This window comes from Triturus cristatus, chromosome 2_1 (assembly GCF_964204655.1).
Source record: "Triturus cristatus chromosome 2_1, aTriCri1.1, whole genome shotgun sequence".
Lineage (NCBI taxonomy): Eukaryota > Metazoa > Chordata > Amphibia > Caudata > Salamandridae > Triturus > Triturus cristatus.
The window spans coordinates 104,628,383-104,700,471 of NC_140581.1; positions in this window are offsets into that span (position 1 = coordinate 104,628,383).

The window sequence follows — 72,089 nt, forward strand, 5'->3', positions numbered from 1 at the left end:
TCTATTCTCTACAGCGCTCACCACTATTTATTCACCATACCACATAATTCTATTACACAAATACACTGCACAACACACAATTCAGCACCACTATAGCAACAACAATTCTAGTGCTACACACATAATTCATCTACACACCACATACAAGCTCTATAATACAAAACAAACACATAAGTAAATAACATTATCATTACAACGCCAATAACTCTAAATCTAACACGTGAGACCTATTACATTGCAAATGCTTGTTTTGGTTGCTTTGAGGCTAAATTAAGAAAATATTGCATAATTGGAGGCTCTGGCCTTCACATAAAATGATTCCCAACATTTTCAGTATGTGGACTATCCAGAGGGCGCTGCAAAAATGTGAGTCTTGATGGAGAATGCGCTTTAATACCGGACAACCAGCATTCTAACTTTCATCAGTGGCACATACAGAATGAGAGGGGAACCTTGAATCTTGCCAGTGGTGATTGCTTTTTCTTAAGACAGAAATTCCATATAAAGACGTTGCTCTCAACCTTGAATTGTCAATGGTTATGCTTTGCCTCCCAACCATCAATTCACTCAACTATGGCACCTCTCCTCCATACTCTGTCAATTGAATTGCATCAGCGAGGCACACAAGTCCCTTGTCCAGAGCTATGAGTGTTCTGGGTACTCATGCACCTTGGCTGCATTACTTAACTGGGTGGTTGTAGAGAAAACACAAATAGAACACTGGATGACTTTAATTGAAACTTAGTTTGTGGTACCAGTTGTACATTTTACCCCACCCTTATTTCATTGTTTCATATACAGCAGACTTATGACCACAGGAAACCTTTAATACACATGGCCAAAGGTGGGTTGGCCGCAGGGCACAGTCTTCAGCCTGGCCCTGTGCCTAAGCAACAACAAGAAGCCAACTCTCACTATATTGGGAGCAGGTCCTAGCTGAAGGCCAGGCTCAGCATGCTACCTGGCAGAGGTAGGCACACAGGGCCAAAGAGTTAATAGAAGCAAGTTCTTTGATTCTTTGTGTTGGTGTTTCTCAAGTGAACTTTTTTGTTTCTGTTTCTTTGTTGGGAGAAGGTATTTTGTGTTTTTCATTTTTTTGTGTTTTTTATGCTTTTAAACAACTTTCTTGGCAAACGTCCAGTTTTATTTCACATGCTAAATGTAATCCTTTTGACATCACAATATTTTAACCAATAAGTAACAACAGCTAAAAACATAACGAAAAATAAAAACAAAGACATACTAAAAACTTCAAATACAACTACTTTCACAGGCGTCTTTTACATACTAAAAAAAGACAAGGTGGCCGATTCACCAAAGTAATCTGAGACAAAATCCTATCTTTATAACTTTCGGTATTCACAAAAGGCATTTTTGGAGTAGTAAATTTAGGAATCCTAACTTTGCTGTGGCATTTAGGAGTAGCAAAGTTAGGATTCCTAACTTTACTACTTCTAAACTGAGAAAAATCCTAACTTTACGACTTTCGGTATTCACAAAAGGCATTTAGGAGTAGTAAAGTTAGGAATCCTAACTTTGCTATGGCATTTAGGAGTAGTAAAGTTAGGAATCTTTACTTTGCTACTCCTAAATGCCCTTTGTGAATCCCAAAAGTCGTAAAGTTAGGCTTTCTCTCAGTTTAGTAGTAGTAAAGTTAGGAATCCTAACTTTACTACTCCTAAATGCCTTTTGTGAATACCGAAAGTCATAGAGTTAGGATTTTGTCTCAGATTACTTTTGTGAATCAGACCCAGAGTTTGTATTGTTTGCATTGTGTTGAAAAAGGATTTTTAAGCATTGGGTAAAGTTTGGGATTAAATTCCTTCACTTTCTTGCTGCCCCTTCTAAGCCAAGTAGGGATTCTCTAGTAACAGGGTTCCACTCGATAACCTTGAGCATTATGGTTCAGATTTGATCATGAATCGGCCCTCGCAGTATGTGACTCCTAGGGCTCCCATTGGAACTTTGGCTGTCCAACCTTGAGAAAGCAGACACACCTCAAAAGAGGTATATTTTTCAAATGCTACCCCCAGCTTCGGTTTGAAGCAATTTGCAGTATATTTTGAAAAACTATGTAATGATTTTGTTGTTTTAAAAATAAAAATTGGAGTATTTGATACGGAACTGGATCAACTTCCTCTTTTTCTCTCTGCTACATCCATGTAAAGTAGGATTTCCTTGTCAACGAGCCTACACTCAGTAAACCTTTGTGGAAGGGTTTGATCTTACTTTGAGCCTCCTGGTGTGGGAGTCCTAAGGCTTCCTTTGCAACCAGGTCACCTGACTGCATGCTTAGGGATTCATTTGTATCAAGTTATTGGACTGTTAGGCCCTTACAATGTCAGGTGTACTTGAGTCTGCCCAACACCTTTTCGGTGTGGGAGCTGACCGACTGTAGATTGGCGGTTCCGACCACCCTTTTACAATGCGAAGGCACATGGTGCAGTCACAAACTCCCATTTCCCTATGGGAGCTTGTGTAGTGATCAGAAACTGGCTGATGCACACTCTCCTATAGAGAAATAGGAGTTTCTGTACATCCCTGCACCACGTGGCTAGCACCTCACGGTAGGTGCCCCCAGGCGCCCAATCGGAGGACCCGTAGTCATGAGGACCCTGCTAGGAGCCCCCCAAAGTCGCTTCCTGACACCCTTTTCATGTCCGAAAGCCCGACATGAAAGCCTGTCGGAAACCAACATCACAATACCGACAGGAGAAAAGCCGCCTGAAAGGGATTATGTGTAGCCTCAACCTAGTCAACGGGATCCTTGACCCTGTCGGAAGCCAGTTGGTCAACCGGTTGCTTTAAACTCCGACCGCCTACATTGTAATTAGGCAGTCGGACTTTAAACCAAGGATGTCGGTCAAAAAGCCTCCGACCCCAGGTCGGAGGCTTTCTGACCGGCATCCTGATGAGCCTGTGAGTATTTCATTGCGCCTGTGGACTTGATGGTATTGAAAAAGAGTAACATGAAGTTCCAGCCAAATTCCACTAATTGCCACGTGGTGGAATTTATTTCCCACGAGGATCCAGAAATGCGAGTTGACGAGCATGAGCGAGATTTGGCCGTCTCCTTTTGCGATTTTCTAACCCAGGCTGTTGCAGTCAGAGGGCTGTTTCTCAAGTAGATTTGCTTCCTCTCGAGAAGATTTTCTACTGAAGCAGTAGCAAGAGCAATTTGAATGGCCGCACGCTCTTTCGCACTGCATGGTGCCACTCCTGCTGATTCTTCCCGCGCTTCTCACATAGAGGCACTAAATTGCAGTGTAAGCAATGCATCAAGCATATTTTCCGCCCATTGGTGGAAATCCAGGAAATCTCAAAGCGCTTTGATACACCTTGTTGGAATTCTGCAGATTGAAACTTTGCGAGCTCCAACCACCCCTACATACAACCCCCTTACCTTACACAAGCGCATTACCGTTCTTGGCTACAGTACACTAAGTGTTATTACTCCTGGATACACCCCTCGTATACATTAAGGGGGTGAGGGTTTCAGGAGTCTGGCACTCCCAGGTACTGCCCATCTTTCGGGCTCTAAAAGACTATCACTCCTATTGCATAAAACCTGCTGTAAAACTCACCTCCAATTTAACATGGAAAAGGCAGCCACCACTAGGACTATACCTCACTTTTGAGATGCCTGCAGCACCCAGAGTAATCCACTCCCATCGCCACAGGATTTGAATAGTTGCCTCTGGATCTGATAACCACCACCTCGCCTGTACTTGATGACAAATAAAACCATCTGCAGCTAAATCTCACGATTTACCTAAGGACAACCTACTTACCAAAAGAGCTCAACCTAAACATCACACACCCAAATTGATGTTTGCCAGGAGGAGCATAAAGATTAGGGAAACACTCACATGCACGACTGTTAGATTCCCAGAATACACAGAAGGCACCCACATAACATGAAGCCATTCCGCCTGAACACTGCATGAACACAAATCGTATTGGTAACATTGGACGAAAACCTTGTGGCAATGCTTAAGAAGTCTTTCAAAATATCCCACATCAGAGACTTCACCCTTCAGGTATGACGTCACCCCAACTCTTTTTCTTATTCTCTCCTCTTCACCTGTAGGCCACTTCTAGTAATGGGAAGTTTAGGAATGCTTTACTAGACCTAATGAACAAGCCCCTACAAAACCACTCAACCTTTACATCCCTGGAGACCTCAATGCTTATGTTGGCATGTATAATTTAACAACAACCGCAGCCATCAGATGCATTCTGAGTGCTTTCAACTTCCAAAAGATCCTGTCTAGTTCAACTCACTTTTCCATCCACACATTATTTGACATGTTTACCCCCTGGAGGCACTCCTCAGTGACTGACAACTCTCCATTTCTCTTGAATGACCACCACATTATTGTCTTCAGGATCAACATGTAAATCTATAACAGCACCTCAAAGACAACAAGAGCCATCAACAACAACTCAAAATACATACAATGGAACAAATAGACTCTCCAATTTAAATCCCATGTTGAAAGACCCTCAATTAATATGCAACCTCAGGGCATAACCATCTTCTACAAATCAATCGTCACTATATTAGATAACAATACACCACTAAAAACACAGCGAGACCATGTGGCAGATTTACCAATACTTTACACCAAAAAGTGACACAAACTGGTGCAAACATTTGATAAAGTACTTACTCTCCAGTGCAAAACCTTGTGTTGTAAACTAGGGTATAAAGTAAAGAAATGTGGGGCATATTATCAAGGGGCCGCGATAAAATTATCGGCGCTTTAGCGTCCGTTATCGGGCAAAAAGCAGCGATAATTTTATCGCATGATCATCAAGGACACGCTAGCGCGTGATTCCTTGACTTAGCGCCCGTTTTCCACATGTCTCGCATCGATAATGAGATGCAAAGGAGGCGTGGCTGTGAAAACAACATGGGATAATATCGCGAAGGCAGCTTCGCGATATTATCAACGAGGGGTAGCGATATTTGAAATCGCGTTAAGTATGCCTTAATGCAGGTATTTAACATCTGTTAAATTCCTGACTACGGCATACCTAGCATGGGAGGTGGATTGTGTGGCTAAGACACAGGCCCTATCATCAAGGATATCGCAGTTTTCCATGGAACATTGCTGGAAAACCATGGATGTTCCATGGAAAACACCGCTATTGCTGGAATAATTATCGCCATTGTGCTATGTGGTGTCAATACAGCGCTAGCATGGCGATAATTTCCGGCGATAGCCGGCGATAAAAATCCTCACACTAAGAGCGGCCAGCGATAATTATCGCTGCCACTTGATAATATGCCCCTTAGTTCTTTGAGGTACTTTGGCTACTTTAACACTATTTTGCGTTACTTTGCATTGAGGAGCCACTCCAAGGGTGGCGCATAGACAATCCAATGCCATAACCTGTTCTTTTAAACTGAAAGCCCTATTTACTAACAACAGTAGACAGGGCTTTATTGCAAAACAATTCTATCTTGATGTAGGTGTTAAGTTGGAGAAATCTTTTCATTTCTCCTAATTTTTTAAACATGCTACACTGTACAACACACGTCTAATGTGTGAAAAGTTTAAAACTTTTTCTAGGCATAGTATTTTGTACTAAAACCTATATAGGTGTTACAGATGGCAGGAATTGCTGTTAGCATGAGCTAACAGCCATATTGTTCCTGGCAGCCATTTTAGTTAGCCATGTGCTTTCTCCCTCTTCCAGAGCCTTGCACATGCTCAGAGAGACCTGTAGCTGCCAGAATGCACCTGCTCCTAGTATAGAATTGTCAGGCTGTTCTAACTGATGTCAGCAACTCATTACTCCTCCTACTTGTTGACTGTGCATTTTCTGTATGACCATCTATGTGTGTAACTCTTCTCATGTGTACTTGTACCGCCTTCTTTTGAGCCCCTGTGTGGGTATAAAAGGCCCCTGTTCTCTGTACTCCTTAGACTGTCTCCTACAGTGGCCTGAGGGTACTGTATGACGCAGTCTCCCTCATGTGAGATTATTAAATATGTTTTCTTGATATTACAGCTTCCGTGCCAATCTCTTCTTTGTTGGTTTAAAGGACCAGGTGTATCAGTGAACCCCTTAGAAGGTTTTTATTTCTTCATAGGCAGCACACATGCCATTGCAATATTATGCAAAAGTGTGCACCAGTGATAGAAGAGAGATCAGGAGTGCCATATCTTAGTAGATTTGGCTCTGAGATGCTCTCTTCCCAGCGCACAACAGCACAACAACTTTGGTTGCTGTGTAATGGTAAACTAGATAGTAGTAAATGTTCCCCCGCATGTCTTAATGGCAAGATCAGAAAAATGAAAACACAACTCAGTATTTTATAATACAAATGAAGGAATTTAAGGGATGACAATTATAATCTCAAACTACCTTGTCATAACAGAAATTACAAAGCAGGCATCAGAAACACAAAAAGACAGCATTACTACCTGTGCATACCTGATACTGACTACCCATGACCTCCTCCAGAATTCTGCAATCCAGAGTTCCAAAATGCATAGACTCCTCATTCAAAAGCCTCCTGCCTCAAATTCTCTGTAGAACTCATATGAAAAATTAAATGCAAAGAAATCTACCTTAATGACAAAACAAATAAGACTTATCCTGCATATGACACAACCACCATCCAGATGGATAGCACCAATCTTCAATCTCTCACCACCTTCAACACCTTTCTTGATTAGTAATTGTTTGACATTACCAATGCAAACAGATCATCAGGATCAATGTAACTTCAGACCTGGACCCAAAGATCCTTCAAAGATATCCTTCACACATCATGTGTAAGGGAAGTAGCTCAAATCATATTAAACCACTGGAACCATTCCACTAACTCATTGAACTAAGGATTTGTCTCACCCAAGTAGAAAACCTCTTACATTAGACCACTGTCCAAGAGGAAGAACCTAGGACCCTTCAACCCCATAAATACTTGAAAGTACAGTTTTTACTAAGCTCTCCAATTTTACTGAGGAAAAGAATGTGATGTCAGATCAAAAATCTCAAGTCGACACAGTAGAAGCACTTGTATCCATATAGGATGATCGAAAGAGGTTGCACCAGTGCTTCGAGACCTATCAGAGGAATTTGACTGTCTACCACCCCACACTACTACACACACTTTGTCATTTTAGAATATGACAAAATGTTCTAAAATGGATTGCTTCATACTTCAAAGACAGACAGAGCTTGATATTCATACCCCCTTTCATATTCCCAGGGATCCATCATCTCTATTCTCTTATTCAACATCTTTTTAATGCCCTTACTGAACCTGTTTAGCTTGTTATGTTATGTTATATTGATTCGTATAGCGTACTAATCTCCTGAGAGTTTATCCAGACGTATTGCTCCACCATACGTTTTACAGCTAATCCTTCTAAAAATAGTTGACCCAGAAGAGCTCTACAAGCCGAGACTTGTTGATTTCCAGTGTACATTAGATGCATGAATGGTGATAGCGATCAAAACTCAACACCCCCCAAGGCAGAGATCATGACCAGTGGGCAATGTCACAAATACTAGCCTATGGCCATATGTCCCACAGAACATGATGCCCCATAAACTATGTCAGTAGAAGTGAGAAACAAAAGAAAACTAAAGACTCAGAGCTATTCCTGATACCATATGTCAATGAACTTACAAAGAGCATCCCCTCACAGTGAAAACACTGCAACACATCTTTTCATATCTAGTATACCTATAAGAACTACCAGCTATTTTCACATTTGCCCAAACTTCACTATGCTATACTTTGGCAACCAGTTTCATCTTACACAAAGTACAACAAATCAAAAATGCTGCATCAAGACTCCTCGTCCAACAACACCACAGAGAACACATGACACCAGTCCTGCAAACACTCCAATGGCTACCTCTATCTACCTAGATAATCAATGTTAAAGGCACTTTTCATAGTTCCACAGACCCACTATATCAACAAGTTACATTTAAGCAATACAAACAGAAAAGAACACTGTATTCCTGGCTAGCACCACAGATCATCATACTGCTTTATAATAAAAAACTCAATTTCTGACTGAGCTTCCTTGGTAGAAGCCGCCAAGCTTTCAAATTCATTGTTATTCATCCACGAGCATTTAAAGTTCAGGTTGTACCTGAGAAAATAAGTCAACAACTGACCCTTGGACTGAACCCAGAACAGTAATCCCTCCTGTCAGTATAAGTATGGTCCAGAGCTATGGAACAATTCCAACCAGCATAACATGCCAAGAAGGCAGACACAGACACACTACCCAAACTCGGGACCTCCGACAAACATAGCTTCATATTAACCTTGACATTTTGATGGAACATAACTAACCCTTCCCAACCATATGATCTACCTCTCAACTCAATATTCTAATATTGAATTGAGAGGTAGATCATATGGTTGGGCAGGTGTAGTTATTTTCCGTCAACATGTCAAGATGATTCTGAGGCTATAATCGTTGTGTGTGTCTTTAGCACCTGGCACACCTATGTGTGTTGAGTGCATCTGAAGACCACGCCATGCCTAATGAGCTACATGAGTCTAATTATAGCCCGCTACACATGGCATACATAGTAAACAATGTCTGCTCAACTTTCTACCCCTAACTACAAGATGGAGAACAGTAACTTTAGTCCTTCTGATGGTCGTCCAGTCTCAGTCTGATAGAATCCATGGCACCATATAATATCATTGACCAGCTCACTAACCTGATCTTTATTCTTGAACAGGACAGGCATGTAATGCATGAAAGGTCATGTGAAACCTCCCTGACAATATGAGAACTCAAATATAGGATATGCTATATGGCTTAACTAACCACTCAATACTAACCAGGCAGGCCTGCGGCGACCCAAGCGAACTGCCACAAATTCCTGCCCATGGGAGGACTCTAACCTAGGTCCCCTATAGTCATATACTCTGCGCACCAATATCCTATGAAAATAATTAGGCTTTCCTGTTTTCAGTTTCTTTTTTTGGTAAATTCTGGTGGGGTTTTTTCAGTTTTTTCAATACCTTAAAAAACAGTGGTTATCAGTGGTTACACATTTTTGCGCCATGAAAAACAACAGAAACAGTGTTTTTCCGGTGTTTATGGAATTTTAATTTAGTTGTAATTATTGCTTGCTTTCTGCACTGATAGTGCATGTGTATAGGTAGTGTGTGCACAGGGTATATGAGGACCAAATACATTTTTACTGCACCAGAATGGACTACTAAGACAATAGCATTCTTCATTAACTCTGAAGATTGTAAAGATGCTTTCAGCATACATTCTAGCAAGTGACAAGGATCTCTTACAGGGAAGCACTTCAGCTCGGGTATCGATTTTGACAGGCCATCATGCAACTTGTTCAGATACGTAGCTGAATTACTGCAAATACAAACAATATCACTCCAATCTTAATTGAACTTGGTAGGAACTTTTTTCAGCAGCATTCCAAGTGACACTGTGTTCCATGTTTACCAAACGCCTGGTGTCATGTTTTCACCACTATCTCAGATGCTTGGTGACAACATTCGCTTCACACATATCTGTCACTACATCTTGCATTGAATGTTTGAAAACTGGGCTGTTTGGCAATTCACTTACAATCAATACTGACTCACAAGAAAGGGGGACAGATGTATCAAAGGATTTCACCCATTCTCTGTCTGTGGGTAAATGTGATGCTACATATTAGGAAAGATTCTAATTAATCCGGCCATTTCACCTATCAGTGAAGTCAAATGTAGCCAAAATTTCAAATATGATTTTGATATTTCCCAATTCTCGACAGTTTATAAAATAACTAAATAAGACCTAAAAATGCATCTTAACACTGCATCTTTAGACTAAAGACCACAAACCTAAAAGAAGCAGAAGGAAGAAGAGACAATGTTTCAGTGACATCCCTAAACAACAAAATTCAAGCAGAATAATGTATAACAAAGTTACATTGTATTGGCCCCTTAAGGACGAAATAAAAATGACTCTTTCACTCATCTTTTCCTTTCTTTGAATGGCACTTAGTTTGTGGTTGCAAAGGTGTTTTTTCAGTGTTTATATGATTACACCAGTGATGGCTATTCTTGTTTCGGTGGGGTTTTATCAGTTATTATAGGTTTAAACCTAAAACCAAATAGCCTAAAAATAATAAAGAAATTATAATGCACTGCATCTTGCTAAATGTATTTACTTGGTGTCTTATAATGACATCATGTAAAAGAATCCCATAACACAGTCTATCCGGGTAGAAATCTGATTCACCTCACTCTTTCTCTACATTTGTTACCTCTATCAGATCCATAACATCTCAAAGTGGATGCCCTCCTGCAATAGAAAACAAGCAACAACAGAACATAAAAGAAATCCTGCCAGTACAAACATGCACAACTAATTAGCTCTGATTAGCTCTGCAGGACATGCAGAGCTAATCAGAGCTGCCAGCATACCACAAACTAAAAGAAATTAACATCCATCTCTCACATTTCCTCATCCATCAAACCACCGGTTGCTGCGCCCCATAAAATGATAACCGCCCCTCAGTGGTGATCCACACAACTTAGAAACACTTTGCACTTAGGCTCAAAGCAAAGACAACACACTTCCAACCACACCCATATGATGTAGCCTACTGCCCTTGTGGAAAAGCGCTTCAGCATCTTACATAGGTTTAGAAAATGCTTTCAAGCACTATAGCACAATACAATAGTATTATGCGTAAAGTGATATTTAGGGGCTTATTTACAAGCTGCTTGCGCCGCTGGTGCTTCACTTTTAACATGGGGAAAATTGACGCACCGGTGGCACACGAGGCTTGCAAATAAGCCCCTTCATGTCATCAGTAAGAATGTTTACAATGTTTGTAATTGCTTCTATTACAATGGTGACGTCATGAGCACTGCCTTTAGTATACGAATTATGGTTTGCATGGCTGTTGTGTAAGATTTGGATTGCGGAGCTAATCATAACTTGCGAGTTTCAGTGGATTTTACTTTTCATTTTGTAACCATACTGTACGTTAATTTAGTTTTTTTACATTGGTTTCAGAGATTTGTAAACATGTTAAAAGCTGACCTGAGCTTCACTATATGCATGTATTTGTGTGATTATTAAAAGTGTTGTATACTCACAACTCCAGCTGAACATTCACATTTTTATTGTAATTGTGGAAACCCTCTTGTGCTGTGCCATGAACTAAGCCCAGAATTTGTATCTATATGTAACCAGGGAGTAAAGGATGCTTCACATGCCAACTCTCCCCAACAGACCATGTCCCTTCAGTCCTATTCAGTGGGAAACTCCAGCTCTCTCACCCTGGTGGCATTTTGTTGCCCTTACAACTGCTTAGACCTATGGAACAGTGCGACATTGCTAGGTAAGTAGTTAGAAATGTCTCTTGGAAGAAACATTGCTTAACTGATTCATAATTCAGGCTTTCTCCTGGAGCAAAACTGCAGCTGGTGGTTTGTCCGCCTGTCACACCAGAGGAGCTGCATCACATTGCATTATCAGCTTGAGTGAACCTCCATGTTGTTCATTACGTGCCCACAATGAGGCTCTGAAAGTTTGTTTCCCTGACATGTGGTGTGAAGGTGAATAAAGTAATGAAGCATGTTGTTTGCTTCTGGCAGTGCATATGCTGGCACTGATCTCCTTCATGTGGGAAATGTCCGTAAACTCACTTTTGGTTTCTTACTGAGGCGCAGAAGAGCAAAGAGCAGTTATTAATTTGGAACAAACATAAGTGTTGGTGCCCAAAATTGTTCCAAGGAGGCCGCCACCCACTTTTAACCACTGGTGAGGCCACTTTCGAATGGATTTGTTGCAAGACTCAATCAAACCTGACAGCCTCATCAGAGCAGTTTCCTCCACATTTAGGGGCTCATTACGATGGCGTAACGATTGCGGCTGTGCCGATTGTTACGCCATCGTAATGAGAATTACCCACCGCCATATTCAGATGGCGGTGGGTATCGCAGCGGATGCAAAGTCCGTCCGCCAGTAGCAATCATTACGATTGCCTGCCAAGGTGAGTTGGGCCACTAATATGATGGCGGTGCCTAGCAGGCACCGACCGCCATATTAGTATGAGGGTGATGTATATGCCATTCCATGGTGGGGATGCCGCCATGGAAAGGCTAGTGGGATTGGCTTTGGGGGCTCGTTGTGGGCCACCTCTGGGGGAGTGCACTCACTTCCCTGCACCAAGTGGCAGGCACCGCGTGATGCCTGCCACGTGGTGCAGGGAAATGCTGTGCATGCTCTTTTACCATTGCGGACGGTGCTGCAGCCAGCAGCACCGTCTGTAATGGTAAAAGGCCGGGATGCGCCCGTCAGTATGGCAGACGCATCCTAATTGGGCTGGTGGGACCGCCGAACGTCTGGCGGGTGGTCCCATCACCGTTATGATGCAGGGCGGACTGATGTCCGCCCGCCATCATAATGAGCCCCTAAGTGAGCAAATACAGTCCCCTATGTAAATTACACTTGATCAACCACTCTCCAGGCAATAACCATGCATTCATCTAATAAATTATGGAAATCATCTCTTCCAATGTGGGGCAACACTGCTCTCAATTCTTTCTCTGAGAATTCAACCTTCATTGGAATGACCACCATGACCGCACAGTTAATAGCCTAAAAACCTTCCGTTCTGACCTCCACCTGGTCCAAATCAGCAACAGCCCATGCACAACCTGAGTGCTATGCTGGATCTTGTCATTGATAGGACAAACCCATCAAACAAGAAATTGATCGTCCCATCGGTCTGGAGGGACCACCACTGCATCACCTTCCTTATCAACGAACCAACAAAGACACATAAACCCCAACTTAAGAAACCTAAACAATGGAAAAGGAACACTACTGACATTAACCTTAATGACTTGACATCCCTCAGCAACAACGTTCTACCGCCGCCAGCGGACATGACAGATGTCCATGACCTCACGTCCCACTATAAAAACTCGATGACCAGCATTCTTGATGTAGTTGCACCCTTTCTGGTGAAAAGTCTGTCCTTCTAAGACTCCAAACCATGGTACAATGGGAGTGTAAATGAACAAAGAGGCAACGTGAGACTACCTGAATGGGCATAGAGATCCTTAATATCCCTAGATCAGGGAGGAGCACCTACAACAAACCCATCAGAATCTCAAAAGCAAATTTCTTCAAAGCTCAACTGAACAATGCAAGAAATCTGTTCGAAATTTTTAAACAACAATCCTCTCAACAACCCAACATCTCCACACCAGGTCCCAACTCGCAACCAAACTGCAACATATTTGCCTCCTACTTCCTTGAAAAATCTAAAAAGGTAGAAAATTAACTCCAAACAGCAAAGGAACACCTCACAATGATACATCCACTTATCACCCACTTTCCGCAGTCTGTACAAACCCCTAACCAACTCGGACTTACCCTAAAAAATAAAGCATCTTGGAACACTTTCAAAATCTCTCAAGATCTTAACAACACTTAAACCATCAAATCGCTTCAGTGATCCTCTTCCAGCCAATATCTTCAGCGAGATCAAAACTTCTCTAATACCTCTCTGGACAAAGATAGTAAATGCCTCACTACTGCAAGGAACCCCTCCGAAGTGCCTAAAAGCAGGCCAGGTAACCCCCATTGTAAAAACTCACAGCTGACCACACAATCCTAGATAACTACTGTCTAATTTCCACTATTCCTACCTTAGACAAACTACTGGAGCAATGCATCCATTCCTAATAATGCAGCCACATAGCTTAATTCCACCTCATTGATCAGTTCCAATCAGGCTTCCGTAAGGACCATAAGAAAAAGAAAAACAGGAGCTAACCCGTTATCCCAGTTGAGACCGGGTATATATGATAACGAAAAACAATGTCTCAACAGGAAAATTATGTGGGAGGACCGTTAAGCAAAAGAATTAATCATAACGACCAAGGAGGGACAAGGGAGACCAAAGGAAATAAAAAATTGTTATTTGTAATTAAATACACAGCAGGTATGTACAATTTACAGTAACCATAACAATCATATGTGCACTGATAGTGAAGTGAAAAAGTGAACGGCGCAGTGACATAAGTGTTAAAATAACAACGTGGTGCAGCAAAAGGACAATTCAGATCATAAGGGTCAAACGAGAATATTCATACACATTTAGCAATTACAATTTTTTTTTATTTAAATCAAAAATGGCCCTTCAAAGAGCCGCGATTGACGTTGTCAGGTCGACGACGTTTCAACCTCCTTTCGTTGAGGTCATCATCAGGACTATGGTTACGAGGGTTTAAAATATAGCTCTGTGCAAAGAGAAAAAGGACGGAAGAGAGTTTATTATAGAGCCCAAAGATACCAATTAAAGGTAAAGAAAAAGGATAAGGTAAGACATGAAAGAAGAGAAATACCTGTACTAGAAAGTTGCCAGATTTAAATTCTTAAATCACAGTGTCGTGGCAGGATACTAAATGGTATTGGAACCTTTGGGAATCTAAAAGGGAAAGGGACAATTAAAAGAATTAAGAAATACACCCGGTTGGTGCCTCCTTGATTAGGTCAAATGAAAAAACAAGCTTACCAACGGTAAGGACTGAGAAAGGTTGTGGATAGGGCATCAAAGGCATCCAGGAGTATTAGCGATTTCTCTATGGGTGACAATTTCTAAAAAGGATGGAGGACCGAATCAGGCTGATAAAGGGGCCAGATGCTCATTAAGTAACCCACCAGTAATGTGAGCACCGCTTACCGGAGGTATGGGCAAGGTCCTTTAGTCAAGGATTAGCCAAGTCAGTCAACAATAGTAACGTCGTGCAGGGTATCTATCACGCAATCTAAAAATACATTGAAGAATGATAATGAGTGGGGCGATTATAAATTCAAAAGTAAACAAAGTACGCACTGTGGCAAAGTCATATTCAAATTATGGAGCAATTGACTTACTCAGAATGCAGTACGTCTATTTCGTTACGGGATCAGTCCGGGACAAACAACTCCGTCAGAACGAGCAAAGTGTCTGGGGAGCGAGAGTCGGTAAACCCGGAAATAAGGTGGTCGGGTCACATGACTTGCAAAAGAATAACAAAGAAAAAAGACTACGGACAGCCAAGGCACGGGGGGCAAGGAAAGAAAGACACCCGAGGTGAAAAAGAATTAAGCCAACAATAATTATTAATCACCATCCAAATATGGATAGAGGATTTAACAATATTTAGATCTGTAGAAAATTAAAATGAAAAGAAAGGTTAACAGAACAAAATTATTTTTTTGCAGCATTGTCAATAACCAAGGAGGACGCAATAAATATTACAACTTTGCAGTCAACTACATACGATTCAACAAAACCGAAGAATCTTGTCAAATAATAGTAAACAAGGATGTGTGGAGAATTGAACGCTCAAAAGGGACTAATTGCTTCATGCAAGCTCCATAAATAAACACTGTTAATAAATCATGCCCAGGCAATTACAATGTACAATGATATTGTGCGACTATAAACAATGTATCAATGAAAAACGTGTCATGTAGGCCATGTGAACAAGCAAAATGTCAGGGCAAAAATGCAATATACAGTCAGATTTGAAACAAGATACCTGCATAAAGCATTTAATAAACAGCACGGTAGAGTACAGCAACTAAGAAAAACAATTCATTGGTGAAATATTAAACGCTAGTAATAACTGTATTCCATTCATCAAAGGAATTTAAACCGTGTATCACCGTGTTACAACGTGCAATCCAACGGCATTCGCATTTGTTCAGTAAAGATTGGAGATTGGACACCACCATCGCTGACGCTAAAGGCCTCCTTGAGAGAGTGAACAATACCATTGCCACTTTCCATACCTTTGAACAAAATAAGAAAATAAACAAGATCCAGAGAGATATCAAGAATTATAACAAAAATCACACATATCCTTATTTACTGGATACTTTTTACAACACCACTTACCAGCCCCCTAAGACCAAGAATTGGGGTCGTTTTCGTAATAATCAGGCTATTACTTTCTCAGATTCGTCTAACACTTCCATTGAAGATTCAGATAGTGGAGAAGGAACTAGTTCTGGTCCTCTAAGACGTCCTCTCCCTCTTCCACTTTTACCAACTGGTTTTTTAGGGCAGGATCGCGGCCGCGGACGTGGCCACATGCGTTAGGGCTACCAATACCAATACGCAGGCATGAGACAGACTCGACACGAGGTCCTCCTCAATAACACGTTTGTCATGTGATGCTCAACCAGTCACTTCCACAGGGTTCCTGACTTGTTCACCTAGCAACTCTACTGCTGGCTCATCTCTTATCTCCTTGGGATCGGGTCCCATAATTACTAGTCATATGATCACTCAGCAAACCTCTGCCTTATCCATACTACAGTTACCAGTTATTGACATTACCTTGTCCAACACCTTCGAATCCAATGGTATAGTTGTTTGGCATGACACTACCCTGTCAACTTTATCTTTACCCTCTCAGCATCAATCGACCATTGACACGACTACTCCCATTTTTAATCTTTCTCATCATTCTCTATCTTCAGATGAGATTTCCTTATTGAGTAAAGGTTTGTCATTTGTCCCTACGGCACGGAGTGATTTCTTTAAGCTTCAAGAAGACTTGCTTTTGTTTTTTAGACAAATTCGTCTAAAACTATTTTTCTCTGATAAACCCGATACTAATATACCATATGAGCCCCAATTTAGACCTGTATCAACTTTTTTACCACCAGCTTCAATGATGCCACATGAGATTTTAACATTTGAAAAAATGGTGTTGATGGAGGTAAGTGAGATACAACGATATCCTGAATTTGTACTTTACAACTTGCCCCTCACAGAAAAATTGGCCATTGACAGCCTTAGTAGCAACCAAAATTTGGTCATAAAACCGGCCGACAAGGGCGGTAGTATTGTGGTCATGGACCGTGAGGACTATGACTTAGAGATCCTCCGCCAACTTGGTAATACTATACACTATCGCAAACTGAGTTCAGGCCCCCTGTGTACCATCCAAAATAAGATTACCACTGTTACATCTCAGGCACTCTTGGACGGTATCATTAGTAAAAAAGAATATGATTTTCTAAATAATCCACACCCTAGAACACCGGTAATTTGCACCTTGCCGAAAGTTCACAAGAACCCATCTACTCCACCTGGCCGCTCCATAGTATCTGGGTGCGGTTCCATTTTGGAACCCCTAGGTAAATATATTGATTCCATCCTCAAGGTATTTGTTCCATTAACGGATACCTTTGTTAAGGATAGTACACATCTTATCAATATTGTAGATGATCTCCCTTTTAACCCTGATTTGGATCTCATGGCCGGTCTGGACATCGAGTCCTTGTACACAAATATCCCCCAGGCAGATGGACTCATGGTCATGGAACATCTATTGAATACACGACCTCGACCTACACGTATCCCTACCGATTTTGTAATCCAACTTTTACATATTGCTTTGACTAACAATTACTTTTTGTATAAAGATACATATTATCTTCAAGTCAAAGGTGTCTCGATGGGCACTTGTTTTGCGCCAAATTTTGCGGTTCTTTACGTTCATCATTTGGATTCTACCCTTTTTTTGAATGTTAATAACCCCTTTTTGACCAACATCACCCTGTGGCGCAGGTACATAGACGATATTCTTTTGTTGTGGCACGGCACTCATGAGAATCTCCTGTCCTTTATCAACTGGCTGAACTCCATTCAACATCACCTTAAGTTTACCTCAGATCTCCGCCAAAACGACCTCCCCTTTTTGGACCTTACATTACATGCAGAAGATGGTCTTATTGGGACATCCCTATACTGCAAGCCAACGGAGCGTAACACATTATTATCTTATTCAAGTTACCATCCTTGTGGCCTTAGGGATGGCTTGCCATATGGACAGTTCCTCCGTATTCGGCGGAACTGTAAATGGCGAAAGGATTATTTTCGAGAGACAGCTATCCTTTCGGCTAAATTGGTAGACAGAGGTTATCCAAAGCATTTGGTTAGAAGAGCCCAGAAAAGAGCTTGGTATAACCATAGAGAAATCATTTTGGCGCCCTCTGCCAAACGTGTTAATACACGTATTCCTTTTGTTTCGACCTACAGCCCATGCAGCAATAAGGTTACTAAAATAATCAAAAATAACTGGAAATTGCTACGTAGCTTCCCACACTTTGTGGACCCTCCCCTGCTATCATATAAAAGGGGTAACAACTTATCTGACAAACTTGTCCAGGCAATCACATGGCCTACCAAAGAAAAACACGATCACTCCGTGACTACCTTGTGGGGTCTTCCTCCTGTAACAGGACACCTCAAGTGTCAAAACTGCAATGTTTGTGAACTCACTACTAATACTAAAGTCTTTGTAACACTTTCCCACACCTATCAACTGAAACAATTTTCTAATTGTCGCACCACTAATGTTATTTATGCGATACGCTGCCCGTGTAATTTACTTTACATAGGCCAGACCACGCAGATGATTAAACAACGCATCTCACAGCACAAAAGTCGCATTAGATGCAATATTACCACTGCACCATTGGTGCTGCATTACAAAGAGCACAACCATTTGGAAACAGATATGACCTGGCAGGTCATAGATCGCCCACAATTGTCTATTCGTGGTGGCAATCTCCAATCTTTACTGAACAAATGCGAATGCCGTTGGATTGCACGTTGTAACACGGTGACACATGGTTTAAATTCCTTTGATGAATGGAATACAGTTATTACTAGCGTTTAATATTTCACCAATGAATTGTTTTTCTTAGTTGCTGTACTCTACCGTGCTGTTTATTAAATGCTTTATGCAGGTATCTTGTTTCAAATCTGACTGTATATTGCATTTTTGCCCTGACATTTTGCTTGTTCACATGGCCTACATGACACGTTTTTCATTGATACATTGTTTATAGTCGCACAATATCATTGTACATTGTAATTGCCTGGCTATGATTTATTAACAGTGTTTATTTATGGAGCTTGCATGAAGCAATTAGTCCCTTTTGAGCGTTCAATTCTCCACACATCCTTGTTTACTATTATTTGACAAGATTCTTCGGTTTTGTTGAATCATATGTAGTTCACTGCAAAGTTGTAATATTTATTGCGTCCTCCTTGGTTATTGACAATGCTGCAAAAAAATAATTTTGTTCTGTTAACCTTTCTCTTCATTTTAATTTTCTACAGATCTAAATATTGTTAAATCCTCTATCCATATTTGGATGGTGATTAATAATTATTGTTGGCTTAATTCTTTTTCACCTCGGGTGTCTTTCTTTCCTTGCCCCCCGTGCCTTGGCTGTCCGTAGACTTTTTTCTTTGTTATTCTTTTGCAAGTCATGTGACCCGACCACCTTATTTCCGGGTTTACCGACTCTCGCTCCCCAGACGCTTTGCTCATTCTGACGGAGTTGTTTGTCCCGGACTGATCCCGTAACGAAATAGACGTACTGCATTCTGAGTAAGTCAATTGCTCCATAATTTGAATATGACTTGGCCACAGTGCGTACTTTGTTTACTTTTGAATTTATAATCGCCCCACTCATTATCATTCTTCAATGTATTTTTAGATTGCGTGATAGATACCCTGCACGACGTTACTATTGTTGACTGACTTGGCTAATCCTTGACCAAAGGACCTTGCCCATACCTCCGGTAAGCGGTGCTCACATTACTGGTGGGTTACTTAATGAGCATCTGGCCCCTTTATCAGCCTGATTCGGTTCTCCATCCTTTTTAGAAATTGTCACCCATAGAGAAATCGCTAATACTCCTGGATGCCTTTGATGCCCTATCCACAACCTTTCTCAGTCCTTACCGTTGGTAAGCTCGTTTTTTCATTTGACCTAATCAAGGAGGCACCAACCGGGTGTATTTCTTAATTCTTTTAATTGTCCCTTTCCCTTTTAGATTCCCAAAGGTTCCAATACCATTTAGTATCCTGCCACGACACTGTGATTTAAGAATTTAAATCTGGCAACTTTCTAGTACAGGTATTTCTCTTCTTTCATGTCTTACCTTATCCTTTTTCTTTACCTTTAATTGGTATCTTTGGGCTCTATAATAAACTCTCTTCCGTCCTTTTTCTCTTTGCACAGAGGTATATTTTAAACTCTCGTAACCATAGTCCTGATGATGACCTCAACGAAAGGAGGTTGAAACGTCGTCGACCTGACAACGTCAATCGCGGCTCTTTGAAGGGCCATTTTTGATTTAAATAAAAAAAAATTGTAATTGCTAAATGTGTATGAATATTCTCGTTTGACCCTTATGATCTGAATAGTCCTTTTGCCGCACCACGTTGTTATTTTAACACTTATGTCACTGCGCCGTTCACTTTTTCACTTCACTATCAGTGCACATATGATTGTTATGGTTACTGTAAATTGTACATACCTGCTCTGTATTTAATTACAAATAAAAATGTTTTATTTCCTTTGGTCTCCCTTGTCCCTCTTTGGTCGTTTTGATTAATTCTTTTGCTTAACGGTCCTCCCACATAATTTTCCTGTTGAGACATTGTTATCCGTAAGGACCATAGCACTGCAACAGCCCTGACACACATTGTCGATGACGCGCTCAGAATTACTAGATCGAAACGAATCCTGCCTTTGGATCCTCCTAGACCTATCCTCAGTCTTTTATATGGTCAAACTCAACAGTCTCCTGGACTTACTTGTAAACAGAATGGGTTTATCCAGGGCTGTCCTAAAATGGTTCGCCTCTTTCTTAGACAGCTGAACTCAAAGAATCAAGATTAACCAATCGCTGTCCACTACCACAGCAGGCATCCTGGGAGTCCCTCAGGTTACTCCTTATCAACGGAAAATCTGAAACTCTCCAATGCTCATTACCACATATATCCGAATGATAGCCAACTATACCTAAATATATCATCCCCAGATGATATCTGTTTGCTCAATACAACTCTGCAAGAAACCTACAACTGGCTGACCAGAAACCACCTCAACCTTAATGCGCTCAAATCCGAATTCCTCCTAATTATCCCACCACGAGGACACAGCGACATTGAAGACTGGATGGAACACTTTACAGCGTTCAACTGCACACCACACATCATAAATTCCACAAGTTCACTGGGAATAACACTCAATAAGAACCTCACAATGCAGGAACACTTCAGCACAGCCACCAGAGGAGCAAACTTTCATATGAATATTATTAGAAAACTAAAACCGCCAACCTCAATTCAGCCATGCAAGCTCTGGTGATATCCAGAATAGACTATGGGAATACAACCTTATGTGATCTGCCAAGATCTAGACTGGCTCCACTAAGCCTTCCTCAACGTGGCTGCAAGACTTGTCACCAGCTCCAAAAAGAATGACCACCTCACCCCTGATCTAAAGGCACTGAACTGGCTCCCTCATGAGGGAAGAACTCAGCAAAACATTGCCTGCACTTCAACACACCAAGGTATCTAGCCGATAAACTGGAATTATTGGTGGTGGTAGGACGTCAAGAAGCACCAGCACCTTGCTATTGAATCCTCATTTTTGGAAAAAGAAAACATACAACCGTACTTTCTCCAGACTAGCGCCTAGGATCTGGAACGCCCTACCCCCGGAAATCAGAATGAACCCTTCAAGTACTTGAGGTCAAACTGCTTTTAATGAACAAAACCTTACCCTGATTCCAACACTTGATTTAGCTCACCAACCAGGATCTGTACTTGATTCTATGGACAAATGGCTAACACACTCTTGAGCAACTTCTGGATCCACTATTACTATTGACATAATTTATGCTTTCTCTGCTATCTACTCATATTTGATTCCTAGTTTATTGCACTATCTATTTGATATAACATTTGTAAAGTGGGCTGATACCCTTCCATAGTCTAGTTCGCGCTATATGAAACATTTTAAATAAATAAAAATGACCACTTAATCCACAAAGGCATATGGTCATCCATCAAGACATGAAATAAATCAGAAGCAAACCTGACACCTGGAAAGCTGTCTCCGCAGAACAAAAAAATGATGGAATATCAGACCATACATCGAAGTTATGTCAATAAGATTATAAGAAATATTTCTGCTGCTACCTTTCTGATTGATTTCTTGTTGAGTTATCGACCTGAGGAGCACAGGGGTTTCTCAGGGGTTGCACCTCCACTCTGTGAGTGGTACAGAGTCCCGAGAAGACTGTGAGCAGCATTTGCAGCATCCCCAAAGTTCAGAGTTACTCCCCACTGAAGAAGAATATCTTGAAACGTGTGTAGAGATACACAGCAGTAGCTACGCCAACAGTGATAAATACTGCAAAAACCTTCAACTGAAGTTATTGTTAGAATTCAATGCATTTACCACAGTACCTTTGAGTGAAGTGTGTGCTGGTGTGCCAGACAGTGTGCTCCATTACATCCCTTTTTCTTCTCACAGAATGACTCTGTGCTGCTTTAAGTCTTGTTGCACTTGTTGTTTGGGTACAATGTAAGGGTTTCACTCTTACACGACCATGTTTGCCAACAGTAAGGATGGGTGATGTGTACAGTCCATACATGCGGTGCCCCTAGAGCAGACTACCTTTTCTTGAGATTATTGCCTGATTACCTCATCAAAATACAGGAGCATCGAAACCAACCCTCCTTCTTATTGGTGTGCATTTTCTCAGGCCGGTGTGTTTCAACATAACATGTTATGTTACTTTTATTCATAAAGTGAAGTATCACCCAAAAGGGCTTCCTGGTGCAGAACAGGTGTGTGTGCCTAGCCCTGCCTATAGTAGGTCAGTTAATTGAAAAGCCAGGACTTAAGTGTCTTGCAGAATTTGAGAAGAGAAGTGGCGGCTCTGATGTGGAGTGGAAGTCTGTTTCATGCTTTTGGAGTCATGTAAATGAATGCCCATCCTCATGAACTGGTTCTGTGTGCCTGGAATGGGTGCAAGTAGGAGTCTTGCAGTGTAGAAGTGCCTGGGTGTTTGGAGGGTGGAGATGTGACTGGTCTGGTAGATAGAGTCTAAGTTGTTTAGTGTCTTCAATTTTGTGTGAGAAGATTGGCATGTGTGTGCCCCAGGAGCTAGTGGAGCTCCCTTCTGAGATGTGGTGTGATATGTATTTATATATTACCCAGCGGCGGCCGTTACTGGGTAGTTATTATAGTTAGGTCAGTGTTTCCTTGGGAAATGAGCTTTTTTGTGTTGCCTATTATGTTGGCACCTTTTGACTAATCTTCACAATACTTTCCAAAACAGTGCTAATTTTAGCATAGTTTGTGCATGGAACATCTTGGAGTGATCTGTCAAGCAGGGACCGAGATAATGGGGGGGGTTCCAAAAAGCAAAATCCCATGCATTTTCCATATACTTTTTTAAGAAGCACTACCACAATAACTGTTGTATTGAAAGTGACAGGCTTTGCAAGAGTAACCAAGAATTCCCAAAGTACAAAAAGGAGACTACGAGGTGCAAATGGATTTGCGTCTTGTAATATCTATATTGTGACTGTGTGAGATGTGTAAGTAAAATGGATGTCAAATGACACCTTCTTATCAGCAGCTCACAGGGATAAGTATGAGGGTCTGCATCCTTTGGACGGATACTAAAGTCCGAAAGGGGGTGGTATCCATTCTCAAAGCGAAAACTGGCTGTGACGTACCGCTCCCACTAGGTAAATATGGACTGCAGGCATTAGTGCAGCAGACAATGGACCAGGGAGGTGCTGAATGCTCCACCTAATGTCCATCGCACCTTACTAGGGGGCTTATTTACAATACCTTGCGCCACCGGTGCGTAACTTTTTGTAACGCATCGGCGGCGCATTTTGCTTCCCCGTATTTACAAGGAGATGAAAAGCCAGCCTGCGTGGCTTTTCCTGTCCTTGTAAATACAGCCCCTTTACATGCAGCACTTTGCATGAAAGGGGCATTACATGGGTGTTGCTGTTTGTGTTCCCACGCAACATCCCTGGAAACTGATATATTTCCAGATTTACAAGAAATCGCAAACCTGAAAATGGGTCTGAATGCTACGCCTCCCCAGGGGAGGCGTAGGGAGGTGCAACGAGGTGAAAGGTATTAATTTCTCCTCGTTTTCCCCCTGTTTCTATGTGTGCTGCTTTCTGCAGCACACATAGAACAAGGAAATCACCTCTTATGAGTGTTTATGTGCAGGAAGGTGTGCCTTCCTGCACATTAACAATCATTAAAAAAATGACGTTTAACAAGTAGTATATGTGCTAATGTAGCCCACATAGAAGTTGGAAAACGCCATTTCAGATTGTTTATGTGCAGGAAGGGACACCTTGCTGCAAATAAACAATCATCCTCGAGACATAGGCATCCTTGGGGAAAGGGGGCCTGCGTCGGCGCATGGCAGCTAATTGTGCACCAGCGCAGGAGAGAGCAAAGGGATCCGTCATATCCTTGTAAATGTGACAAATCCCTGCGCTTTGAAAGTGCCGCAGCGTGGAGCAGTCAAATGGCTTGCGGTGCCACACTGCAGAACCTTCTTGTAACTAAGGCCCTAGATTTATTTTAATCATTTTAGGTCCTGTCTTTTTAAGGGAGAGTGGCTGCACTGCAGGCAGTAATGGAGGTGTGTTGTGGCTTGCATTCCCAGCGTTGATAGAGAAATCAGACGTCATTCTTTTACACGAGGCAGGGTTTCTGCAGTTCATTCTGAGAATGTTTGACCTGTATAGAATTACTACATCTACCACACTATAAAAATGTGATACAGTCAAAATGCAGAGCTGCAAAAAGCAGCATCTGCTTTACAACCCTTTCTTAGGGAGATTGGTCCAAAAAATACCCCAGTAGAAAGTTGGTTTGTGATTTTATTTTCAAAAGGATGTTTAAATTAGTTTCTAATTGGTAGTTTGATGATTTTTATACACTGCAAAAACCATTTTTTACAGATCTCGTTTTATTCAAAATATTTGCAAACACGTGGTCTGCAAACTCATTTAATTTCTCCAAAGTGCATGTTGTTGTAGATCTGCACTTGTCACACAGCGTTTAAATGCCAGTTGAATGCCAGCTTGAAAAGGCTATCAGCCCATGTCCCCCTTTCGGCCATGTAGTGTCCCCCCAAAAATCCATGCACCATGTGCCAGACACCATGAGTGCCTGGCACACAGAGCATGAATGTTTGAAAAATGCCCTTTTCTACTGCTGTCCTTTTTTTTCGGCCGCAGAAAAGCTGAAGTAGAAAAAGGTATTTTCCACGCATCTGCACAAGGTCTGATCAAAATATGGTCAGTTGGACAGACGGCTCCTGTCGGCTGGTCTCAATGCCGCTTCGATGGCGGTCGAATACTCATCCGACCACCATCGTAATGAGCCCTTACAACTGCTGATGGGTAATGCAACCACAAGGCACAGTAGGGAAAGCCAGGTAGCAGCTTAAAGGCTCAAGTACAGCTTCCCTTTTTCAGAGAAAGTAGGCATAAAATCAACAACATTTAATTTTGTCTTTGGCACTATAAACCCTTGCACTGTGCCTTTAGGAAGAGCAGAGTGAAGGAGGGGATTGAACAAATAAGATAAAAGAGACAAACGGATGTGCATGGGCCTGCTAGGCCTTCCCTTTGTCATTTTTTTTGCAAGTATAAGACCTGCACAGAAGGAGGAGTGGCTATCTGCAGCTATAGCAATTAAAATTGCACAGGGAGCTATCACAGAAGCTTCCCCCGTCTGTTCTGTTGTGCAATTACAATAAAGGGAGAAGTAAATTCATAACTGCATGACAAACACAACCCTGAATTAAATCGAAGCATATGCTGCGGATCCTGTTAAGTAAACATCTGTTATGTTTTCCTAATGTTTCAGACATCTTACCATTTAGACACCGCGCATGCAGGATAGGGATATCATTTCATTGTATAAATCATAAAGATTGTGACATCTCAAGTATTCAACCAGGTCTCACAAATGCTCAAGTCTTCTGCAAACAGCACATCCCACTAGAGATTAGACGCAACAAAATTTACATTTAGGAGTTTTCAAAGATTCAGATGAAGACTTCAAAATATTCTCCTGAGTTCTTCAGGGACAGCTACATTCTGCAGGAAATCAATTTATAAACAACTGAAAAGAGGAAGAACACACTTTTAAAGCCGTCTGGGAGGAAGCTGGTCTTGCTCATATATTTAGAGACTGAGGGCCTCATTTATGAAAGGTGACGCATCGCTGCGTGAAAACAGCGATAACTCACTTTTCATTGCGCCCTCCTTGCGACATTATGGATGCGTCATATTTACTGTATGACGCATCATGTCGCAAGGAATGACAGATACGTCAGTTTTACTGACATATCTGTCGATGCAAAAATGACGCATTGCTGGAGTTGTGTCGGAAGCTTGACGCAACTCCAGCAATGCAGGGGGGAGCGCTATAGATATAGCACTGCGTCTCCCTTACACCTGCCATGAGGCAGGCGCAAGGTTTTAACGCACTGGCGTCCTAGAATTGGCGCAGTGAAATCTCATGGATTTCACTGCGTCACTTCTACGAGGCTTACTTGTGTGGGAACGCCCCCCTGCATACGTTATACCTGACGCAGGTATAATGTAGTGCAGGGGTTTACAAAGTGATGCATCCAAGGGAACAACAGGGGGCATGTTTTATGGCAGCACAAAACTGTCGCAAGGTCTCATAAATAAGGCCCTGAATTTTATGGTATATGGCGCCTGACTTCAAAATGGGTGCTGGGTCCATTCCGCAACAAATCAGCATCACTATCTGATGGCATTGGTAGGAGCTCCCCTTTTCCTGGTCTCCCTTTGAACTTTGGACCATTTTTTAAAACTCTTGCATCACAGACTAAAGTAGTCAAAATGATCATATTTCAATGCTTTTTAGTTACTGTGGTTTGTTGCACCTTTACTACATGGAATTTATTACCGCAATGAACATTTGTTTTAGTAGTAAAATGTTTGTTTATGTAAACCGCAAGGTTTGCCAAACTGTACAGGGAGTACAAAACAACCTATCAAATCCCTCTCCCCTATTTATAGGCAACAAAAACCTTCTCACTGCACAAGTTAAATCAAAACATGAAAAGCTATATACAAGTTGCATCACATCCGCCCTAGACTCAATTGCATAGTTCTTAAAAACTGGTTAAAAAAGCATTAAAAAGATTAAAAGTATAAACAGTCCAGTAATACATGTACTTGAGAGCAACGCATGCCTAAGCCCCAGATACAGTTCTCTTTAGCATCTTGAATATTTAACTAACTCCCTGCCAGGGCAAAAGCCAATTTTGGTCCCGCAATATTGCCAGCCACATTGCTGGGATCAATATACTGGACAGAAAAGGAAATGAAGTGGCATCTTTCCAGGGTGCTCTCAGAAGGGAGGAAGAGTACTTAGCAGTCAAATAGTCTGGAAATCTCCTTCTTGACTCCAAGACACCTTTTTCCTTGAATTCCCTTTTTGATATTAATAGAGCGACATCACATCTAAAACCATGTATGTTAAAATATTTGCAAAAATTTTCAAATGTTCCCTGAGTCCTCCTGCCCATACTCTCTGTCACTACGTCAGATTTATTTTGCACTCTACGATGGCACTTTTTATTTTACTAGATATTATCTGTTTCTGGCAAAAATGTAGGTTTAGATAAGATGCGATGAAGTTCCAGGAGTTCAACAAGGGGCCTTAATATGAGTACAAAAAGAACTATTGATGGACAGAATGCAGAAAAATTTCACACATTCACCCCAGTACAGAGATCTGGGTCTAAATCCATCGTTTATTTGCTCTTTATGCCATTCCAGTTTGGACTCAGCCTTATGCAAATCAGTCTTGACCCTGCACCCAATGGGAACAATCCAGCCCAAACTGCCAGGCCAGGTCCTCCCTGGACTGGAAACCAGCATCCTAGGACCGGTTTCGGGGTTTCACCTCTCTTCAGCCAGGATAGCTTGATTCCAGTGGCATGGAGAGCACGGGACCCACGTCTGAGCATACCAGTCCCACTCGGGGTGACAAATGCAAAAAGAACTATTGATGGACAGAATGCAGAACAATGTCATACATTCACCCCAGTACAGAGATCTGGGCCTAAATCGATCGTTTTTTTGATCTCTACTGGACTGTTCCCATGAGGCACAGGGTCAAGACTGTTTTGCATATGGCTGGGTTCAAACTGGAACGGCATGGTGAGCAACAAAACGATGGATTTAGGCCCAGATCTCTGTACTGGGGTGAATGTGTGACATTGTTCTGCATTCTGTCCATCAACTGTTGTTTTTGCATTTGTCACCCCAAGTGGGAAGGGTATGCCCAGACGTGGGTCCCGTGCTCTCCATGCCACTGGAATATGCTAACCTGGCTGAAGAGGGGTGAAACCCTGAAACCGGTCCTAGGATGCTTGTTTCCAGTCCAGGGAGGACGTGGCTTGGCAGTTTGGGCTGGACTGTTCCCATGAGGCACAGGGTCAGGACTGATTTGCATATGGCTGGGTTCAAACTGGAACGGCATGGTGAGCAAAAAAACGATGGATTTACGCCCAGATCTCTGTACTGGGGTGAATGTATGACATTGTTCTGCATTCTGTCCTTCAACTGTTGCTTTTGCATTAATATGAGTAAGGCAGTTTTAGGACCGCCATACCCGTGGTGGCGGCCCAACCGCCGCGACCTAGGTGATCCGACCACCCGATTACAAGTGTGGTGGTTGGACCACCACCAGCCCGCGACAACACCGCCAACACCACCAGGATCTTGGATCCCGATTGTTACGCGGAGGAAAAGGTGGGTGGGAATGGCGGCGGTGCAGAGGCAGGCTGAGATCGGAATCGGGCACATAGTATCAGCAAATTAAAAGTTTACTGGGTACCCAAGTTTGAATTAGAATTTACTGTTCGCGATCACTACGATTATCACAATCACTGTGTTATTCGTAAGGCTACTCTTAAACAGTATTCGGACAAAATATAAAATTTAAAATATTGTGTAACATAAATATCATGTTAATAATATCGTGACACATAAGTATAGTTATTTTTAATTTCGTGAAAAATATCGTTTGAGGTGTTGTACTGTATTTCAATGTGTTGAACATCGATGTAGTTGATATCATTGTTAATATCATTTTTTGTGGTAAATAGTGTGCAATTGTATTTATGTTTTTCTAGGTTTTCTTTTATTTATAGTAATTGTTTCAACTTTTTTAGTTTTTTATAATAATGTTTTATATCATTAATTTAATTTGTTTATTTGTTATTCACTATAATTACATTTTTAGAGTGGGATTATAGTTACATAGGGTATAAAGGTGGAAAGTATTTTTAAAATATTGTATTAGTGTATATATTTTTTATATTTATTTTAAAATGTTTATTTAAAAAAGAAAAGAAACAGGAGTGGGTTTGCTAATTTAAAACAAAATTAGAAATAAAAGGGGAACATGATATTTGGTTTATAGGGGGTGAGGGTTGGGAGTATTTAAAATAAATATATAGTAGTGTTTATTTTTGGATGTGTAATTTGTAAATTTCATAAATTGCATTTTGGCATTTTTTTGGAGAGGGGTGTTGAATTAATATTGAATAAGGGTGTGGATATATATTTGTTTATAATTGAAGTACTTTAAAATAATTTATTTTAGAATTTACATTTTTCTAATTTATTTTAGATTATTTCTAAATACATTTTTCAAAGCTTTTAACAGATTTTGGAAAATTAATAAATTAGTGTTAATTATACAAAGTAATTTAAAAAAAATAGTGTTATGTGACATTTGATTAAAACAACTTAATATTAGTTTGAAGAAAATTATTATTAATTTGTTTTTTTAAATCTCAAAAAATTATAATAAAATTGTTTTTGAATGTTGTAAAATTGGAAAGAAATAATTGAAAATATTATATCATGCCAATTTTGAAAATAGTTTATTTGGGTAAATGAAAAAGCACACAAATATATAGAAAAATTATTTTATAAATAGAACATTTAAAAAAAAATACATTCCTACATATTTATTACTTATTTTAAAAATAATGTAAGTTGTATGTTATATATTTTAAAAATACATTTTAAACTATATTGTTCATAATTAATAATATATTTTTAATTAAATTTAGATTTTGGGTCTGATTACGATGTCGGACAGACTGCAACCAACTGACTGTTGGATGCGGTCCACCCGACATCTACCACTGCTTTCTTCCAGCCGTATTACGATGCAGAAGGCAGAGGGACCGTCCGCTGCACTTCCGACGGGCTCAAAGAGCCCATCAGAGCCGCCAAAACACACATAATCCCATAATGATGGTGGAACCAGCCTCGGCTCCGCCATCAGGATTATGATGTCACTTTCTGTCAACACCTTCCCTGCTGTTGCGCTAACTGGAGTAGGAATAGTAATTTATACTATTCCTAAATCCAGCGCGCCACCTAGCGCAAGTCGTTGAAACGTGCTTTATTCCACTATGCCAGCTCCGCCCAGGGTTACTTTGGGGTCCCATAGCAGGGCCCCTTTTACGCCTGGCGCTCCGCTATGGAACCTGGGGGCACCAATGGTGCTCCACTAAACATCCCAGCACTGTGTGTCAGGCACCACATGTGCCTGCCACATGCTGCAGGGATGTTTAAAAACATACATTTTTTAATGGCAGCTTGTGTTGCGGGCCATTTCCGCCCTCCACACAAGCGGCCATTGAAAAATGTATGTTTCTGACCGCCCATAGGCCAGTCGCATCTAAATTGTGCGGTCGGAACCGCTGACCTATGGTCTGGCAGTTCCAATCTGTAATAGCAGTCTAGACTATTGTAACGCTCTGCTGATCTCAGCCAATGAAAGCTCCATAAACAAACTTCAGGTGGTCCAGAACACTGCGGCCCGCCTGGTGACCAATGCCTCCCCAAGAAACACATCACTCCCTCTTCTTCAAAAACTACACTGGTTACCAGTACGGAAGAGTATCAAATTTAAGATCTGTTGTATTGCATATAAAGCATTAAACAACCTAGGCCCCAGCTACCTAAATGAAAAATGTGTTAGCTATGTTCCTTCCAGACCTCTTCGCTCTGGAGCCAAAGCACTGCTCCAAGTTCCGCGCTTTAAAAAAACCCGCGTAGATGGCAAAGGCTTCTACCAACCGGCCCCACACTACTGGAATGAACTCCCCATTCACCTGCGTCAATGGCATTCAGAAAGCTGTTGAAAACCTCACTGTTCTGATTGTCCCTCCTTGGTTTATTATGGCGGTCCTAGCGCGGAGATACCCTAATGGGGTGATTCGGGCACTCTATAAGTAAATAAATAGAAATACAAATAGAAATAGTAATGCATCAACCCAACTTCGTAATGCTCCCCAGTGTTTTCAAAAATTGTACTGTGTTAAATATATTCATATATAAATACTGTGTCCAATTTAGTATGAAATATATTTTAAAAGTTATATGGATAATAAACACTTAAAATTATGATTATTTATTTAATTTAGAATAAATATGTTTTTTATTAGATGTTTGTTCACTTTGTTAATAATGTGGTGATAATAGTAAATATTAACTTAGTAGTGGGGGTATTGTAATTTTTGTCTATTTAGGGGCCGATTACGATCTTGTCCGGAAGGCATTCCGACGTAATCAATTTCCAAACAACTTGGATCGGGGGAGTCTGACCGATTTCTATGCATCTGGATACGATTCAGTTGGACTCCAATTGACTTCAATGGGGGCCTATGTTCTGAAAGAGAACACAGGCACCCATTCAAGAAAGGGGTGGCTGGGGAAAATCGTGCAACCTGTAGCAGGCACTCCTTGGTGCCTGCTGCACTGTGCATGGTTGGGAAGAGGAAACCCATGGGTACCCCCACGGCCCGATTCAGAGGGCACAGGGTGAAAGGGGCCTGCTACGCTCCCCCAAATAAAGATTCTGACAGCTGTTTAATTTCAGGCAAACCGAATTGGAACAGCTGTCCGAATCTGTCATCGTAATCGCTCACTTGGAAACCGTGTCCATAGAGCTGTACGATTCAGCTCCGAAAGGTTCGACCTGCCTTAATGCCTTTCGGAACCAATTCGGAGAGCCCTAACCATTTACAGACATCGTCATCGGTCGTTCGGAACTGGATACGATATGGTCAGAAACAGGATTCCAAATCGGACTCGGCAAACCTGAATCCGATTCGGAGCCCTTCCGAACGGGATCGTAATCGACCCCAAAATGTCAAGCACCTTCATTGCTATGTTATATTTAAATTTGATTGGTAAATGCTGCCTCTTTAGTGTCCAGCAGCTTCCCTGAGTTAAGTTGCATTGGAGTGGGAAAAGTAAATGTAACTCCTTTAGTGTCCAACACCTTCCCTGACTTAATTTATCTTAGAGTGGGGATAGTATATTTAACCCTTTTAGTGTCCAAAACCTTCCCTCAGATAAGTTTAATTGCAGTGTGAATAGAAAATGTTGCCTGTTTAGCACCTTCCCTGTGTTAAGTTAGATTGGAGTGTGAATAGTCAATGTTGCCCCTTCCGTGTCAAATACCTTCCCTGACCTATTTCATTTTGGAGTGGGAATAGCATACGTAACCCTTTTACTGTCCAAAACCTTCCCTGAGATAAATTGTATTGCAGTGGGAAATGCCACTGTTGCCTCTTTAGTGTCAAGCACCTTTCCTTCCCTGAGTTAACCCCTTCGCTGCTGCGGACATTCCGCTGCAGCGCTGGGGGGGGCAGGGGGGCAGCGCGGTGGGCCTGTGCTCATGACGGAGCCGCTCCGTCATGAGCCACAGTTGAGCTGTGCTCATGACGGAACGGTCCGTCATGACTCCGCCCATTTGCGTTGTCGCCCCGCACAGGCGGGGAAACAGCGCCGCGCAGGCGGAGCGGCCGCCAACAGGATTGTCATGATGGAACCGTTCCGTCATGAGCACACGCCAACCGTGGCTCATGACGGAACGGTTCCGTCATGAGCGGGGAAGGGGTTAAGTTACATTGGGGTGGGAATAGTAAATGTTGGTCCTTTAGTGTTCAACATCTTCCCTGATTTATTTAATTCTCTAGTGGGAATAGTATATTTAACACTTTTAGTGTCCAAACGTTACCTTAGATACGTTTTATCGTTGTGGGAATGGTCAATGTTGTCTCTTAAGTGTCCAGCACCTTTCCCCAGTTAAGTTCCATTGGAGTGGAAATAGTAAGGTGCCGATTCCGATCCGGGTCGGAAAGCACTCCGACCGAGTCGGATCCGGAGTGTTTTCCGACCGAGCCGGACCCCTACAGTCCGACCGAGCGAGTACGATGCGCACATATGCTGTCGGACTCGGTTCAGTTGGACTCCCATAGAAGTCAATGGGAGCCAGTTGTATGACGCGTACATGCGCTCCCATTGACAGAATGGGTACATCTCGAAAAAGTGCGCCCCCGACAGTGGGTTCGCGTTGGTGCCATCCGCACCGTACATGCCTGTGTGGGGGTGACCCATGGGTCTCCCCCTGTGTGCGAGTCGTACGGCTGCGGGTGTCGGGGGGTCTGACACGGGCCCCCGAAGTCCGACTCCAGGAGCATTTGCGAGCCGGACGCTCCGACTCGATCGAGCTGTTCGATTTGAGCATCGTACTCGTTTGGTCGAGAATCGTCTCCATTGTACGCGTCGGTTTGCGTGCGACCGAGTCAGACGGATAGGGTCAGAGCCGGGAACGAGTCGGTCGGAGAATACGCGCATCTTCACATCGTACTTCGTCGTCCGGACACGTGTACGGATTGGTCGGAAAAGAAGCATCGGAATCGGATCCGCTATGGCCGAACCCGATTCGGTGCCCTTCCGCCCGATATCGGAATTGGCCCCTTAATGTTGATCCTTTAGTGTCCAGCACCTTCTTGACTTAGTTTACCTTGGAGTGTGTATACTAGTATATTTAACTGTTTTAGCTTCCAAAACATTCCATAAGCTAAGTTTTTTAATTTTTTGTAATTGATTTTTATAAAGCATTGTGTCACATTTTTAAGACAGGTTTATAAAACACATCAAAATACAGATTACATAATCAATAATGAATTACTTAAATTTAAAATATTCAAAAGTTAAAGTGCTTGTGTATCATTCCTGTTAATAGTGATCCATGCAGCAGGTATAAAATCCATATACAAAAAACACAAATTAGGTTCCTGGGTCTAAATATTATGTGTGCTGGAGTAGTCCTTTTACTGGAGGGTTTCCCTAACCCAGCCGTAGGTGGCATGCTTCATCATAGGGTAACCTTGTCACATTGCGAAACTAGTCACAATGCGGGCTACAACCCCCTCTCTGAGAGGAAGGAGCTAAGGGATGTTTTCAGTGTTAGAAAGAGGTATCCTAAAACATGTTGATGAGCAGGATGTGGGAAGAAGTAGAAAAAAAAGAAAATGTATGGGAAATAAAACTAACTTCAAGGTACCCCTGTAACTTTATTGGGGCGTCTGAAGGTCAGGATTAAAAACAAACCTAAGACTGGAGGGTATTCAATGTGTGATAGAAAAGTGAAGCTCGACATGTTTCAGCATCATACCCTCTGTAGAAGTGTGGTGGCTTTCTTAGGACCGGACCAAAGTGAAAGATGGGTAGTGTGGCTCATGATGTAAACATACAAAACTATAGAAAATAAATTATATTCAAAACCAGTGGTTGGAGTAGACTGCCACTCAGCCAAGGATCCACTTGTGGGTGTATTACCTGAAAGAGACAATTTGTCAAAATATCATGCACAATTAAACCATTTCACTCACCTCTAATATTCAACATGGTGTCCAAACAAGGGATGTTGTGGACACAATTTGGGATACAGAATTTTCATCCATCACTTCGACAGTATGTGAAACCATAATGTGTATGTATATAGTTCAAGCTTACCCACAATGTCAGGTAATCCATGTCACCTTAACCTCGGTGCAATCTCAAGGGGTAATCTAAGTCCTATAAACAAAAGAACAAGTGGGACCTCAGTTGTGATACAACCTCAGTGTAAAGCAGCGTAGTGTAAACAGTTGACTCTAGTGTAAGAGAATGTGGAACATTGCATTGGTGATACCCATAGTAATACCTTGAAAAGCTGTGGGTCAATCCCAGGGTATAAATATTAAAATGTATGTTTTTTGTTTACTATAAAGGGGAGTCATCTACTGCTGGTCTACAAATCTCCTCAGGCCATCTTTTGTGCGCTGGAAATAAAATCCATATATGCAATACAAACAGTAGCCCATTAAAAAATCCCCAGTCCTTGATCCGCTGACCATCCAAAATCAAGTTATATCCACAATATAGCAACTGTTTGACCAGCCAAAACCTGAAACTTGAACCCTCCACCCATTGTGTTAACAGGGATCAGATCATTTCCCCCTGTTGATGTTTCCTAAGCCCCTTAATTTTATATAAGGGTATTTCCATGCTCACCACAGGCTTGACGGTCTTCCGGGGACCGATGAGGTGGCGGTCCCATTGGAAGACTGCCAAACTCGTAATAAGGCCCTTAGACTTGTCCTAAAGTGTTAGCATATTGGACCAAAGTTGTTGACTTGCTAAGTATTGGAAGCAACTATTGACATACCCTAAGAAATACAACGGTTTACCTTGATGGTGCTCCTCCCGAGTAAGAGGAGAGCTGATTTGCTCTGGATGCCCGATATGATAAATGGTACATGATACAAGATATGATAAAATGTAGAGATCATGCGGAAACATATGCTATGAAACTGCATCCTAGGTCTCCCCGTAAGGATTTTTTGGGACCAACTTCGAATGTATCTCTTGCATTAGGGAGACACAGATGCCTCTTCCACGGACTGCAAGACTATGCACGGTCTACCGGAAGACATAGCACTGTATATCTAATGAGGTACTAATATAACAAAGATGTAGCTGTTTGCAGATTATTGTATTTCAGTAGTTGAACAATGATAATGGCCTATGTCCAAAAACTGGATCCTAACAATTTGAGAATAATGCTTGATATTATGTAGCCATTATAAAGAACGGGGTAACCCAAAAGGAACCGGTCAAGGACCTGGGTACTGTTTGATACAAAAGACAATGGCCCCGGACCAATATTTCAATTCAATCAATGATTACAAATTAATAAGTTTGTAAATTAAATACACAGCATGGAATTAAAAAAGTGCAAAGACAGGCCACATTCTGGATCACCATATATTTATTAGAATCAATTGGTGAGACCCAAAATAAAAAGTATTCAATACAAATGGCAATTTAGGAAAGGTTGCTCCAGGGGGAGAGGTGCAGAAGACAGGGTGCTCAGAAGTGAGGTGAAAGAAGTGGATATTTCCACAGAAATGCGTAAAAGGTTTAATATGTCAAAGCATAACACAAGAGGACTGGTTGTAAATCACCATCCTAACAATGCCTGGCCAAAATAACACAATAATATATTTGATTTAATTTCAAAAATGGAAATTAATTCCAAGATGGCACGTGAAATCAGGGCTCAAGGTCCAAGCAAAACAAGGAGGGAGGGGGAGGGGGGGGGCGTCGACGTTTCGATCCGACTTGTAGCCAAAAGGGGGGGGTTTATTCCTCGGCCTTGCGGATCTTCATCAGGACTGTGCAGGGCAACCTAAAATGGGTAAGGGACCAGATGTCAGGTCGATGCACTTGGGATAAAAAACATACCTAAATTATTCGTATGTATGAATTCTCACCCAGATTATTTGTTTAAAAGGCAGTACTGGGGTCCGTGGTTCATATTGCAGAATCCAACAGAAGAAGGTACATTTATCGTGCGTTATCTTAAAAGGAGGGAAAATACTCAGGTGAGTATGTTGAACAATTCAATAAAGGGTTATCCATTACATAAGGAGTTATTTACCTTGAAAAAAGGTTAAATGAATCTACCCCCGTAGCGTCAGATTACTTGCTGAATTTTTCTATATGGAGAAAAGGAGGTATTATGTGTAGGTCAAAAAACAACTAATAAAAGATAGTAATTACTATATTGGATAAAAGCTCACTCTCCGCTAAACATGAAGTAAAGTCAAGGGATTGGAGGCATAAGGCAACCAAAAGAAATTATAAAGGAATTGTTTCCCCGTAAAAATTGAATTACAAGCCTGAGGCAGACAAGATGTTAATTCCCCCGTAGTACACACTTGTAGGCGGTAGAATAAGCATTGGAAAAAGGGGGCATTCACGGGCTATGAGATGAAGGCGTCAAAAGATCGCCGCACAATTGACCTAGTCTCATCATATGAACAAATAAGCACCAACATGAGTAACCATTAACGGAGAATACGGGCATTGGAGCGTGTCAGTTGCCGAGGGCAGTGTACTTACAGACTAGAGGATTAATTAGAGAGATTCGGGGGTGCGCGCGCTCCGTCAGTGCGACCATCTCCGTCTACGTGGGACTGCCTAATGGAAAAAACGGTCAACGCGCAGACGCGTTAAATCGGTAAAGGCTTCAGAAACGTGAAAGCTACTTTGCCGGTGGAAGAGGGAAAAGGGAGGACAGACTCTCCCAAAGTAAACATGCAGCATGTAATTAATGTGAACAGAAAAACTTATACATTCTAAACATCGCTATATTTATACAGATCTCTTACAATTACAGATCTAGTTAAAAAAGGGGGGGGAGAGGGGGGGAGGAGAGGACATATCGATGCAAAACATTGATGAAATTTACAAAAGTGAAGTTTACAAAATTAACAGACCAATTTATGAAGGGAACAATTTATAAAGGGAAACAAACAAAAATACTCTATGTAGAGAAGCACGTTCATTTTGAAAACATCATCATTTAAAAAAACCTGGGCAACATAGCCCATGTTGACAAACAAAACAAACAAAGTTGGCAAACAGGTAATCACTTAAATGAAAACAAGTATATACACAGAATTAGATGGTTACATTCCTAACACTAGAGCCCTAGCGTAGTATGTACAGTACCACTAACTATAATGTAAAGGCCAGACACCTGATGTTTGTAAAGGCTCTCTACCTTACTAGTGAGGCCAAATCATGTATTAGTAAGTACAGATACTTGCCTACTAATTTCCTCAAATTCATTTAAGCCCCGGGCAACCGTGTCCAAAGTATGTATCCATTTGCACTCTCGTTTATTCAAAACGATGCTAAAGTCGCCCCCTCTTGGGTTCGGTTTGACCTTTTCAATGACCCACCATCTGAGGCTGTCAGGTGCATGATTTAATCTAATAAAATGCTCCACAAGTGGGGCACCTTGCACTTTACATCGTATCCGACTGACATGTTGTAAGATCCGACATTTAACTCTCTGAATGGTTTGTCCAATATATATGAAACCACAGGGGCAGGCGATTGCATAAATAACGCCGCTGCTGTTACAATTACTGTGTTCATGTAATATATATGTTCGGCCATTGTGAGTGAAATCGGTCAGATCTTTAGACATGGTACACGCTTTGCACGAGCCACATTTGTGATGACCCTTGATTGCTGGGATCCCCCAGAGAGTGGTCTGTCCAGGGGTCCTGGGTGTGTGTAGTAGGGATTGGACCACAGAGTCCCTGATGTTCTTGCCTTTCTTAAAAGCATGTAAAGGGGTAGATATATTCCCTAATTCGTCAGAAACCAAATGCCAATGTTGATTAATAATCCTTTTAATGGCATTGCTCTTGGTGTTAAACGTGGTTACACACACTAGGCGTTCCTCCTTGGTAGTCTTTTTATCATTCGGGACTAATAAAAAATCCCTATGGTTATGCCAAGCACGTTTACGTGCTTTCTTTAGTAGGCCGATGGGGTAGCCCCGTTCACTTAATCTAGCCAGCAGGCCTGCTGATTCCTCAAAAAAGTCCTCTTTTCTGGAACAATTCCTCCGTATCCTCAAAAATTGGCCGAAAGGCAAATTGTCCCTTAGATTCCGAGGATGGTGGCTTGTGTATCTCAAAAGGGTATTACGTTCACTGCTTTTCCTGTAAAGACTGGTATATAGTTTACCAGACTGGGCATTTATTTTGATATCCAGGAAATTGATAGTATCTCTACTGGAATCAATCGTAAATTGAATGTCAGTGGAACAGTTATTAAGCCACTGGTGGAAAAGTGTTAGTTGTTCCTCATTACCCTTCCAAATCATTAAGACATCATCAATATAACGTCGCCACAGCACAATGCCGTCACCATATGGATTATATTAATTTAGGACAAAACGTAGTTCATATTCATGCATGAATATGATTGCTAGATTCGGGCCAAAGCTCGCCCCCATAGCCACGCCTTTCGTTTGTACATAGTAATCGCCTAAGAAAGTGAAAAAGTTTCTGGCCATTGCAATCCCTAGGAGTTCGATGATAAATTCTGTGGGGACCCTATGTGGTGTGGGCCGCTCATCTAATACTGACTTAATGCAAGTGAGGGCAGCTGCTTGCGGGATATTAGTGTATAAAGACGTTATATCCATAGTAACCAACATGTCAGTGCCAGGGTCATAAGGGCGCTCATCCACTAATTGGATCGTCTGCATGGTGTCTTTTAGATAGGTAGATGTACTCTCGGCAATGGGTTTCAAAAATACGTCAATGTACTTACAAAGTGGTTCCAAAATGGAGCCACATCCTGATATTATGGGTCTATCCGGTGGATCCTCCATGCGTTTGTGTATTTTAGGGAGAGTATAGATCGTGGGCATCCTAGGATGTTTATTATTGAGGTACTCATATTCGGTTCTACTCAGAAAGCCTGATTCCAAAGCCTCATGAGTGACACGCCTTATGATGTTACCGATTTCCTGGGTCGGGTCCTTCCTCAGTTTTTCATAATTCCCTCTAACAGACAGCTGTGCTAGAATTTCTTTCTTGTAGTCTGCAACACTTTGTACCACAATCGCACCACCCTTATCAGCTGGCTTTATCACTATGCTGATATTGGCTTTTAAAGATTGCAGCCCTTCCCGTTCTGACTTGCTTATATTGTATTTCACATACTGTCGACTAGCCAGTATCTTATCCACATCCCTCAGTACCACCTGTTCAAAAGCCTAGGTATGTTTTTTATCCCAAGTGCATCGACCTGACCTTACCCATTTTAGGTTGCCCTGCACAGTCCTGATGAAGATCCGCAAGGCCGAGGAATAAACCCCCCCCTTTTGGCTACAAGTCGGATCGAAACGTCGACGCCCCCCCACCTCCCCCCCTGTTTTGCTTGGACCTTGAGCCCTGATTTCACGTGCCATCTTGGAATTAATTTCCATTTTTGAAATTAAATCAAATATATTATTGTGTTATTTTGGCCAGGCATTGTTAGGATGGTGATTTACAACCAGTCCTCTTGTGTTATGCTTTGACATATTAAACCTTTTACGCATTTCTGTGGAAATATTCACTTCTTTCACCTCACTTCTGAGCACCCTGTCTTCTGCACGTCTCCCCCTGGAGCAACCTTTCCTAAATTGCCATTTGTATTGAATACTATTTGTTTTGGGTCTCACCAATTGATTCTAATAAATATATGGTGATCCAGAATGTGGCCTGTCTTTGCACTTTAATTCCATGCTGTGTATTTAATTTACAAACTTATTGATATTATGTACACTCGGTATATCTCACTGCAATTGTTCAATAGAGCTCTTTTAAAAACAAAATCATATATTGTTTTTCTTTTTCTAAATTGGTTTGGGATCATGTGTTGTGTTTGCACTTTATTACTGTTTGAATACTGCATACATTCTTCACACATTGCTTCTAAGTTAAGGCTGACTGCTTTGTGCCAGGCCACCGGATGGTTAAGCACAGGTTAGTTTACTGACTTTTTATAGTTCACCCTGACAAGGAAAGTGATCATTATATGAGGTAGTTTCTCTCCCTCACAACAAATACCCTAATCTCTTACATATATATATTCTATTGTGCAGACCTCGCCAAAAGACAGCAGAGAGAAACATAAGATCTACTAGTAATCGGAGAGTAAGCTGGCTTGTGAAGGGTTAATACATCGTGATTTAGTGTTCTTTAAAGAAGGGAGACTTCAACACTTTTCTAAGTTAGAGTAGTGTTCAGGAGGTCTTGATGGATACTGAGATATTGTTCCAGATCCTTTTTTACACTTCTTATTCTGCAGTCAGATGGCATACTGGCTGTGGGTGTGTCGAGAACTTCCAGGTATGGTAAGCTTCCCTGCAAGATACGCAGTACTATTTGTAATGGCTTTGTAAATTATATAGTTGGGTTGAAGATAGTGAAAGACAGTCAATCATACTAAAACACACTCCCATAGACAATGATGTTGCCAGGGTTTGGGTGAAAACATTAAAACATCACAGAGAAATGGTGAGAGTGAATAATTTAGAAACTTTAACCAAGAGCAGCACCAGGCCAATGGAAACACATGCATTTACAAAGTCAATTGTTTGGACTTTTATTTTAGAAGTGAAACATGCACATAATTAATTGGTGAGTTTGTGTGTGATATTGTTTGGTTGGGTTAGTGAGTGAAAGTGAGTATGGGTGAATGGCCTGATGAGTGGAGTACATGAATGGATGAGTCTTGATGTGGTGGCATGAATGAACAGTTGGGTGTGCACGTGCGTTGTTGGATAATGCATCAATGACTGTGCATGGAAGGATGAATGCATGAATGACTTCACAGATGGATGTTGGATGGATAGGTTATAAATGTTTGATGCATGAGCCATTGCATGGATTGATGAATTAGAAATTTGATTAGTAAATGCATAGATGGATGGTTGAATAGACTTTCACTCTGACCTTTGCATTGATTTCCCAGTCTTTCGCGCCACCTCCCCACTTCCATATAATCATCCTGTCATGCACCTGCACACTGATCTAACTATCTTTTCTTTCAAGGGGGGAGTGTCAGTCTAGGTGTGTTCCTTTCAAGCATAAGAGAGTATACCAAGATCAAAGCGCATGGAAGAGACTGCAGAGCCTCATTCAGGCCCTTCATATATTTGAAATCCCCTTCTTTTTAATGTACACCTACTGCAATCTTTTCAGATTTTTTTTCTTCCCTGTATGAGATAAGTAGCAAAGCTACATTTACATTAGGCAAATGGATTTCAATCATGGACATGTCTTTGCACTGGGCCTAGCAAGCTCTTGAAGGTTCTACAGGAAGAGAGTGTATGAATGCTACCCTCTTTATTTGCACTAGGTGGCTGTTCTATTGAGTTGTGTGGAAAGAGGTGCCGCCTGTACACAAGTCATGTGTCTGCAGCTACTGATTCTTGGGTGAATACACCTGGCAAGGCTATGGCATCAGGACCTCCTAGAAAAGCACAGAGCCATGGGTTTGGAAAGGACAGTTGATTTAAAATTTTTGGTGGACACGAATGGAACCTATCATCCTTTCAAGTCCATTTGATAAAGACCTAAGTACAGGGTGATGTGGTGTGTTAGGTGTGTGTGTAAGTGTTAACATGCACCTAACTCACACTTCTTCATCCATCGCACTGCTAATCACGATAACCGTGCCTCAGTGCTCCTCATACACAACATGGAAACACTTCCTACATAGGATGAAAACCAACAAAGGCAACATCTTTCCAACCACGCATCCTACACAGAGTAGTATTCTACCCATGTAGGTAAGTGCTTCAGTGCCTAACATTAGGGGTAGTAAGCGCTGTTGAAATACCAGACAACAATTTGCGACCACAAACATGGAATCACAAGTGGGGGGTACACTACTTTTCATTCTCCATGCTAACTGTCCTGGTGTAGAATATAAAAATAAGGTGGAGATGCTATACCTATGCAATATCTAGGCTGGATGTCTCACTAACTGGCATTTGCTTATGTTCTCTGTTGCCAGTTGGTTCTGTCTGCACATGATTCAACAGGTTCCATGATTTGTTTGGTCTTTGAAGTGGGAATTTCACCAGCATCATAGCTTGCGGTTAAGGTTGACTCAGAGAGTCTTTCTTGGCTTCGGAATCATCCTTCCATCAATGGAGCTGAGGGACCACCCTCTGCAGGGAAGAATGACAGTGAATCCTTAATTAGTTTCACTTGTAACGGCAAAGATAGTTCTTTGGCATGAGCCATGCAACTATGTACCCAGCCTGTCTACTGTACCCTTCTTATGAATGTATGTGGAGGAGATGTGAGGGTAGCTGCTCCTTTGAAAAGATGCTAGTAATATGCACAGCAGAGAGCCATTTAGCACAGGGTATGGCTTGAGCTCTGAAAAGAGCCAGGCATGAGCTTTAAATAGCCTGTCAGATTAATAGACAAAGATTTCAGAATTCTTCAGCTGAGTTTAAATCCAAAGTTAATGCAACATTAAATAAACAGTAAAGTTAAAAATATTGAAACTTATTTTTAAACAAGTACTGTTAAAAATATCTTTTAATATGTTCTTATTGGACTGAATGTTGTCTCATGATTTTAGATTTTAAACCAATTTCTTTTAACTTACTCCCAACTACTGTTATGTAAGAGGCTTCATTGTCGAGGCACACTTAAGCATCAGGTTTAATTCACTGTGCTAGTTTGAAATGGGGCACTGATCTATTTTATTGCAAGGCCTGCACTGACATTAGGGCCCAAATTGATCAACATTTTGTGTTATGTTTGTGACCTGTTTTTGGCACAGCCATGAAACAAAATGCTAGACAAGATTTACAAAGCCACACAAGGGCTGATTTGCATCGCCTTGAGTGGCATTGTAAAAAAAAAAAAGTAGGCATTATATTGGTGGAGCATGGGCACTCTCATACATCCGCTCATGTATTTTGATGCAAACGTATATTTACTGAGGCAGTAAACCTAGCTTTGTGCCAAAATGTAGTGTCTACCCAAGTAACAAGGAGAAATATCTTCATTTCTCCTTGTTACTTCTCCTTTCTATGTGTGCAGCATTCTAGAGCACACATTGAAAGAGGAATATGCCTCTGAGGATATTTTTGTGAAGGAAAGGATGCCTTCCTGCACAAAAACAATACTGACCACAACGCAAGCTTCATGGGGATAGCATTAAAGGGTGCCTGCGTTGGCAGCCACCTGCAGCGGTCCATGCAGGTGGGGCAGTGGGGCCAGGTGGGGGGGGATTGTGACAGAAGACGATGAGGGAAATTTAATTAATTATTTAATTTCCCCTCGTGGTCGTCTATCAAAATCTCCCCCCACCCGGCCCCACCACCTCACCACTCTTACCTGCACGGGCTGCTGCTGGCAGCCACAAGTGCACCCGCACAGGAAGAGAGCTCAAAAGGGCTATATGTTTTTTAAATATGATGCTGTCAAACTCTCTCTCATTCATGCAATGCTGCACAGCAACTTGCCGTGCTGCATTACATTGCATGAACGTTTAGTAAATCTGTCCCTAGAAGGGCAGCAATGCAATGTGGCTAAAAAATGTACCATAACACAAACCAGTGATGTAATTGGAAAAATGTACTCCAGGAACCCTTAAATTGAGTTTCAATGTGTGGTAGACGAATGGGGTGGAGTCGTGAGGGGCAGAGCTTACAAAGTATAGTCTAACAATCAACTTATACATTGATTTAAAAATAAATATGCCACAAAGTTTAGCTTAATTAATTGGGCACAAAGAAGCTGTATTTTAAACATCTTACAAGGTTAGGCACCTGCTGCAGAGGTCTTTTGGTGTCCAGCGATTTTGAGAGCATTATAATAGCTGTAAGATAACTCTGGTGGTTAAAAGTTCTGGAGAGTTATGTGTTTTATCCACTCAATTTTTTCACTCAAAGAAGAAAGGGGGTTAATATGCCTGCTTAACGTATAAGGAGTAACATGCAGATCACAGATTTGTATTTTATGTTGATAAGTAAGTGGGCTGCAGCTTTTGACACTGTGGTCATTTTGTTACTTCCAGTTCATAAGTTGTAATCATTCTAATATAGCACAGTGAGTTATTTATGGCCATCAAGGAGCTGCATGCAAACTGTGAGTCATGGGTTTAGATCCTTATTGTTTTCTTTCTCAATCTGTTGCTATTTTTAGCTTGGGAAGAAGACTTCCTTTGAGGAGTAATAAAGTCTCATTTGTGCAGACAACCCCAATCACTGCGTTACATTTTATATCTTGACTTTGTGTTTCTGCTAACATTCACTCTTAACATATAAGGTCTACAAGAATCGAATATATGTGATTACTATACATTATAACCTTCATTGTCTTACGTAACATTTCCTGTACATTGATTTACACACTTGTATGATCATGTTTGTATGATGTAATGAGCCCTGAAACCCTATACTGGGATGAGTAGCGCTATAAAAGAATCAGTTAAAAAATAAATTGGTATGTGCCATTTGAATCATTATTTGTGCATCTACTCCCACACAGATAAGTCTTGCATTTTTTCAGTGCATGCACCTCTGTTACATAGCGGGTTGAACAAGTCAATAACCTGCCTCCAAGCAGGGTTGAAATGGGACAGAAAATAGGCCTGGGCACCAAATAAAAGGGGCCTCCTTTATGGAATGAGGTAACTAAAAAAGAGGCCCCACTTTTAAATCAGGGCACTTTCTAATGAATATGAGATGTTACAATGCGTGGTGTTACCACGCTGTAGGTAACAACGCGGTCGTTACATCGTCCGCGTTGTTACCACGCATGGCATTACATCGCAAGTCGTTTCAACGACTTGCGCTAGATGGTGCGCTGGATTTAGGAATATTATAAATTACTATTTCTACTCCAGTTAGTGCAACAGCAGGGAAGGTGTTGGATTTAAAATCCAACACATTCCCTGGTGTTGCACGCCACCTAGCGCAAGTCGTTGAAACAACTTGCGATGTAATGCCATGCGTGGTAACAACGCGGTGATGTAGCGTCCGGTTTTGTTATCTACCCGCGTGGTATTACCAGCGTTGTAAACGCTGTCTCCCCTTTCTAACTTGTAAAGACAGGCTGTTTTCCACAGTATGGGAGACTGCATGCGTTTGTGCATACTGGGTTAATGGTCCATCAAATCAGCCCTTTGTTTTGGTTTGGTCAGAAAATGGCACTAGGACAAATTCAGCATATTTCCGTGTGTTGGCCGATCCCAGATCCGGCCCTGATCTGGGATACAGAAGGCTCCCCGTACTTTTCAGCAATGAGGCAAACACTAAAGTTACTAACAGTCTCTGGGGCATATCAACAACAACCGGCGATAATTATCTCTAAGCGCACTTAGCGCTAGGATAATTATCGCCGGCTAGCGTGAATTTTTATCGCTGAGATAGAGTGCTATTAGCAACGCTTATCTCAATAGCGATAAAAATCCTCACGCTAACAGGCTAACGTGAGATTATCGCTGGAAACCCAGCGATAATCTCACGTTACCTTGTTGATAGGGACAGGCAAACTTAGCCATGATTTCCTCCTTCCATAGGATATCATGGCTAAGTCTGAAAAATACCAGACGTAAAAAAGCAGCGTTAACCGCGGTTAGCGCTGCTTTTTTTGTCTCTAACAGGGTTAGCGACATTCTTGATAATAGGAGAAATGTCGCTTAGCGACATTTCTCCTAATATTTTACTCTGGAACGCCCCCTTGGCATCTCATTAGAGATGCAAGGGGAAGCGTAGAATAAAAGGGTGCTAACATGCAAATTTGCATGTTAGCACCCTGTTGTTGATAGGGCTCTAGTTTTGTCTGTCCTTTTTTGGCTTTTAAAGCCAAAAAAGCAGAGATAAAGCCCTTGTTGATATGCCCCTCTGACTTCTAAATCGGCTATTAGAAATAGTGAAACCCTTCCAGGCAGGAGTAAAGAGATCCACTACATGCATGCTGCATGTAGTGTATGCTTAAATGTCAATAAAAGGCCTAGTTATTTTATCAATGCATGTTAAGAACACCTCCGCAAGGAAAATAAGCCCTGTGCTAAAAAGCATAGCTGAATCAATCATGGCAGCACGTTTTGGAAAGAGATATTAAGCAGACCAACACGCACGTCGGGTTCTGAAGCAAATGAAAACATTTCACAAAATGAAGTTGTAGGCATGCAGCCTTTGCCACCTCTCTCGGCTCCCGTGCCTTCAGCAACATCCACAGACATCCGGAGAAGACTTCACAGACAGAAAGAAGCATAGACAAGACCGCTCAGCAGCGTACCCTGTCTCTGTCAGGAGTACACAACACAGACACACACACACACAAACAAACAATGATTGAAAGCGGCCGACACACACAGAAGTGGAAACTCAAAGGCGACAGACTCGGAGAAAGTGAGAGGTAGAGCGCCGCGCTGTCAGAGTGACATCAAAGACACGGCGCTGCACGAGAAAAAGAGATATTTCTGAAGAACAATTGAAGAAAAAAACGATGTTTCATCCTGGGAGAACAGAGAGAGACAGAAATAGCTGCCTCTAAAGAGCATCCTCGCGTCGGGCCGGGCAGCGAGAGTAATGTCAGGCATGTCTGCCTCACTTTATTCAGGTATGTGTTGTACAACTTTGCACAACTTTCATAAAAACTGTGAAATGAAAATCTTTCCTGTCGTTTCTAGTGCTTCCATATCATGCATAACCCCGACGGGGAAGTTCATTTTTGAGTTCAAAAGATCTTTATTAGAGAGATAAGGGTGTCATTACATAAAAGAAACTGAAACGTAGCAACAATACGAGAGATGAAATAATAAACATGGCTGTGAAAGTAAACATGAGATTTAGAAATAACAAATAATTGAGGCTCTATAATAGAAAGCAGTATTAGGGACACTATGCATCAGAATGGATTATACAAATGCAACGGAACAAAAAAAGGTCAATCAGGGAGGCTTGGAGACCTCCTGCTGAGAGGGATGCAAATGAGCTGGGCGTTTAGCACAAAAATCAAGATACGATGTCACAGGAAGCCAAAGAGCATGTCGTTTTATAGCCAGACTAAGAGGATAGATAAAAACAGTGTCCAGCCTATGATTGTGACATACATTGTGCCACCATGCTTTAAAGGAAATGTTAGCAAAATTTTTCCAATTAACAGTGATTTGCTGGAATGCAACAGCTAACAATAAATCAACAATCTGCGTATTAAAATCAACATCTACCCAGCAGGAAGCGAGGCTTCCTAAAAACACGTTGGTGAGGGAGAAGGGAAGTGCAGTGTGAAATATAGTATTAATCTGGGCCCAAACCAGTTTCCAAAAATTGTGTACAGCAGTGCAGGAAAAAAGCATGTGGAAAAGAGTAGCCTTGGGTGTCGAGCAGGACCAACAATGGTCAGGAAGTGAAGGAAACCTCTTATTCAACATATGGGGAGACAAAAGAAGTCTGTTGTAGATAAAAAATAAGGTTTGCGTGAGGGAGGCAGCCCTGGAGGATTTGCGTAGTTTGGTCCATATTTTATCCCAAAGAGAGGTGGGCCAAGAGATGTCAAAATCAGACTCCCATTGTTCCTCTACCGTGGATTTTGGCCTGGGAGTAAGGGTCTTGCGAAAGGAGTGGTAAATTGAGGAGGCAGTAGTATGAGTACAGAGCAAGGAATGAAGGCATCGAGTGGGATTGGAAGGGTCAGGCTGGACGGGAGAGTTGGAAAGTTGGGCGTAGGTGGACAGGATTGCATTCTTGAGTATGAGGTATTTACGGGCAAAAGAGTGGGGGAGACTGAAACTTTGGCAAAGAACGGAGAAAGATAAGAAATCAGAGCCAGAGAAGAGGTGGGATACCCAAATCAGTCCTCTTTGTCTCCAGGATTTCCAGTAAAAGGGCTTGTGATTAATAAGGATACTCTTATTGTACCAAATGGTGGTGCTGAGAAATTCGGCTACTGAGGAAGGAGGGCTTGGGGAGATGGAAAGAAGAAGTTTGGTGGTGAATTTGTGGATGGGAGTGGAAATTAGTTGGGGTTTGCGAGAAAATGAGAGGTATTCAGCGAATGTAAAGGGGGATAGAGATAAACGCTCAATAACAAGCCATAAAGGAGGAGATTCAGCAGGATCTCGCAACCATAAGGAAGCTTGTCTTAGAAGGAAAGCTTTATGATAAGAGGGAAAATCTGGAAAATTGACCCCACCTTCTGATTTGGGGAGTCGTAGTCTAAACAAGGACATACGCGCCTTTTTGCCGGACCAGAGAAAGGCAGAGAGAATGGTGTTGATTTTCCTAAAAAATTTAGCCGGTATAGGAACTGAAATATTGGAGATAGTATAAAGGACTATTGGGGAAAGCATCATTTTAATCGTGTCTAGGCGACCCCACCAGGAAAGGTAGAGCGGATGCCATCTGGAAGTGAGATCAGACAATCTCTGTGTACACATGCTAAGGCATAACGAAACAGTATCGGGAAGGGAGGGAGCAATGTGCGAACCAAGATATTTGATGTGTGAAGTATTCCAAGAGAAATTGGATGCAACGAAATCGGGCTTGTAGGTAAACTTAGTAAGGGGTAGAATCTCACATTTGTCGTTATTTAGTTTATAACCAGAAATGTGGGAATATTCATGGACTTCAGTTAGGAATGCAGGAATAGAGATGGTAGGGTTGGAAAGAAAGAGAAGGATATCGTCTGCATAGGCAGCAAGTTTAATGTTTGTTTGAGAAAATTGGAAGCCATGCAAATTAGGATTTTGGCGGAGTTTTGAGAGAAAGGGTTCTAAGGCCAGATTAAAAAGGAAGGGGGAAAGGGGACAACCCTGACGAACTCCCCTACCTAAGTTGAAGAAAGAAGAGACTAGGCCATTGGCACAGACCGCTGCTCTAGGGTTGGAATAAAGAAAAGAAACAAAGGAAATAAAATTAGGACCAAATCCAAACCATCTGAGGGCGGAAAAAAGGAAAGTCCATTCTACCCTGTCAAACGCTTTTTCGGCGTCCAAAGCAATTGCTGCTAATGAACCTTGGAATCGCGATGACTTGGATAGAACATTGAACAAAAGTCTGGTATTGTCTGAGATGGAGCGACCCTTGACAAATCCAGACTGCTCTGGGCCCAACAATTCAGGAAGGAAGGGGTCTAATCTGATGGCAAGGGATTTAGCATATATCTTGTAGTCAATGTTAACTAGAGAGATTGGTCTGTAATTCTTACAGTACTGGGTATCTTTTCATTCTTTGGGTATTATGCAAACGTGGGCGTCTGAAAAAGTGCCAGAGGAGATACCACTGAGGATAAAGGAGTCAATAAGAGAGTGTAGTCTAGGTAGTAGTAGTTTAGAGAATTGCAAATAAAATTCAACTGTAAATCCATCTGGTCCTGGGGCTTTATCCCTCTTAAGAGACTGGAGTGCAGTGAGTAATTCGAAACTGGAGATGGGCGTTTCAAGAATGGATAAATCGACAGGAAAATTGGGGGGAGCCTGAATGCTAGAGAAAAAGGTATCAAGGGATTGGGTAGTAGGGTGAGTTCCAGAAGAGTAAAGCGTGGAGTAAAAACGGGAAAATTCCTCTAAAATATCAGCATCAGTGTGCCTTAGAACGGAATTAACATCAAAAATAGATTCAATATTCAATTTGTGTTGTTTAACTTTCAAATAGTTGGCTAACACCTTCCCCGCTCTATTCTTACCTCCATAAAATTTTGAACTAGATTTCAGCAGGTATAATGAAGCATCATCAGTGGACTGTTTATTGAATTGCATCTTACCTTCAATAAGGGTAGTCAAACTTTCCTGCGAGTGGGAGGTGTAAAAAGAATGCTCCAATTTTTTGATCGTGAGGAGAAGTTCACTAGTACGTTTGCGGGCATTTTTACGCTTTTTAGCCACATAGTCAATGATGAAACCCCTTGCTGCAGCCTTATAAGCATCCCAGATAGTGTATTTGGGCATGTTGGGCGTATCATTAATGGCAAAAAATTCTGAGGTAAAATCAACAAAGGAAGTTGTAAAGTTGGGAATCAAGAAGGAGAGTATTATTAAAGAGCCATCTTTTTGGTCCATTGGATTTAGGTAAGACATCAATGTTAACCAAAACAGGGGCATGATCGGAGAACAAGATGGGACCAATATCGGCATGAGTAAGGGATTGAGAAATGTGGTGGGAAAGAAAAATATAAGCGATGCGGGACTGTGAATGGTGAGATGGGGAGTAAAAGGTAAACTCTTTAGTAGTAGGGTTACATAAACGCCAGGCATCAACAAGTTTGTGTTGGGATATCGCCTGACCAAATAATTTGTGAGATTTGTTAGGGATATAGGATGTTTTGGAATGCCTGTCTAAAAAGGGGTCCAGGGGTAAGTTGCAATCGCCTGCCAAAATAAAATTATCATCGATGTATTCTGAGATACGGGAAGCCATTGTACGCCAAAAGGCGGTATCGCCGCCAGTGGGTGCATAAATATTGAGAAGGGACATGGGGACACCCTTCGAGGAAAGTTTGACATACAACCATCTGCCATCGGGATCTGAATCAGAGGTCAGGAGCGAAATAGAGAGAGATTTGCGAATTAACACAGCGACACCATTTCTCTTACCATCTCCGGGGGCAGAGATAACATTACCCACCCATCCCCTTTTGAGCTAAGCAGCTTCGTTATCAGACAAATGTGTTTCTTGCAAAAAGGCAATGTCTGTATTCAACTTGGCTAGGTGGGAGAGAATTTTTTGCCGCTTAATGGGAGAGTGAAGACCTTTAACGTTCCATGATACAATCCGTACTGACATTAAAGATTATTGAAAGAGTAATGTGGAAAGAGATGAGAGCATTGAGAAAAAGCCTCATGAAGAATAGAAAACTCAGAAAGAAGAAGGAAGAAAAAAGAGTAAAGAAGAAATAGAATGAACCAGAGAAAGAGGATTAAGAGAAGATTAAAAGGTGCTACTAAAATCAGTGAGACGGTAATAAGAAAGGTCCAATAAAAGAGAAAGAAGGACATGCGTAAAGAGATCACTATAGAAATAGGATGAAAGAAAGGACGACTAAAAGGAGAGGAGAATAAATATGAATCAAGGGGGAAATGAAGTGGTTGGGGGAAGAAATGGACAAGGAAAAAAAAGCATGACCAAAAGATGCAGTGAAGAGTGAGGAAAAAGAGGGAAAAAGAAAGAAAATAAGAAAAAGGTTGCAAAGAAGATATTGACACCAATGAACCTGAAAACATAAAAAGATAAATCAAAGTCAAATGATACAAAGCAAGAACAAACATTCCCAGAAGGGTATGAGGGATACTTACATGGGGTAGGCTAGGGGAGAAACGATCAGGAGCAGGAACAAACAGAGACGTACGTGGAGACAAGGAGAGGGAGGTAGAGCCAACTGGAGAAGGCAAGGCACTCGGGGTCCGCGAGACGTCCAACCAGAGGAACAAAACGGAACGTGGGACAATAAGCTATGAGGGAAGGAAGATAACAAAGTTAGGCGAGAACAAATGACAGAAGCACAAACAAACAATGGATAGGGTGAACCAAGAAACTACAACGCGAATAACAAATAATTCGATAAACAGCAAAAACTCATCAGGAGAAATACATGCCTAAGAACATTTGAGTTAGAAAACTCAGCAATACATAAAACTGGAGTATTGTACTACAACTTCAGAGAGAGTCACGGTGGGAGAGAGGAGGAAGGTTCAGAAAGCTCCATGTTGGTCTGGCCGCAAGAGTTCAGGAAGCTCCGAAGTCGTGTGGGTTCTTCGTATGTCGTAGTTTTATTATTGTAGGTGACTTTGAATAAGCAAGGATGAAAGAGACCGTATCTGGCACCAATGGAGCGAAGGTCAGGTCTCATGTCCAAAAAGGCCTTGCGGCGATTTGCAGTGGCTCTGGCATAATCTTGCGCAAAAAAAAGAGTGGAGCCCGACCATGTGAGGCGGGGAGAGGCTCTGGCAGCTGAAAGAACTTTAAGGAGATCTGTGTATTCCAGGAAATACATTATTACACCTCTGGGCTTTCCTTTAGTTTTAAAAAGGAGATTTATTGAGGTCAATTACAACAGAATAACAATAAAATACATCTAAGGTGCAAAAAGAAATGTCATAGGTACAATAGAGAAATAAAGGGAGAAGGGAAGGAAGTAGAAAAGAGAGAAAAAGAAAAAAGAAAAGAAAGAGGACAATGTCATTTAATGCAACAAAACATATGCAAATAACAATGTATCTATTAATATGTAAAATTATGCAGTAAATATGAATAGAATACAAAATATACAGAAACTCCTCTAATAAAAAATATATAAAGATAACTATGAGACAATCATTAAAAACAGACATATGAAACCATCAGGAATATGTTCATGGAGGTTTGGGAAATTCTTCTGCACAAGGATTATGTAAAGGCAGGGATCGGGCAGACAAGTTTAAGAAATCTGTAACGGGGAGCCATAATAAATCATGCTTAATTGCTAGTGTAATGGGGTAAACATAAGCTCTATCTAATCTGTGATGGTAGCAAACTCCATACCACCACGCCTGAAAAGAAACATTTGAAGAATCCTTCCAAGATTTAGTGATTTGTTGAAACGCTACAGCTATAAGTAGGTCAATAATGGATGTGTTAGCATTAGAAGAGGACCATATATCTGAGAGACTACCTAGAAAAATATGTCAAAAAGTGAGAGGGAAATGGGTGGAAAAAATCTTATTAATCTGACTCCATACATCAGACCAAAATTTATAAATCACCGGGCATGTAAATAACATATGTTTCAAAACTGCTAGTGAGGCTGAACAAGACCAACAAGAGGAGGGGATGGAGGGATCAATTATATGTAATTTGGTGGCAGTGATCAAAAGTCTATTATATATAAAAAATAACGTTTGAGTTGTATTAGCTGCTCTAGATGATTTCCTTATCTTGATCCAGATCTTTTGCCACATTGAGACAGAAAACGCTTCTCCCAAATCTGACTCCCAATCATTTTCTACTTTAGATTTATCTCGGCTGCTAGAAACATCTCTCAATCTTTTATAGATATGGGAAGCGGAGGAAGAAGCAAGCACATAAGGGAGGGAAAGAGGAGAAGAATTGATGTGAACGACGGAATCAGAGAGGGCATCATAACTATCCTGAACAATTGTGCGTAATAAATTATATTTGGGTTCGAATGATATAGGCAAAGAGAAGTGGGACTGAAAGATAGAAAAGGAAATACAAGTACCTTCATCAAACAATTGATGAGTCTAATTAACACCAAAATCCTTCCAGTCTTTCCAAAATATCATCTTGTTCCTAATTTTAATAAGAGGATTGTACCACAAAGAAGACTGCAAAAAATGAGAGCGATCATCTAAACCCTCCAAGAAAAGAGGGGAAAAGATCTTCCGAGAGTTTTTAAGAATAGGAAGAGAAAATTTATTAGGAATATAGGACAGTGACACAAATTCTTCAAAAGTAAAAGGGTGAAAGAAAGAAGACTCAATCTCAACCCACAAAGGTGTTGAAGAGATAACAGATCTCTGTTCAGATAACAGGGAAACAGAGTGTCTGAGGAAAAAAGAGGTGTGATAGGCCGCAAAATCCGGAAAGTTACCGCCACCCAGTTGTTTAGGGCATTTGAGTTTCGCAAACGACATCCTAGCTCTCTTATGACTCCATAAGAATTTTGACAGAGTAGAGTAGATATCCTTATAACAAGACTGAGGGATATTAACTGGAAGATTAGAAAGATAAAACAAAATTATTGGTACTAACATCATTTTAATCGAGTCTAATCTACCCCACCAGGATAAAAACAAGGGATGCCACCGAGTCGTAGAATCTTTTAGCGTTGATTGTAAATTTTTAATATTTAATGTGACAGTGTCCTTAATAGAGGGTTTGAACCACAAACCTAAGTATTTAATCTTAATCGGACTCCAGTGAAAAGAAGAGGCCAAGAAGTCTACATGAAAACAAAATTTATTCAAAGGGAGGATTTCGCATTTATCAACATTAAGTTTATAACCTGATACATCTGCAAAGGCAGAGACTTCCGATAGAAAGGGTGAAATAGAGGATTGGGGGTTAGAAATGAATAAAAGAATGTCATCCGCATAAGCAGAAAGTTTCAAATGCTTATCCCCATATGGGAAGCCGGTAATATCCTTATTCATTCTAATTTTTGTCAAGAAAGGTTCTAAAGTCAAAATAAAAAGAAGAGGAGAAAGGGGACATGCTTGTCGTACACCCCTGAAGAGAGGAAACGAAGATGAAATAAGGCCATTAGCTAAGATAAACGATCTAGGAAAAGAATATAGTAAAGAAATATAAGCAAGAAATTTCTGGCCAAAACCAAACCAAACAAGAACTGCGAACATAAATTGCCAATTAACCCTATCAAAAGCCTTTTCGGCGTCTAACGCAATAGCGGCTAGAGAGTGTTGATAGGAGTGGGACTTGCTAAGGACGTTGAAAAAGAGGCGGGTATTGTCAGAAAGATGACGACCCTTAATGAATCCACATTGTTCTTTGCCAATTATATGAGGTAAAATTTTATCAAGACGAAGTGCAAGAATTTTTGCAAATATTTTATAGTCTAAGTTGATCAGAGAAATAGGTCTATAATTTTTACATAAAGTATGGTCCTTATTATCTTTAGGGAGGAGACAAACTAAAGCTTCCTGAAAGGAACCCTCAGATTTTTCGGAAGATATAAAGAATGAAAATAGCTGATGAAGTCTGGGAACAAGCAACTTAGAAAAATGAATATAGAATTATATTGTAAAGCCATCTGGTCCAGGAGCCTTGCCTTTTTTAAGCACCTGAATAGATTCCAAGATATCTTTAGGGCCTATATCTGCTTCTAATGGAGCAAAATCAGTGTCTGGAAAGGAAGGAGAAGGAATAGAGGATAAATAAAGATCAATATCCGATAACAGAGGAGGGGACTCCGGGGTATAAAGATTCTGATAAAAATTTGTGAATTCGGCCAGAATATCTTCATCTTTATGAAGAGTGATATTAGATGCGGAGACAATAGACTCGATTTTTGTGCGCTCCTTCTTAACCTTAAGGTACTTTGCAAGAAGATTACCTGCCTTATTCTGCGCGCTGTAGTACTTGGCACTGGATTTAAGTAAAATTAAATTCGCAGACTCTGTGGAGAATTTATTAAAGGAAAGTTTGGCTTTAATAAGTTTGTCTAAATCAGACTGAGATTTAGTTAAATAGTAAGTATGTTCCAATTGTTTAATTTGTGTGTTAATTGATTGTAAGGATTGGGAGGCAACACGTCTTTTATGAGAAACAAACGAAATAATGAAATCTCTAGAAGCAGCTTTAAAAGTGTCCCATAACATCTGAGGAGATATAAGAGGAGACTCATTTTCTGAAAAAAATAGGGATGAAAACTCAAGGTAAGCAGGGGTAAATTTGGGATCCAATAAAAGAGAGTTATTGAACCTCCATCTTTTAGAAATAAAAATGTAGTCAATCCGGGATTGGGAAGAATGGGCCGGTGAGTAATATGTAAATTCCTGAAGCGTGGGATGGCAGAGTCTCCAGGAATCAACAAGAGAGCGTTGGGATATAGTGGATTTAAATTGATTATGCATGAAAGAAGGTGAAAAACAAGAATGAGACCTCCGGTCCAAGATAGGATCCATACTTGTGTTACAATCACCCCCTAGAATAAGATATTCATCGGAGAATTGCATCAGCAAATTGAGAATCTGGGGCCAAAATAATTTGTCTTGTACAGACGGAGCATACAGATTAAAAATGGTTAGAGGGATTTTATCAACCAACAAAGAAACAGTAACCCACCTACCATCAGAGTCATTGGCTTGATTTATAACTTTGATATTTAACCGCTTATGACAAAGAATGGCAACACCATTACGTTTCCCTGAACCAGGAGACGCAAAAACATGACCCACCCAATTATGGCGTAATTCATAACTTCAGTTTCTTTTACATGAATTTCTTGTAACAACACAATATCCCCTTTTAAGTTTGCTAAGTGAGATAAAACTCGTTGCCGTTTAATGGGGGAACCCAAATCTTTAACATTCCACGTAAATATATTCAACGACATCTAAATATATAACTCATAATAAAAACATTATGTAAGAGATACTTAAAGACATGGATAACCAAAGAAATAAATAACATCATATAAAAATCTGAGAAAGGAGCAATAGCGCTAGAGGAGAAATGAAAGGATATGAGAATGAAATATGAAATCATACATAATCTGAAAAAGAAGAAAATGTAAGCAGAAAGATACAAAGTGAAAAAAGTGAAAATTAGAGATAAATAAAGAAAGAGATACCAAAGATAAATTAAAAATCGGAAAATGAAGAAAATTAACAAACTAAAAGAGGAGAAGTAAATGACAGAGAGGACGATGACAATATGCAGAAAAACAACAACTTCAATATATGTAATATGACTATAAGAAAGAGAGAAAGAGTACAAAGAAACAGAAATAGATGAAAAAGAGTCAAAAAGCATATAAAAGATATGAAATATCACCAATACTTGAGAAGAAAAACAAAAAACAAAGAGACACAGTAGAGAAACCCAATAAAATATATCATAAGAACATACCACAAATAAACATTGAGGATGGGGGAGGTGAAGCCACAGAGGAAAAGGCAGCATATCAAGACGGACAACTCCAGGACTGACGAGGGCACGAGGAACAACAACCTCCAGGGATAATGAGTAAATAAGGAGGAAGGTATTGCACAATGAATCTACAAAGGAAACAAAGAAGAAAAAATGTTAACCAACAAAGTCATGTACTGAACACAGAAAAGAAAATGCAAAAATTAACGTAAAACAGAAGAGGACGACAAATGCCAACACAAGTAAAGAAATTACGCTCGAGACATGTCCATAGATTCATCTCTACAAGTATTCAAAAAATGCTGGAGAAGTGCAGGATCCTCATAGTTAGTTGTCTTGTTTTGATATGTCACTTTGAACAAACATGGATGGAATAGACCATAACGAGCATTCAAATTGCGGAGGGCAGGCCTCATATCCAAAAATTTCTTCCGGCGATCCGCCGTAGCTTTAGAGTAATCTTGGGCAAAGAACAAATTAGAGCCATTCCAAAGAATCTTTCCTTTTTGTTTGGCAGCTTGTAGGACTTTGAGCAGATCAGTGTACTCCAAAAAATATAAAATAACCCCTCTAGGTTTCACATGAGAGGACGTAGCCGAAGAGCCCGGGCTGTGACCCAAGCGGTGAGCTCGTTGGATGTTGAGAGGAGGTGTTGCAGGAAAACCGAGAATTTTTGGTAGAAAAGAGCGAAAAAACAGCAAGGGGTCAGGACCTTCAAGTCCTTCCGAAAGGCCATAAATGCGTAGGTTATTACGCCTATTTTGGTTTTCCAAATTCTCCACCTGCTGGGCCAGATGCATGATCTCCCTTCGCATATCAGGAATGTGGTCTGTAACGGCTTGAAGAGACTCAACATGAATCTCAAGATCATCCACCCTCTTCTCTGTATTTGACCAATTATCCTCAAGGTGTTGGAGGCGAACATTAGTCTCTGTCATGTAAGGCTTAAGAGACCGTATTTCTTCCAACAAAAGTTCCATTGAAAGAGTAGATGAAGTATTAGGAGGAGAAGGGGGATTAATTTTTGTTCTCTTACCAGAAGATGAAGAGGAGGCAGAGGGAATCTTAGAGAGTGACTTAGTACTGGAGCAAGAAGTAACCAAAGCCGAAGGTTTAGAATTAACAACCTCAGAGCCGGGCTCCTCCACACACTCCTGCAGCACACTGAAAGGATTAGAGTCCTCCATGGATGAGTTTTTGGGCTGCTGGACGCTACCACGGCTAGTGCGAGGCATTGCCATTCAACTCAAGAAAAATGGAAAGTAACACCAAGAAATGAGGGTAAATAAATTGCGTTTATAAAGATATCCAATGAGGCTGAAGCAAATGACACTATGAATTAATATGCCCAAATCCAGAGTCTGACTAAAAAGCCACACCACGACATCAGGAAGAAATAGAAGTTAAAAATGTAACATTTGAGGCCATGAAACGCTCACCGTTGGTCACATAATGAAATGGGTGTGAGGAAAACCTTCAGCGACGAAACGCGGCAAACCGGAGCATTCAAAATGGCGACCGCGGTTTTCACGGAGCCGCGAGAGGACACCAGAAGCAAATAACAGCCAACTCCGCTGTCAAACAGGTTTCACTGACAACCCAAACGATGCAGGCAAGCATCCGGAGCATGTTCCCACCACTGGAAGAGCCCGCCGTGAAGAAAAGAAGCCCTGGGGGAAGCCCAACGCGCTACTCCTTCACGGAGCTCCGGCAGGTAGCGGCCATTTTCTTCGGCGTTCAAGCCACGCCCCCCACCTCTGGGCTTTCCTGGCGCAGAAAGAGAGGAGGGAACTCGCCCAAGCCTGTGGGCGCGTTGGATATTGAGCATTGTGTCCTCGGGCAAGTGCAAAAGCTTGGGAAGAAAAGACTTGAAAAAATTAATGGAATCACTCCCCTCGCATCCTTCCACCAGGCCATAAAGGCGAAGATTGTTGCGCCTGTTTCGATTTTCTAAGTCCTCCACCTGCTTCTGGAGAGAGGAGATCTGTGCATGCAGATGGGTGACCTTGGCAGCAGAGTCTTGGAGAGAGGAGACATCACGTTCCACTGACGACACTCTTTCATCCATCAGAGCCCAACTGTCAGTAAGAACCTGTAGTTTGGCGTTGGTTTCCTCCATAAAAGGGCGTAGGGCCCATATCTCATCAAGAAGTAGCTCCATCGAGACAGTCGAAGAGGACTTGGGAGGCGAAGGTGGATCTTTTTTCAACCTCTTAGACATCGTTTTCGCTGAAGACTGTGAAGAGGGATCCATTTGCGACGACATCTCAGTGAAGGAAGGGGACTGAGAGGCTTCTAGATGGGCCAGTTCCGTGAAAAGCTTGGACTTTGGTGGAACAGTCAGCCATCGACGCAGCTTTGAAGTGCCGGGTCACTGGGAGCACACAATGCTACTGGAAGGGAAACAGACGCTTCGCAAAATACCAAGAACACGAAAAAATAAAAATAAAAAGAGAGTAATATGCCAGGCCAGGGAGGAAAAATATCAAGAGCTGAGAGAAGCAAAATGAAATCTCAAAATGGCTGCCGGGCTTGAGGAGAACAAGAAATATCCAGTAAATCACAAGAAAGCCATAGAAATAATAATAAAGTCACCTAAAAATGCAGAAGTTGGGAGCGTTGTGCAATCCTCTAAACAGCCATAATGCCAATGCGCGGTGAAGCGCGTTGCTGAAGAGAGCCTGGGTGTGTAAAAAACAAAATGGCGGCCGCGGCCGTTACCGAGCCGCGACCGGGACAAAAAAGAGCAGCAGAATCACAAATAATGCCGCCACAGCGGCGGAAATGAGTTTAAGGCATTCCTGGCATCTTCAGGGGTCAAAAGCTTCCCTTTGCGATTCGCGTGAGAATTGCGAACCGCCTGCAAGCTCCGGCTCGGACGGAGCCCTCACGTCGGCGCCGCCATTCTCTTCGGGTGCTAACCACGCCCCCCGGGGAAGTTCATTTTAATCTGATTTGATCGGGAGAAAAGCAAAAGTGATCGATACCATTATGATTGGTAATGATCGTGACACAAGCCATCACATGGAGGAATGTGACCTTGAAACGGGGGCTGTGCAGCAAGGTCACCACAGCCACCGTCACAGTCTGGGACACCAGCCTGTCCTTGCGGCATGAAACGTATTTGGTTTTACATGGTGGGTGATGCAGGGGTTTGTGGGGTTTAGCACCTTTAAATCTCAGGAGTGACCCCATGCATGCTTCTCATGTGTCCACCTCAGAAGGACAAAACCCTGAGTTGGCCCAGCCACAATCTGCACCCGGGCCCTGCAGGCCTCAGCAGAATTCAGCAGCAAGAATTTAAGATTGGGAACTACAACTCTGGTGCTATTTTTCCTGGACTATCAAGGTCTGTGCTTAATCCGCAGCTCTGTGAAGGCCCTCCTTCAATCACAATCACTTGTGTTTACATATTTACAAGAAAAGAAGTATATAAATGAATGGAGCGCTGAAGCTGCTAAGAACAGCCCAGTGACACAGCAAAACGGATCAAGAACATATTCTTCTTTTTGTTGTTGTTCTTCTTCTTATTATCATTAATCTTCCCCTCAGTATTATAATTATGATGATGATTTTTATTATGATTGATATTCTTCTTCTTCTTAATATTAGGCGTATTATTTTTATCGTTGGTATTCTTCTTCTTAGTATTATTATTACTGTGATGATTCTTATTATCATATATATGCTTATCATCATTATTATTATTATTATCCTTATGATGACGGTGATTATTATTATTATTATTGATATTGTTCAAAAGAACATGGAAGCGAATGGGCTCAAGGTCTGGCATCATTGACTGCTGAGAATGAAGCTGGGCAGCCTGGGCATGGGTCTTTGAATATCATGGGTCAATGCCATGCAGGCCTGTGCAGTCCATCAGACCAGTGTATGATGCCATGCGGCAACTAGCTAGAAACCAGCTTGAGCAGCTTGAATGCCATCTGTGTGTGCAACGTGGATGGCACAACACTCCAGTAAAGCTTAGCACAATCATTTACAACCAGTCAAAACACCGCATCTCTAACCTACATATGAAAATGTAAGGACATTAAAATCATTAAAAATGCTCTTTAGACATTAATCTAATAAGTGAAAAAAACATCCCTCCAAGGTTTTAAAGATGCTGATTATAATTGGATGTAAAAAATTAATACATGAATACTTTAATCTAACTTTAAAAATTATAATCATATTTGTTATTGCAGACAAATGTCACTTTTGAAAAAAGTATTTCAGTAATTCATTTATTTTAAACATATGTTAAATAATTTTGAATATTGCAAAATAATTTCTAAACATTTTGAAAAAAAGGTATTTTTATTAAAACAGGTGTAACATTTGTTTCAATGGGGTAAATATAATTATTTCTCTTTTATTGTGGCAATGTTTACTTGCCTTGCTGGTATTACCGCAGTTTTGTTAGTTAGTCAAGAGTCTATGATGAGAGAGAATGTGTGCAGGTGCTACCATCAAGTAATAAAATGATGTTTTTATTTTTTAGTAAGGTGTTGGGAATGCATAGTAAGGCGGATTAAGACTAGCAGGTTAGACATTAAGCAATGGGAATGTTTTTCTGTAATTTTTATTATTTCATTACAGCTCTCCAGATTTAGGGACTGATTTTGAGTTTGGCGGTCTGTGGACCGGGGTGCCGCAACGGCGGTCTGACCACCGTATTATGATTTTGGCGGTTGGACTACCAAAGGACTTCTGCTACCACCGGGGATCCGTGATCAGTGGCATTCTTGCAGCAGTATGAGGTTCGGTATATGCTGGCGGTGCTGCTGCGACACCATCAAGCATATTATGAGTTTCCACACTACCACAGTTTTCATTGCAGTGAGACTGCCATTAAAGGAGTGGCGATGAGTAAACTATGGGGGTCCTACAGGGCTTTTTATTGCCTCAGTGCCTGGAGATGCATGCAGGAGGGCACATGGTGTGCCCCCCTGTGTGCATGCACCCCCTGTTCCTGCACGCTATGGACTGCACAGTTCATGCCATGCAGGAACGTACTTTGGCAGTGCCTCTGTGCTGATTTTCTAAGGTTCTTTTATAGGCTGCCTTGGAACTGCACCACCACCGGACCACCGAAGGACTGCCTGCCAGACCAGGAGAAAACCTTTAATTTGGCAGGTGGTGGCTGAGTTTAGCGGTGTTGGAGCAGGCTGCTGGGGTGGCAGCCTGCTGTCACTCTGCCAAAGTTGGAACCAGGCCCTTAACTTTTAGGGAAGGGTGGGGATTCTCCCACAACAAAACACCCTCCTCTGTTTTTTGGTTTTCCTACCAGGTTTCTTTATAATTTTTAACATTATTTTTGTTTTCTAATGATATTGAGGGAGGACTGTGGACCTGGAAGGAGATGAGGTGCTTATTTTTATGGTGGAGATGTTAGTGTTCCTTCCACAAAAACACCCTTTTTAAATTTATTTTTAAGCATTTCACGTTTAATTGTACCAAATATGGATTTAAGAATTCCTTGACTGAAAGGTGAAGGTGATCAAATGTGAGTTAATTTAAAGTAATTTTTTATTGTTTGGCAAATTGGAATGTGAGATTTGGTTAATATTGGGCATGGGTGGGTTGTTTGAGGGGTAAGGAGTTTGAGTAAGTGTTGGGATGGGGCAAAGGACGAGGTTTTTGAAAATGTTAGATAAAAATGTTTGAACAGCTGCTGTCAAAAAAGTAGGTTGTTAATATTTTTAATTGCTAATGTCAGTATATACATTAATTTAGTCTACACGTGAAAATACTCCGAATAGTAGCACTTTGGTCAGTAATGGTGCCCTCATTTCTTTTACGTTTTTTGGGGAGAAACTTTCTATTGTAGAGTAAGCGAGAAAAACTGAGCCTGTCTCATTTATTGGAAATCATGGGGCTGATTACGATGGTGGAACGATTGCCCCCACCGTGCCGGCAGTGAGGTCCGATGGCCCTGCGGACTGCGATTCTCCGACCGCCATATTACGATGGCGGTGGGATACAGACCGCGGCAGAGGCAAAGCCCGCCCACCACGGAACCGCCACAGGCAATCATTACGATTGCCTTGCGGAGCGGTCAGCATTCTTATAATGGTTGCGGAGCCTAGCAGGCTCCGTCCGCAGAATTATGATGCTGGCGGAAGCCAGCCTTTCCGTGGCGGTTGAGCCGCCATTGAAAGGCTGTCGGGGAATGTTTTTGGGGACCTGTTGTGGGCCCCCCTTGTGGTGGGGGAGGTGTGGGTGCACTGAGGGGGTACCCATGGTACCCCCCTGCATTTCACTGCACCATGTGGTAGGCACAGTGTAGAGACTGCCACATAGTGCAGTGAAATGCACAACATGCTCTTTTCGACATCGCAGAGGTGTTGCTGTCAGCAGCCACCGCCACGATGTTAATGGTGCGGAATCTGACCGCAGCGGTGGCGGTCCCATCCTAATGGGGTATGCGGGACCGCCGCATGCATGGCAGGTGGTCCAAAACACCGCTATGATAGTGGGCGTACCAAGTCCGCCCGCTATCGTAATCAGCTCCTTAGTTCCTTTCTAAAATATCCACAAAATAATAGAAAGATGAGCTTTTCTACAGGTAGATGCAAAAGAGTTATGCCATTCCTCTATGGCGCTACTAGTCTTGTATCCCCTTCAAAGCAGTTTCACCACTGAATAACAAATCATAATAGCCTCCTGTTACCTCCCTGCTTAGAGAGTCAATCAAATTATCCATGAAGTAGCCAATACTGATGCCAACTTTTTTCATTGTTGTCATATCATTTCATTGAATAACTACTGTTTAATGCTCGTAAACATACTCTGGAGATACAAAAACTAATTCAGAATTATTTTCTTTTCTTCTAATATAGACATTTGTTTCATTTTGCTCCAGACTGCTCAAGAAAAATAAAAAAGTGTCTGAAAATGTGTGAATTTGAGTAAATTGTTTGATTACTGTTATCATTGACTGTTCAGAATGAATTGTTATTTTTCTTGGTAGATTTTTTCTGCCACTATTGTTAAAAATTCAGTTATTGAAGGTTTGTCTGATGCAAACTATACATGAAAGTAATGGTATTTTCATTGACCTCCCCTTGTATGATGTATTCTTGGGTTACTGGATGGGGAGATATGCTATAAGTACCATATATCATCCATAGCTTCTATCTAGAGTTAGCAGGTTTCTGGTAGTGGAAAAAATGTGTATTTTGTTTGGCATTTTACTATCGTACGGAATGAAAGTTTCTTTAGAAACAGTTAACTGGAGATCTTCAGCAATGTTATATTCAGAAAAGCTTTTGGGTTGTGGTGGGTGATCCCTACACACTTGGGGGCATATCAACAAGGGCTTTATCTCTGCTTTTTTGGCTTTAAAAGCCAATAAAAGCAGAGATAAAACTAGCACCCTATCAACAACAGGGTGCTAACATGCAAATTCGCATGTTAGCACCCTTTTACTCTACGCTTCCCCTGGCATCTCTAATGAGATGCAAAGGAGGCGTTCCAGAGTAAAATAATAGGAGAAATGTCGCTAAGCCACATTTCTCCTATTATCAAGAATGTCGCTAACCCTGTTAGACACAAAAAAAGCCGCGCTAACCGCGGTTAACGCCATTTTTTTATGTCTGGTATTTTTCTGACTTAGCCATGATATCCTATGGAAGGAGGATATCACAGCTAAGTTTGTCTGTCCCTATCAACAAGCTAACATGAGATTACCGCTGGGTTTCCAGCGATAATCTCACGTTAGCCACTTAGCGTGAGGATTTTTTTCGCTATTGAGATAAGCGTTGCTAATAGCACGCTATCTCAGCGATAAAAATCAACGCTAGCCGGCGATAATTATCCTAGCGCTAAGTGCGCTTAGCGATAATTATCGCCGGTTGTTGTTGATATGCCCCTATATGCTTTCTATGGCTTGTATTCTTCTTATTTTGGATAACTGGGAGCTGGCCTTGCACTTTGGAGAGGGGTACATATTTTGTGGTGATTCCTTTAGGATAGAACCCAAGGGCTCACTGGAGGAACTGTCAGCTTGTTTTAAATGTTCAACTATTTCTCTTGCCTCTATATATATTGTAGAGGAGCAGTGGTTGTGCTCTGAGGTCCATTTCACAAAGTCCACAGAGTTACTGCCCTGCCCATGCATCAGCAAGCAAAACAGTTAGCACACTTAAGTGAGATCAGTTTGCTTCGTCATTTTTCTTTGCAATCCACATAGCCAACGAGCCTCTGTCCCCTTTTCGAGTGGCCATGTTTTGCAGGCAGAAGGATCTCCATTTTCTAGAATCTGTGTGAAAATAGATGTATCTTTACAGTTTGCATTAGTGTATTCTTTAATTTAGACAGTTGTTTACAAATATGATTGTTCATTATTTAAAAATTGCCCTATGTTGCGAATTAAGGTTTCAATAATTTGTTTGTTGTTTTGCTAGCTTCTCTCCTTGTCTTTCCAGTTGTTGTTCCAGGTGAAAGAGAGATATTGTTTGAAAAAAATATTTTCTCAATATTATCCCTGTTAAAAAGAAATTAATAATTGTAGAAATATTGCGCATTTTTCTTTTCTTTTTTACTATTATTTCTGACTGATATTTATAAAAGCAAGTAGTTATTTTTCTAATGATACATTTTAACTTTATTTACAGTATTTACCTGCTGTAACTGTAGAAAGACTAGTATGCTGGGATTTGAGCAATGTGATGCTTTCCTGTCTTTGACCCTTTATCTTGGTAGATGGAGGATAGTGGGCCTGATTCTGACTTCAGCACCGCTGCGGTAGCACCAAACCTGTGCAAAGACCACCCGCCTGATTCGAACTCGTGCTGGCGGACTGTCATTTTGCCTTTCTCACGGCAGTGCCATAAAAAAGGCACCACAATGGGAATGGCAAAAATGTTCCAGCACGGCATGCTGTGTTGGAACTGGGGTGAGGCAGACCAGAATGCATCCCCATGGCATGGCCCTGTAGGTCCCCCTTTGTTACACCACCACCAGCCTTTTCATGGGGGGCTCACCGCCATCAACAGGCTGGCGGTGGGGAAACTCATAATATGCGTGGAGGGACTGTGCCAGTCTCACTCAGCATATTAGATTGCCCCTCCGCTTCGCCACTGCCAGGGAATGGTGGTTCCCTGGTGCAGTGAAAGTAGAAATACGGCAGATGGTGGACTGCTGCTGTGCCACCGCGAGTGCGGCAGTCATAAGTCTGCCACACTCATAATCAGGCCTAGTGTATTTCCAACTAAAGAGCATTAACTTTTGTTTCATTAAAAAGTTTAAATATTAGTTATATATATTTGGATCACTTGGATTGTGCTTTTGAATTGCAATTACCTAAGATCCTTGATAGATGGCACAGTGTAGTCAGCGTGGTGCAGCTAAATTGGAAAGGTCTTGTCTAGACAAAAGGCTACAGCAGTGTAGTTGCAGGTTTAGATGCTTCAAAATGGTGGTTTTCTATCAGAATATAAAAAATATGTTTGACTGTTTTTCATTTGCACTTTTAAGCGACTGAATCCTAAATTAAATTTGAAAAGAAACAAATCTGTTATTTGACAGTTTGTTGGACAGGCTTTTATTTAAATGTTTTAGTGAGTGACAGCTCAATTTAATTTTCAAAGAGAAAATCTGTTAATCTGACAGTTTGTTGGATGGAAAATAACGCCATATTGGTAGATGACATAGAGCAACAGACTTAAAACTCTATTCACACTTAGTGTATCATCTATTTTTAATAAAAAGACATGTCCTTATTATTTAAAATTGAACCAAATATGAAATTTACAAAAAAGCAAGGATATTTCTAGCGCAGTAAGTGCACTAACAACAAGACATAAACATTAGTTGTAAGTGCATCCAATGGAAAAGTTGTGTTGGGAAATATCACAAAGCAATGGTATGTGAAGTACTGTCTTTCAGCCCTGTGGGCACACTCTAGTGTTACTGGACTGCCGCTATCATACACAGATCTGCACAGACCCCCTTCCTCCATCATTGCTCCTTCTCTTTGAGGGTCAAGCAGTTGTTTGCTGACCAGCTTCCTGAAGCAACTGTAGACAATGCTAAGCTAGCCACAAACAGACTATATCCAGTCAAGGAGTTCTCCACACTTCTTGCTGGAAGATGGGAAAGCCTAGTGTTTGATTTTATGTTTTAATGAAGTGTAAACCTCGGGTCACCAGTAGTTATTTATATCAAAATACTGCTAGAAATTCTTTTTCTAACTGAGATATTATGTCCTTAAAATAGTTTCCAAAAATATCATCCAATTTGGTGTGGATTATCTATTATTAGCTCCAATCGAGGGACATTTCCATAAATGATATATAGCGCACAATATTTGTGTAAAATGTTATTTTGGTAATGACATTCTGCTATCTACTTAGAAGGGAAAGTTTTGAAATGTTATGGCAAGACATGGGGCTCAATTATAACAAGTCCAAAATGTGTCTATCACATGATGATATACATGAGCTACTGCCTTCTGTTGGGAAATCCTAAAAAAAGATCCATTATCCAATCTTTAGGATTGTTTTTTTAAAAAAAATATTTCTTTTTATTAAACCATTTCGACTGAGACACATCGATTACATACAAGCAGGCGACTTCAGCATCTCTCTGTGGCAATTTATACATTTCAAAATATGTTACAATTATCATTTGTTTGCGGTTAGGGGGTATCAAGAGTCTCTCATCGGTCCGCTGACAAGGTGGGGAACAGATATCACCTCTATACTGGTTCCAGACTCCCCATATCTTGCTCCACAAGTCTGCTCGCCGACTTCAAGCCTGTTCCTGCAGCACTTCTTCCTCGCTTCTGTTGCGCCCTCCAGCTCCGTGGGTGTGTCGACTGTCCAGCCAGTCCGTCGCCACTTCGGGGTTGTCAAAAAACCATGCCCTCCCCTCGGTCTCCACTCGCAAACACGCCGGAAACATCATGGCGTATTTAGTCCCTTTGTCCCTGAGCTTTTTCTTGACTGCGAGGAAGGTCCTGCGTTGTTTCTGCACCAGCTGAGTGAAGTCCGGGAAGAAGGCGAGGGCGGAATTCTCGTAGCGTAAAGGGGATGTCGTTCGGGCAGACTGCAGGATAGCGTCTCTATCTCTGAAATTGAGGACTTGTGCAATCAGTGGGCGCGGGGGCGCTCCGGGTTTGGGTCACCCACACGGGACCCTGTGCGCCCGCTCTATTGTGAAGAATTTTCCGAGGCCCTTAGGCTTGAGGTGATTCAGAATCAGGTCTTCCACGAAGGGGTCAGGCGCGGGTCCTTCTGATTTTTCGGGCACTCCCAAGATGCAGACGTTATTCCGTCTAGACCTCCCTTCATAATCGTCCAACTTGCATTCAGCCATTTTGCAGAAACCCTTAAGATCTCTGACCTCCCGCTGGAGTTGCGACACATCGTCTGTCAGGCTGCCCGTCTTAATATCTAAGGATTTGACTTTCTCGTTTACCTTGGTGAGATCTGTCCGTATTAGGTTTACTTCTATGGAGACAGTATCCAGCTTATGTTCCAGGGATTCCAGCTTATGCTCCAGGGAGGACTTGACCTCGTCTATGGCGGCCATTGCATTCTGCAGGGTCAGCTCCGAAGAGGGGCTCATGGTACCCCCTCCCGGCTTTCAGTGTATGTCGCTGATCCGTTGGCGAGTCTTTAGGCAGCATGTAGCGGTCTAATTTGTTGGTCTGGACCTGCCTGTTCCCCTTATTAACTCTAGGCTGGGACTTCTCGGCCTCTGCCTTGCTCGCCATTTCTCCAACGGGCCTCTCGATTTTCCATCTGGTTCTGGTTTCCGCTTTTCCGTGGCTGGAGGATCTTTTTCTGAGCGGGTCGGTTTCACTCTACATACGCACTCCCCCGGAGTTGCGGAGGCTAATATTGCAGCTTCATCTTTCGGGTTGTGCCCCTGGCCGAGTGAAATCACCTCCTATATGCCCTTACTGTGTCACGCTGACAGCTGCGGTCGCTCGGTATCAATACTGGCTCCGATTCACACTCTCGCACCCGGGGGCGAGAGGAGCCGAAGTAGCCCCCGCGGTTCTGAAGGGTCCCACCGCCGCCCAATGTCTGCTGTGGTCCGCCGCTGTTCACCGGTACTTCAGCTCTATGTCTCGGGGCAGCCGCAGCCCAGGGGAGCGAGGGGGGGGGAGCATAGGCGCCCCCGCCACTGCTATTATTTGCTTGCGTCCACGTTCCTGATGGCGCTTCTCCGACTGGCGACTTCCGGTCCGAGTCTCTGGCTCTGCCCCACGCCTCAGTCACTTTCCCGGCACACCGGCCCCCGGCTCGAGCCTCGTAGGCAGGCCCAGTCAATTAGCCGCTGGTAGCAGAATGGGACGGGCGTAGCTGCCCCCCCCCCGGCCACAGTACGTCCGAAACTCTCAATTAGTGTGCAGACCTCAATGCATATAGCCTTGTGCACTCCCTCAGAGAGAGGAGCTGCCGCCCGAGGCACCCTGCACATTTAACTTTGTCCTTCTGTATAATCCGGTGCCTCAAGTGTCATTTTACCTTCATCCTCAGGGGAAGGTCTTGGCCTTTGCACGTTTCGGGGGGGGGGGAGTACAAAGTGCCCCACACTACTTCGATCACGTGCTGATTAATAGCGCTGCTCTGACCGGCGACTTCCGGTCTGTGTTGCCGACTCCGCCTCGCACCTCCGTCGCCTCTCCAGCACTTCAGCCCCCGGCGCGAGTCCCACGAGCAGGCCCAGACAAGCCGCGCTTAGAACTCCGCTTCTGAGCTGGATACAGACTTCGGCTTTTCGGGACTCGGCACCGCTTAGCTTATATTTCCCTGTTGCGGGTCATTCAGGGCAGGGTTACAGGCAGGATGGAAGGTCCCGGGGGTGGTGACGGTGGAGCACGGAGATCAAGCGGCCGTCTTGCTCCGGCGCATGGCTCCTACCCCCTCAATCTTTAGGATTGATAATGTCTTCCAACTTTTCAGAAGACAAAAACGTCTCGATGTGCCTCACAAAATAATATATCAATTTCTGCTTCCACCATCAAACTCATTACCTACTTGGCAAAAGCTGGTACGAAAACCAGAGTAAGTCTTCCTAAAGAGAATCAAAAAATGATCAGCAGAAGGCAATCTACAAGCTGTGGTGTTCCTAACAAGAGGGACATATAACTATACATAATTTGGTATTGTTTCCAAAACGTTGAGAAGAAATAGTGGTAGAAAACATTTAGTATGTCTGGGGACATAGGAAGAGACACACTCAGGGAATAAACCACTTTTTCCTACATTCAGTGTCATCACAACATCATGACCATTATAAAGGATAGGAGGTACAACAGAGTGGTCAGGTTGGTGAACAATTTCTTTAAATATAAATACTCTTTATAAGGCAGTTGGGAAAGAAATTAGAAAATCAACCTAGTCATTACCTGAAGATTGTTATTCAGCACTAACTTGTAAGGAAAGTGGGGTACCCAATGAGTACTGAAAAAGTCAGAAGTAACCTGGGAGTATCGAGCAACAACTCAAGGAGTTGAGGTACATGTTCTTGAAGACCAGAACAGGACCTCTAGTGCATCCACTTTCTGTAACTCCTAACATGGAATAGGCATCCGATATTCACATAGAATGAGAAAGGTGCAAAAGCTTGAAGATCTACACAAGGATAGGAAAAAACATCCAGATTTTTAACTTCTGGAAACGGCTCTTACCTGCAGAATCGGGGGAGGTTTTGATTGAGATGGGACACATAAACATCCAGACTCAGTGGGTACCAGAGACTGTGTAGTGTCGCGCGTTAGCTCTGCTTTGTTCGCGTGTTTTGTGATTCGGTTTCACGAGGACAAAGCAGAGCGTGAATGCGCGTAGGAGTTGTATATATTTAAATATGCATGCTCGAGGACATTACCTCGAGCGTAAGATGTCCGTTATGGAAGTTGTTTATGTAGAAAGTAGATGTATCAGTTAGAGATGCCGTTATGCTGAGAGAGAGAGCCAGACGATAGAAGACGTCCGGTTGAGCCTTTCAATAAATTACATTTTAAATCAACTTATTTAAGTGTATTTACTACACTTACATTTTGGCGACTGGGAGCTCGACCGGAGAGAATTCACGCGTTTTCTTCTGGATGCTTACGAGGTGTTTTCTTCATTTTTCTGGATTGGTTACTTGGATATCCAGCGACTTCATTGGGCTTCATTACGAAGGAACCATCACACTATTGGCTGTTTGGTTTTCTATTCCTTCGTTTGGTTGGTTAACACACTACGAAGTACTCAGCACACCATTGGCTGTTTCATCGGCTTTGCTTTCTCACTTCCTCATACTTGCCAAGTCAAGTCCACGTTCCCACATTTTCCGCGTTGGTTGTTGACTTTACAGCCTTTTTCCTGCTTTGATTCGAAACAGCAGTATGCGGTAAGGTGTGCGCTTCGTTTCGATTGGAGGCAAAGTTTGTGTGACTTCAGTGTGGCAAGTGACAAGCAGTAACGATGTTTGGCTGGCACCAGTTGATTATCTCTTTTTGCTGTGCGCAACGCGAACCATTTTTTTTTTATCCTTTATTGCGCGCAAGAGAGGATTCAACAGAGTGTTATTGTGAAACCAACCACAAGCTTAATTGTGCCACACACATTCTGGAAGTCTATTACTCCTGTGTGAATGACTGGTGAAGTTTTTTTTTTCTGTTCTTTACATTGAAAGATAAAGAACATTTTTAGCAAAAGCGTTTTAATCTCACAACTTTCAAGAGAATTACTCTTATCAACAAGGATCTTTGGGAACAGTTATATATATATTTTTTTTCTTCCTCAGCAAGATCTTATGAACTTAAGTTATAATTCAACTGTAATCCAATTTCATTTCAGGTTTAAGTCTTCATTGCAGTTTAGTTCT